Source organism: Haemaphysalis longicornis, unplaced genomic scaffold (assembly GCF_048455015.1).
Source record: "Haemaphysalis longicornis isolate Haplotype H1 unplaced genomic scaffold, Haemaphysalis longicornis Haplotype H1 scaffold_32, whole genome shotgun sequence".
NCBI lineage: Eukaryota > Metazoa > Arthropoda > Arachnida > Ixodida > Ixodidae > Haemaphysalis > Haemaphysalis longicornis.
Window position 1 is genome coordinate 1,872,868 of NW_027526343.1, and position 72,089 is coordinate 1,944,956.

Sequence of the window (72,089 nt, forward strand, 5' to 3'; positions counted from 1 at the left end):
TGATTCCGCTAGGTTCCGACTCCAGCCGCTCTAGTGACTGCAGTGACAGCGAAATGAGCGGCGTAGAGGAACTGTGATGAAACCGGTGTGCGCTAACTTATGTGGTGCTGGTCGTGTGTGGCGAGTGACAAGGTGCTTTGTTTACGGTTGTGGTGACCGGAAGCTTGGAAGTACGCTCGGTTGGTGCTGCTTTCTCGTGGCAACTTACAGAGCCCCCTGTTTAACTTTCCGATGCGCAGTAGCTTGGAAGTACGCTTTGTGGGTTATGTGGTGCTGGCCTTGTGTGGCATGTGACGAGGTACTTTGTTTTCCTTTCTGTTGGCCAGAAGCTTGGAAGTACGCTGTGTGGGTTTATGTGGTGCTGCTTGCGTGCAACAACTTACAGGACACCTTGTTTACTTTTCTGATGCCCCGCAACTTAGGAGGTAGCTGCTCATACAGTGGTGGATTTGTGCAGCCCCAGGCAATCATTTGGAGTGGTTGTTGCTTGTTGTCAGTGTGCGAATTAGTCTTCAGGTTGTTGGTTGTGGGTGGCCGCTAAGATGCACTTGCTGTACCTTTGTCATGCATAAAATGGAACCTGACGACGAACGCTGGTAGCAAGCAGTGAGGAGTGGCACGTCACATATCCTGTTTCACCCAGAAGAAATACAATGGGAAATTTTTATTACAACCCAAGAGGTTGTAAACAGCCTCTGCAAACAGCAGTTACCTGTGTATGACATGACAAGACTGGAAGAATTATTTTACAAGAACTGCGAGATGGTAGTGATATCCAGAAAGGCATTGTTGAGTTGTCTATCATTTGTAATTATTTGAGTCATCTGAAAAAAATATACTACCATCAGTTGCACATTGTAAGTGAGGTAATCATTTGTACTCACTTGCTCATGTTTTGTTGGTCTTTTCGACTACAGAGGGTAGATTGCTGAAGTAAAAGACCATGTCCGGCTCAAATAATTTCTTTTAAATGCGTATTTAAAGGGTTAAATGGCGAAGAGTAATACGAATCGTCAATGCCTCACTTCCAAATGTGGAAACGCTGTGGGTTTCCTTGCTACCAGCCTTAGCTTTTGTAAAAATACTACCTTCCCGAGGCCCTGGGATATGAGGTCGAACACCCGAAAGGTAACATCACGCTCTCATGAAACAGAATTTACAGAAATGTTCACTGACATGGGGAAGGGCAGTGTCACTTTGTCGTGTTTGGTGTGCAATGTCTGGTACATCTACGTTGTTTTCACATTTATCATGCAGAAATTACTGCACACCGTACTCAGTGACTGCGTATAGCTGCTAACAGAGCCAGAAATGTTTGTTTCGAAATTCGTGGCTGCGTGCCTTTGAGTGCTCAAGTGGGTTTGAAAGATGGGGCCATGGTTTTAAAGGTTTACTCCTGTGACTGCCGTTCGTGTGCTTGTTTGTGGTTGTGTGGCTACTTGGAGTGGCTTCCAGATTTTGTCCAGCTGATTATGCAGGAAATAAATAAATGAAACACTTTCTTTCTTCTGCTTCAATTTTTCACGTAGCACATATTATTCCTGCTGACTAATGCTCACGGTGTACCGATGTCAAACGGTTTGCAATTGGCGGTGGCAGCCCTGAGTGTCGGAGTGTTTCTGCTGGTTCTGGAATTGTGTGGGCAAATCCTGGCCACAGCCACAAAATAGTACATTTTTGTGAAATTTTGGAGCACTTTAGCGATGGTGGGTTGTCACGTCGCCGCCAAATGAAAATTGGTGAATTGGATGGGCAGGACCATAACTTGTGAACCTATGTGTTGGGCTTGGGAACAAGAGCACGGGGAGGCCAACATCAAATTTACAGCCATGAATACCAGTCAGCTATTATTTAATGTTGAGCCAGCCATGCTCCCACAACCTTGATGTAAGTGACAAAGAAAGGAGGCTGTTGCAGCCATTTGGAATGTTGATGAAGAGTTAGCAGCTAGACTTAGCCAACGCGAATTCTGTTGCCTGGTTTGGAAGCCAATTGGAATTCTGCTGACAGGCCCAGTTGCGGTGTTCTGGATACGGTGATTTTTTCGGCAAGTGACCCCAGAAGTATGCGAGTGACCACACATTAAAAATGGAAAGGGGTGGCTTAACCACCAATCTGAGAACAGCTCGATATATTGGCGTTTGGCAAAGTTAGCTGATGCAATGTACTTTACGATGTCAGTGACCACATTACTGGCAAAATGTTCAGTGACCAATTGTTTTTAAACTTTACGACCAGCGCTAACTGTGCAGGTGTTTAGACAGCGTTACGTTTTTCATCCGTCCAAGTGCTGACACGCCTTTACACTGTAAATAGGCAACTCAGCCAGTGAAGTACGACTGCTATCTTAAGGTATGAAACCTGCGCCACGTAGTATAGCGAGACACGGCTGAAAGCCCACTGTTCATCAAAGAGTTTGGAATAGGAAGGCGTGGCGATTGAGCGCAATATTCATGGGTCTGCAGCGCGAGCTTCCCCTATACGCTTTCCGAGTTGCGGGTCACCCAAACTTCTTGGGGCCTGCCTAACTCAGCGCGATCCAAATGGGATTTCACTTCGCGCCGTAGTGCCGTGTGCTGCCCTAACGGTATAGCGCGCCTGCGCTATGTAAGCACGCTGCACGTGCGCGTTGAGCTGCCCAGTTTTCGGCTAAAGAAGAGTTTAAATATCAGTGCCGGCCCTCAAAACTGCAGCGCTGACAAAATTAACGGCGTTTCTGGGCGGCTCAGAGTTCGACGGTACCGTCCACGCTATAATATATTAAGTCGGTGCGAGTTCTTCAGTGAATACGTTGGCTTTTACTTAGAATCAAATGAAACGCAGAGAAGGATGCGCCAATATGCCTGCATGATTGGTGATTGCGGTTCAGCGCACTCAACCAAAGAGCTCATGCGAAGAAACGAACTGTAGCAAATGCATATGCGTCACGCCGAAACCGAAACCGAAACTTGTTTATTGAGAACTATTTTGGCGCAGTAACACAAAGCAGTCCCCCCCCCCCCCCCCCCGCGTAGCTTTGTCTCCATTGCCACAGAAAGTTGGCCCCGAGTATAGTCAGTGAGCGGAAGCGGTTTGGCCGGTTAGGTAAGATCAAGGCAGACTGCTCCCATCGCCGCCGTCATGCGACACTTATTAGGCCATTGCCGTCTGCGAGGCTGTTTCTTCGGGCTTCATTGCCTTAAAATTTAAAACACAGGACCAAATACCATAGCTTTTTTAAGGTGTTATGTTGGGCTCTTCTTCCTCTATGCAGCTGCGACGACAGTTCGCCTCGTACCTTCTTCAAACAAATTACCTACGCTGTTTGTATTATGTCAACCAAACTAGTTAACACCATTTGCTGTACTCCCATCTCGGTGTATTTTGGTTATACGAAATACTATGCACAATTATTGCAAGGTAAATTTGTGTTTTAAAACTGCCGCAGTGACCTAAGTGGCCTACAAATGGGGAATACTGAGAGATATTTGCCTGCGTAATGCTAGTGGGTGCAATGTGCCATAATTCGTGAAGAAAGACACTCCGGAATCGGAAACCCTCGCATCCATTTGACGACAAACTTCCCGTCCAGGTCAGGCAGTCTGAGCACCGTTGCCTGTAAAATTGCACGTTACAAGCTGCGAGAATAGGTTGATTGGGGGTACTCACCGCATATAAAGAATACCAAGCATTATATTGGCAGCGTACAACCACCAATCGAAGAAAAGGGAGTGGGAGAGGGGCCTTGAAACAGGCATGCGGATGATTGCGGTTTCGGAAAAGAGGGCTGTTCGAGTGATGACTAGTGGCGCCGGGACCGCCAGTGCTCAAGGCGGCATGCAACCAGTTCCGGGACGCCACCTCTCCAGGAGCCGTGAACTCGCAGGGGACCTGTACGCGCCTCCTTCCTTTGGTGATGATCCTGAGGAGGCATAAGGGTCAAGCTCTCATGGCACCCGTCATGGAAGTCTCTATGTCGTCTACGTAACTCCCAGGACTACGCAGTGTATGGTGTGCAATCTAAATCATGCTCTCACGTTTCAAGGCAACCTGGACAGAGGACGGCCCATAAAAGCCTTTGCCGGGCTTCTATAGTCTCAAGCGTGTGGGTGTATCATCTATTCTGAGTCCTTTCTCTCTCGCGCTAACGTTATAAATCTCTCGGGGCACCTGTTTGCCTTGTACTTGCCGTTTATCTTGTTTGTCATAATGAAGTGAATATGATTCATTTTTTTACTCACCAAGTTTTACAACGACTTGTCTCACACGTGAAAGCCTAAACAATTTCTTACCATCGCACCGGCACAATGACACTTGAGACATTTCCCAGCAACTGCGAGCAGAATGAAGTTATTGATCAACACATGGAGCCAATTCCCTGATAGGGCAGAAGGCCGAGTGCAATTGTTGGCTCATGGAAGTCCAGCATAGCGTGGAGTTTTTCTACCTTCGGGTCTTGAAACTGCGTCCAGCGCAAACTTTATTAGCCAAACTTGAGTTTGCATTAGGTGCAATACGGCCAGGTTCGGTGTGACACGCTCGTTCTGAGCTTTCAGCGAAAATTGTTTTATATGCTACCAGGATCCTTTAAGCAATTCGAATGTATAACAATTTCATCAAGACAGCGCAATCACATGAACCTATTGAACATGGAGAAGACGGACCATCAACCAAATAGATGTTGCATTGGTGTTACAAAACTTTAGTGGCATCCGAGTAAATTTAAACAAGCCCCTTTGAAAGGTGAACTCTGCATTCAAAAGTTATTCCGCTGTCATTTTCACATAAAAGCATCCTTTCATATAACAGCACGGCGCTGTTCCTCGCCATGGTATACTTTTCAGGCAGCCAGAATGGTAGACACCCTTATCGGTCCAAAGTACTTTACTATGAGCTAATTTGCAGCAATTCCTTAGCCGTCGTTCTGAGGCAGCAAATTTACCCGATCGTGGTCCGCGCACAGGCGACCGCTGTTATATTTCTTCTCGACCCGGATGAGTGTGGGTGCCACGACGCACTTATACGCCTTACAACTTTGGCCACCAAAACACTACCAGGGCCGCATCCTCATTACTACGGCTTGGCTAGTCATGTCGCATAACAATTAACGGGATTCGATCTCCGGTCTCGCAGAGGTGTCGCGCTGGGTCGGCGAAACTACGCGTATACCATTTCCTTCATCCGATATAATACGTCGGAAATGATAATATTTTTTTGTATTAGTTAAACATATCGTCCGTTAAAAGATGAGACTACTCTGATAGCTAGGTGATACCACAATACAAGAAAGGTGAAGAGGCACTGTGTGCAGGTCCAAAGAATGCTTTGTGAACAATGAAACAAACGCGACCGATGCATCTCACCAAAAAAGAAATTGGTGGCTCCGGCAAGCCAGCGAGGGAAATAAGGAGAGGCAAAATTCCAGCCGTTTAGCCATCGTTTGCAAAATGTACCACCACTTTGGATTTGAAAAAAAGGCTGCGGCTTAGCTCAGAAAACCATTGGTATGCAGAGCGAAAGCTTGGATTAGCCTGGCTTTTCCCTGGCTAACCTTCGATACAGCTGAAATTTTGGTACAATTAGACGAAAGTCTGCCATTGTTTACGGCTTTCGTACTGATTCCGGCGTTTTCCTAGCCGAATGGGTCGCCAGGCGATACACGCAGAGGGGTCAGACGCAGCTTGCCGATGACGGCGCAATGCCTCCAGCTCCCGTGCAACGCTGAGAGAACGCTTGTGGATTGAATGTCCAACGAAACGAACGATCCACCAAGACCGAAGGTCCCGCAATAAGATACGTTTAGAGCACTCATTCGGATAAAGCGGATCAGTTGCCTAAAATTTTACCCCATTACATTCAACTGACTATTTTGACAATTTTTAGTCTTATGCATGTGGGACTCAGTTTTGCGTCCATGTAACCTGTTGCACGTGAGCGTATTAATTGGTTGATTGATTGGTTGTGGGTTTTAATAAGTCGACGCTACACAGGCGATGAGGCTTGCCGTAGTGGAGGGCTCCGGAATAATTTTGACCACTTGGGGATCTCTGCAATGCGCCGAAATCTAGAACACACGGGCGTTTTCACTTTTCGCCTCCATCTGCAAAGCTGCCGCCGCAGCCGGGAATCGAACCCTCGACCTTGGGCTCAGCAGCATAAACGTGAGCGCATCGTCCCGCGATTGTCTGGTGAATTTCATCAACATCATCTGGCAATATAATAAACAATCAAGTTTTTTTTTCAGTACTGCATATCGTCAGGGTCTAACACGTTGGATTCCTCACGCCCAGTGTCGTCGCACCACTAAATACATGTGCAGACTGTCATCAGAAAATCATATTTTGATAAGTACCCGTAGACTTGCAAAACAAAATTCTTGCACAAGACATTTTCTTTGAACGAACGCATGATCTATCCTATTGATTTGGCCTGCGCACTAAAAAGCTTGTTTCAATTAAGCTTGACTGGAATGAACGTGTCGACAAAAGCAGCTCGAATGTAAGCGGAATGCATAATTGAATCGATTCAGCATCGGCGACCAGCCCTCTCACTCTTTGACACCTTTGTTTCAAATAAAGCCGTCCATTATTGTACAGTTGTAGTGTATTACATCGACGGAATGCGAAAAGTGATCCGAAGATGACAAACATTTTGGAAGTGTTCAAACTTAGTTAAAACTGGAAATGTCTCATCAAAAGATATCGTGACATTTTGCGGACAGCCATGGGAGTGGGCGCATGGGCCATGGGCCAATTTAGGATGCCTAATTGATTTGAACATGCGCAACGCTCGTGCTACATGAATTTTTTTTCTTATGCTACTTAATCGTTCTGCTGCCGTGTCTTTAGTTGGAAAAGACGACTGTAGTTGCCAGGAAACAAGCCGAAACTTCGTGTTCACTAGCGCAGTGCCTTTTTCATGCACTGAGCTGCTATGTTCTAGAGATAAAATGGTTTGAAATACGATTGTTATATAAATGCATTTCTGATATCAATGTTTACAAATGCATCACTACCGTTAGACTCTTCTGAGCTCCGCGCCGAATCGTCGCACCAATCTGTGCCTTCGTGCAAGAAGTGCTGCAAAATTGCAGTTTGTGGTACCCTGGTTTATCAACTTTCATGAAAGACAACGCACAACATACAGCTTGAAGCTGCCAGGGTGGTGAAACGTCAGTAAAAAAGATGTGTAAAAGTCTAAAAAGGAGATGTTGAAATCCCAAGCTTTCTGTCTCACTCTAAGTGAGAACGGCAAAGGAACGGACGGGCAATATACAAACAGGGATGATGTGGATGTATTCTTAAAACATGGTTAAAGGGTGGTTATTCAGCGACGAATTTTTAAAAGCGTAGAGTGTCCATGTGCGCTCGTTGGCCCTCAAGGCATCATTTGTTACATTCAACGTATGGACTCTTTGCCAGGATAGTGCGGATCGCGCCCGACGCAAGGCGGAGGCCCAAGTGGAGTACTGGATCAAGAATCTTTACGGTTGTTTTTGATTCCGACCCATGGACGGCACTCCCGTAGTCTAACCGAGAACCTACTAAGGGGGTAAACACCCGGAGAAGCAGTTCTTTGTCAGCCCCCTTGGATTGGTGGGAGGGGTCCTTGAGAATGTTTAGAGTTTTCAGGCATTTATGTTTTAGTCCTTTGATGTGTGGGATGAACCTGAGCTTGTCAACAAATATGGCACCTATAAACTTGTGCTCACATTTCACAGGAATATATTCACGGTTAGGAGTAATCACAGCGTCCGCATTAATCCTGCGCTTGCGGGTGAACACAACACAAGTACGTTTGCCCGCGTTGAGTTTAAAACTTTAAGGTCCGCCCGGTCAACAAGTTTCTTAACACTGAGTTGTACTCGACGTCCGCAAATTTGCAGGTTGAAGGATTTAAACGATATTTGCACAACGTTTACATAGATGAAACAGGAAATGGTTGGTGGCAATGCCTTTCGGAAGGAGTTCATCGTAAGTACAAACAATGTGGAGCTTTGAACTCCACATTGCAGCACACTATTTTCCTGCAGATGTATCCCGAACATGGGTGACCCAACTTGAACTCGAAATGTCCTCTTAGACATGTAACTAGAAATGCTGTTCAACATGATACCCGACACACCACAAGTATTAAAGTCACTGAGGATGCCGCACTGCCAGGCTGTATCACGGCTTTTTCAATATCAAAAAATACCGCAAGGAAGAACTGGTTATGGACAAATTTATGTAACATTACAGGGCAAGAAGTTGATGGTTGGTGGATCGCCTCACCCTGAAGCCTGCCTGGCAGCTCTCGAGAGGACCATTGTACTCCAGAAAGTACACGAGCCTCTTGTTAATCATCTTCTTCGGAAGCTTGCACAGGTCAGGAAAATGGGTCGATAGCTGGCGGGAGAGGAAGGGTTCTTCCTCATTTTCAGGAAAGCTAAAACTAAAGCCTCCCTCCAAGAGTTTGTATGTGCCCCCAAAGCCATATCTTGTTATATAGGTTAATGAGTGTTAGAAGACTGTGTGACGGTAGTTGCTGTATCATTGTATATGTGATGTTGGCTGGGCGTGGACTGAGGGTTTACAAGTTCTCAGAGCAGCCCTCAGCTCATGAAGTCAAAACTCGGAGTTAAAAGAGCAAGTTGGCTTGTCGTTATCTAGTAAAGACTTCTTTTCAGGCGATTGTTTGTGTTTCATGAAAGTGCTTGTATAGTGTGCTGAGCTAGACACGTGTTGGAAGTGTTGCGCGGCTATGTTAGCCTGGTCTTGCAGTGTATCCCCTGTTCTGCTAACCAGGGGAAGGCGGTGTGTCTGATGTCTGTTGAGTTTTCGTACACGTGTCCAGATCTTGTGTGTATCAGTGTATGAGTTTATGTATGATAAGAAGGAACACCAACTATCTCGCTTTGCCTCACTGCGCACGTTTTCCCATCGCCTTTACCCTTTTGAACGAAAGAAGGTTATGCGACGTGGAGTACCGACGAAGAATATCACACGGCTTGTTCTCGGCCTCTCGCGTCCGCAAACAGTCCTCATTCCACCACGGCCTCTTCTGGTTGCGCAGGCCACCAGAGACGTGGGGAATGGACTTTTCGGCGGCGTCGAGGATGTGCGCCGTGAGTGGTTGGGTTGCCTGTTCAAGGTGTGGGCGTGTTATGGATGAGTAGCGTAGTTTAGATGTATCTTTGAATGTATTCCCGTTGGCTCTTGCTTCCTTGAACCTGTTATCAGAATATGTACTGCTTGTGCCTGTACCTATATATATTATTGAAGCGGGGAAGTGGTAACTGCCATCCGTGTCCACGCCCTACTCCAGACAAGAAAAGAGAACTGCGGACCCAATAGCCAAGTCAATATATGAGTATGTGTTGTGTCCTATATTAACGTGTATGGGCTTATTTTTGTTTCAGAGACATGCTCCTGAAGATTTAAGGACTTTCTCGATTAGGCGACCTCGGGCATCCGTGCGAGAAGAGCCCCAAAGAGAATTGTGTGCATTAGGTCGCCTGTTAGGATGTATGGCTCGGGCAGCTATTCAACCAGAGCGTCGACGTCGGAGCTCAAAAGGGCAATGTTGGGAGGAATGTAAATGTAGCGTACCGTTATCATCCTATTAAATATTATTGTGCGAATTGCTTCATTCTCGAGGACAGTGTTCAAGGTGATATTGTCTCATGCTAAGGATTTCTAGACGATTATGGCCACACCACCCGAAGAGTGTCTTCAGCCATCCCTGTCCTTTCTGTATACCATTTAACTATTCAATAAGTTTGTTTGGAACTGAGGTGAGTTTCTTGGAGACAAATGATACTTGGCTGATTGGCATGGAGCATCTCATACACATCGTCAAGATTTTTAAAGAGGCATTTGCAGTTCTATCGGATGATGTTTTTTGTTCCCATTATGGAGGAGGTTTAGAAGCTACTGGACTCTGTGTATGTGTGTTCCTGTGTAGATTTTTAAAGAGGCATTTGCAGTTCCATCGGATGATGTTTTTTGTTCCCATTATGGAGGAGGTTTAGAAGCTACTGGACTCTGTGTATGTGTGTTCCTGTGTCTTTCTGGGCTTGTACTGTCGGAGGGATCTTCGTGGGCCTGTCTGCTGGTTTGGGCTTCGGAGGCCGCTCCTTGCGCTGCTTTGCAAGCAGGATCGGCCCGACGTCCATCTCGTCATCTGATGTTCAGGGGGTGCCCAACGGACCGGGCCTTCCGGACTTGGCCCACCTTCGGGGGCACTTCGTTTGACCAGCCACCGCCGAAGGCGTCGGGGGCGCCAGAGGTGGCACGGGCAGTGCGGTGACGGTGGGAGCCCATGCGGGTCCCCCGTGTTCATACCCTCGGCACCCTCCAATGCACTGGAGGACAGGGAAGGAGTAGCGGGAGCGGCATCGGTCCCGACAGAGACCATTGTCACCACAACCACTGCTGTGTCTGCAAGCGGTGTTGTAACGGGTTGGGCTACCCGAGGCAACCCACTGGGGGGCGGTGGCGGGACCACGTCAGACTCGCTGAACTGAGTCCCCATGGAAACCAGATGACGCTCCTCCCCCCCGGCGAGCTGCGTCGGCGTACCTCCCCATGGGGAAAGAGGCGAACCTATTTCGCGCCTCTTGGAAGGTAAGGTCCTTATAATGGTAAGGTCCTTATAAGGTAAGGTCCTTATAATCTCCTTATCCTGTTTGAACTTCTCGCGTATTCTGGAGTAGGCACCGTGGAGTCCCTGGCAGTTACAACAGGTGAGGGTTTGCGATGAGCAGTTGTCCGATGGGTGATCATGCTGGGCGCACTTTGCGCAGGTCAGACGGCCACGGCAGGAGTTGGTTCCGTGCCCGAACGGCTGGCACTTAAAGCAGCGGTGCAGGTGTGGAATGTATGGACGGATTGAGCGCCGGATAAATCCTGCATTGATATGTTGGGGAAGAACTGCGAGGTCAAAAGTAAAGAGGATGTGCTCGCTGGGAATCTCCTTGTCGTCTCTGCGGATGGTGATGCGTCGCATGGCAGTGATGCCCTGATTTACTCAAGCCCGCAAGCAGATCCCCATGCGTTTCTTTCAGCAGATATGGCTCGTATATCGCACCCCGCGAGCTGTTGATTCTCCGGTGGGGTGTGATCCTCATGTCGAGATCAGCCAGTGTAGTTTGAGCTAGAAGCTTTGTGTGCTGCTGCTTGTAGTTTACCTCGATAATGACTTCACCAGTCCTTTGTTTTTTGGCCTTGTACGATTCTCCGGTTATGGCTTCAATATATTTTGCGATCAAGAAGACTGACTGCGATGCAATATTGTGGCCTGGACTGAGGGATTTCATGACGAGAAATCTAGAGTACTTATCGGGTACAGGAAAGGTCAAAGATGGCAAGGGGGAAAAAGATACTTCGGTGCGGCCCCTTTGCAGGGACCGATCACGTTTGGGGGGTCTAGAAAATACCATACAGCATAGTATAGAAGCAGGGGACGGAGGTACTTTCTTCGCTCGGGTTACCCTGATATTGAGAGAGGTCCCGCAGCTCCCTGCCTTGTAAACAGACAGGGAGCCCATCTGCCGGAGCTTGACCTGGGCTCCGACGGCCACCGTTTGAGGTTTCTACCACTCACCTTAAGACTGATTACCACGGTCGGTTACAGCTTAAATATGGGGGCTCGGGGTCTCCGCGGTGTCGTCCAATACCGTCACCAAGTTTACTCAAGGTTGCCTGTGTGGGGGAAAAAACCGTGTCACAAATTTCCTACATGACGCGGTTGACCTCAACATATGTACTTGTTATTTGTAAGCCTTGTTGCACGTTGCCGTAGCCTAATTTGATGAAGCACAGAGTGCTGGCATTCATTCTCTGGGTTCAAATCTATGCGTAGACGCCTTTTTTTATTGGCCGAATGTGTTGGATTCACCTACGACGCGGCGTATAATACAAAGAAAAAACATGTAGGTGAGATCCCTAGGGGAGGGAGAGACGTCCTGCGGCTGACCATCTCCGATGAACAAGAGAACCGGAGTTCAGCCGCTGCGTCCACCTCGGCTCGGCCGTCCTTAGTGCGTGAAAGGATACGTGTTAGCCTGATGTGGCGCAAAGCGATTTATGCGGCCGATTTATGCAGTCAACAACATGTGAACAGCGCACCATGACGATTTCTGAAGTATCACAAATACGCAATTACAGATAACATCAGAAGCCATGGACGGCTGGCATGGTGGAATCTTAATCGAAACTGTTTCCTCCCCTAAAATATACCACAAAACTACGTCCTCACAATTTCACTTGATGCCAAGAGAACTAAGGTTATTCATAAAGAAAAAATAACATTGAGAAAAGCGCAATGGCCTGTGCATAAAATTTGGAACGATAAACAGCGTTCAATCGTGTTTCAAGGCACGTTCGCCCCAGGAAATGAGACGCGATGTGCTTGGGCGATGCCCAAGACTTTAAACTTTATTTAAAGCCATTAATCGTTTGGCAATGTTGTTGTTTGAGAAAAAACTTTAGAACTACAGGCAACAAGCACATGTATCGAAATGTAGTTGTCGCTCATGTTTGGAGAGTCCTTCAAACCAGTTTTGGTTTTGGTTCCCCGCAGCAGCATGCTTGGCGTCCAACCTTATCCCTGGTAGGATGTCGTCGTCGTCTGCATGTTAGATCTAATAAGGCTGCTTGTTCTCCATATAGAGCCATAAGGCGGCCAGCCGCGATCAAAATGGCAATGTTCACTAGCCAAGGCGTTCGCAATGGCTGCATGGCCTCCGCACCAAAGGAGACGATCAACTGCGAGGCGCTTCTCCCCAAAATTCGGAGCTTGCCTTGCTCGTCTCTGCGTCGTAAGCAGTGCGTTCGCACGAGGAAGGCCGGTGGCGGATTCGACACTGTACCTGGAAGCTGCCGGTGATATGTCAACACTACGCCAACGAAAAATCGCCAGCGCATAAGCGTCTCTCTGCACGCAGCCTCTAAACTCGCTCATAATGCAATGATCATTGCAGCGTAAAATAGTGAATGCAGTAGAGAAAACGTCATCTATTCAAAAAAATCAACTGCCATAAAAACAAAAGAAATTCAACCAGAGATTTGATCCTCCTGTTACGATGCACTGCATCTAGTGCTTCAAAGCACTCGTCTAAGCGCCATTTTTTCGATTCTCCATGAAAAACGTGTGGTTGTTATGCAATACAAAACTTAGCTGTTACCAAAACGATAACACCACAGCAGCTACAATAATGCAGCCGTCAAAATTTCAGCGAGCAGACACGCGCGGGTCAGCTCTGGTGGGGAACCTTCCGCCGCATAAGTGCTCTGCAACAACGCAGCCTACTCCCCGAAAACGGGCTTCGTTGGGCGACAGGTTCCGCATGCCGGTCAGACATGCGGCACCTCTAAAAGCTATACAATCTCATCCCAAAAGTATGAAATAGGGTACTCCTGTAGCATCTCGAAAAGGGAAGAACCGCATTGTGTGAAGGGTAATGTGCATGTCCATTTTAACAGTTTGTTGCAAAACATCCCAAAAAACACCGCATCCCGCCACAGAACGAAGTATTGATTGATGGCTTCTAGTTGATATAAGCGGCAATTATCCTAGCAAGAGATAGTAAGTACTTTGTCGCGCAAGATTGTTTTTCACTTTTAGTTTTGTTGGAAGCAGCTAAAAGGAAACGTTTTTGTGTCCGTTGAATCCTACAAATATGTTATCACTGGAGACTGCGTTCTTCAGGAGGGAAAAAGAGATCGCTATTGTGCGATCGCGCTGCTGACCTCGGTGCTAGCTCACCCTGCGCAAAAAGTGTTTCCCGTACCTCAGATTTACGCTCTACAAAAAGAGTATGTGTTGATTGCTTGGCTTATTACGTACAATAAATATGTTGAATCTTCTCCCACTTCTTATAGGTCTTTGATGTTTTACTAGCGTACCAGTTGAGAGGGCAAATGCAGCTTACAGCTCCCGTGATGGGAACTCCGCGATGCGTTGCAATCTAATATACGTATTGCATGTGCACCAGCGTACAGATGCATTGACGTAGACGTTTTTACAAACTAGCGAAATAGAGCCACATTTTTCTGGATAAATAAAGCCACATTCTTGTCATGACTTACTTTTAACTGAACAAATGACTTGCGACGACCCGCCGGCGGCCGGCCTATCATCGGCGAACCGCAATACTAGCGAAATAGAGCCACATTTTTCTGGATAAATAAAGCCACATTCTTGTCATGGCTTACTTTTAACTGAGCAAATGACTTGCGACGACCCGCCGGCGGCCGGCCTATCATCGGCGAACCGCAATATGTGAGGTCCAGATGAGCCTGCAAGAGTAACTGTCATACAAGACGTAATATAAAATCGCCAAGGAGGACGGAGAGATTAGGACCGAACTTTAAAATTAATTTTTCTACTGAGAAACCGGGTAAACGCACCCAGAGTGATCGAAACCAGGTCTAGGGACCCCAGACTACAATCTTCCGCAAGTAATCCCGGCCATGTTTACAAAACACTTCGCCGTCCCCTTTAGGTAATTCGTCTGCCATGCACAAGGGGATGTGTATGGAACAACGTAACAGGTAGTGCGCATATGTTTGTGGTCATTCCTGCTGTTAAGGCTGCCTATTCCGTCTTCCCGAAGACCTCCGTTCTCCTTCCCATTTAAACTGCGTTAGAGCTGTGGCTTGGGCTAGTTGAGGCGGAGTAAGTGAATTCAAACAGCGCGAAACGAAGCGCGGTAAACAGCGCCGTGTGTCGTCGTTTCTTGTCCCGTCTTTTTGCAGTGTTTTCAATTCAATTAGTAACACTTAAATTCTTAAAGAATCTGGGGGGATTCGCAACCCTCGGCTAACACCATGGCCAACACAAATCGCGCAGGTATTGCCGTCCGCTAAACCGTCGAATCCGTGCTCAGACGTCCAACAGACCGCTTATAACGTGCCGCCGCCATCTTAACACGAACATGTGCCTTAAACATTTACAAGAAGGGGGCAAAAATGAATCGCGAAGCTTTGTCTTGGAGCTCGAATAAAGATTTCGATAGGCTTTCACTGAACCGCCTTCCTAACAGCGTAATGGTCGATGGTTAGAAAATTGAAGCCCGAGAACAACACTTTGGCAGAAGGGTGGAATAATTCAACTGCACTGTGTCCCTTCAGGGTCAATATCCCGCCGTTATTTAACTAACTCAGTTCCTTGAAACAGTTGAACAATCCCCGAAGAACAAAACTCAGCCTTCCAGGCTTTATCCGTTCACTCTGGTGAGGCCGGTACTGTCCACACTCTTCCGCAGGATCGAAAGGCGGCAGTAAAATGGGCCAATTTGTGATATTTAAAAATGGTTAGGCTCCCAGGTAGAAACCCAGGTAGCACAGGACTGTTCGGCTTAAAACAGGCCGGTTTACTTTGGCCGGTGATTTTCTGTCCGGCCGTTTTCCGGCAGCCATGTTCGGCCCATGTCCAAATGTGGGCCTTTTGGCGGTATACGGCCGTACTCCCATGGCTGTCCAACGGCCAGTGTCCGTCGGCCGGTCGACCGGCTTACGGTCATACGGCCAGATTCCAGCCGTAGGGCTCCGGCCATTCCAAAGCCACCCGTGTATGGCCGAAGTGCGTCCGCCGGAGGACAGCCGAGATGCGGTCGTCGGACTCCAGCCGGACTACAGCTACCGGAAATACGGCCGTGCTACGGGCATTGGAGTTCAGCCACAGTACGTTAGCTGTACTCAGGCCGGTCACTGCATGTCGCGCAAGCAGATGACTCACTCGCGCAGTGCAGAAGCAGCACAAACCCAGCATTCTGGGTCCAATGCAGCCACATCAAAGTGAGCTCGCGCACAACCACCACCAGTCAAGCTTTCATCGCAGCCTTGCTTAATTACCAGCCTCAGTTCAGAGCAAAATTCATTTATTAAACAGTGCTCACAAATTGTCGTTCCTTTATTTGCTGTGCCTCATTTACTGCCGAACACAGAAAATATTCAGTTCTTTGTAGAGCTTGAATAGATGTATTGTCCAGGTCCTGATATCCTCTGTGGGGCGGCCTACCTGTAATAAACGGGGAAAGAGGAGGGGGGGGGGGGGGGCGGCGGAGGGCGCATACTTTAGTGGTTGAATTTCAGAGAGATAAATTGCGCCGCTTTTAGCCAATTTCTTTTAGGGCAATATTCCGGAACACTTTCATGCTATGACTACATAAACTATTTTTATAACAGTTGCTTGACCAATTTTTATGTATATAAAACCGGCGTGAATGCCTTTACGAAGCGTTTTGGTTCTCAACAAAACACTTAGGAGCATTTAATATAACTCCTTCACAAAAAAGTATGTCCAGTTTTTGCCCATTTTTCTTGCAAAGACATTTTCTACTCGATCAACGTTTCTGATGATCTTGCGCAGGGCTGATCCTAAGAAGGAGCGAACAAGTACTTTCATTTTCAATCTATTTCAATGTTGTTTTCATGAGTATACGTCCACACCACTTAGTCCAAAAGAGCTTAATTTTCTTCTAATGTCATACTACGTTCAAAAAATTCTAGACCCGTCGCGAATGACGCCCTGCTTCAGGTGGCTGCAGTTGTATCCCTTTGTGTTCACGCAAGGTAAGGCGTAAAATTAGAGTTACATAATTTGTTTCAAACCAATAACATAGCACTGGTAGCATACATACAGGAAACCTTGCATACTGCAACGAATAGGGCAATAAATATTTTATTGGTCAAGGTTGAATGCGTAGGGTTCTCAACCCGTCGGAGGCAAACTTGCGCCTCTGGAAGTTTATTTATTTATTTATTTATTTATTTATTTTATTTGTTTTGTTTATTTATTTATTGTTTCATTTATTTATTTATTTATTTATTTATTTATTTGATGCCTGCTTGCCTTTGCATGCATTACAGAAGCGAGATACATAACACTAATCATTAAATATGAGACAAAATAACAAAATAATTCTACAAAGCGCGCTGAAAATCGTCAATATAAACAGTTAATGCAATCATACGTCGAAGATAATTACACTGCAGTATTGATGTAAAATAAAATGAATCGCGCAAGGCGTCAGCTTTAAAGGAAAGTTAATAATTGGCTTTAACCTAGCGGTCCCACTTTGCGATATGCAGAATGGCGCTTGGACATACTTCTCCCCTTCTACAACAGTTTTCGAATGATAGATATTACGAAAAAAGTTCAACCTGTGGTTTCGTCTGTGATCTTTTACGTCCTGCCACTTCAGTTTACTTTTACTTTCTCTCATGCTAAGTTGAGCGTGCCAATTACCTATACCAATCGCACTGACATATTCTGTATGTTTTCGAGCGTATCAACGAGATCTTTGGTGTAGGGATCCACGAAAACACATGCGTACTCCAAGATTGAGCGCACATGAGTGAAATACGGTTGTTCTTTTCAGTTAGATGGAGGTTCACTGAAATTTCGTCCCAAAAGCCAGAAACATATGCAGCCGTAACTTTTATGGTGTGAACCTGCCTATATAACCTCTAACCACTCCCTAAATAAACTCTTAGGTATTTATATTCCTCGGCCGTTGTCACAGCAGCATAATTTACGGTATACGTATCCAATTCGAATGAAGGTTTTCTTGTGAAGGTGGCGTTAACACACTGTTTAACATCCAAAAACTTTTCTGAATCAGCACACCAGGATGTTATTAAATTCGAATATAGCTGCAGGTATACGGAATCACGTTCATTCGCTATAGTCCGGTTAACTACACAGTACTTTTGAACAAAGCTATAGGGCCAATAGTAATAACAATGCAAAAACCGATTCATTCAGTCCATAGGATGAAATGTACTACGCAGAAGGTGATATGCAACACCATCATTTGCTTTTTTGCAGTCCAAGAATATACAGTCAACCACTTTAAGCTTATCTATTGCAAGAACCAAATAGTGCGTGAACTCAACAATCTGCGTTGAGCAAGAAAATCCTGACAAAAGCCGTGTTTGCTAGGATGCTGGCGATTATGTTTACCCAAATGAGTCATATCCCAAGAGTAGCTAAGCCCACCTTCAAACATCGGAACTAAATTAACAGCTAGGCTTCGTCAGTGACAAGGCTCTGTTGTTATCGCAAATTTAAAATAATTATTTTTCTAAATAGGCAGTCGTTAAATCCCATGAAGTAACATAGTGCAGGGCATGAAGTTGATCCTACCAATGCTCGAGCGAGTCTCTTCTACGTTTATCACCAACAACATAGTGCAACATTGCTTGTCTTAGTTTAATTGTAAGCAGAATAACTTGCGCTTTTGCTCGCACTTGCCTTTTTTTGGGGGTGAGTCCTTGACATGGTGCGGTTTAGTTCCTGCGTGGTGGCCGCTTGCTCGACGCCCTTGAAGGCCAGTTATTTAGGTGAACCATCTCCATCTCAGATCGGACATCTCTGGCGGGTCGATGTCTCCAATGCTCTCCATTTCTTGAGCGGGCGAATAGCCTCGAGCTGATACGTCGACGAAGCCGGCGGCAGAGGCGTGGTAGCGGCGATGACTGGCGAGGCTTAGCTCACGCGTCGGTGTGGCACAGTCTTCTTGTGGCAATAAATGACATTTCGATGGCCTAAAAGGTTCCCTGCTAATGTCCAGTGAGTCCTTGCACCTTGCCCGTTCACCGAGAACATTCATTATTGTTTGACAAACGATGTTCGTTCATTTAAAACGTAGAAACACGGAGCGGATGAAAAACGCGTCCCCGTCGTTCGGCTCCCTAATGGCTTTTTCTCCCCCCAGGAAAAAACCGGTCGGTCTCCTTCCAAACACCTCTGTGCATGAATTCTCGGCGCCCAGGCGCGAGCCGTTGTACGGCTGTATGCCGTTTGCCGAAAAAATGACGTATAACCAGATACCTTACATTGGCCGGTCTCCTCTTGAACACCGGTTGCCAAATATTCTGTGGCCATTCGCTTGCCGTAATTCGGCCGAGGACAGCTAACCGAATGAAAAACGTATATTCTGGGGCCGTACGTCCGCCGGATGCGCGGTTCACCGGTGAAACAACGAATGCACGGCAGCCGCGCTCCGGCCGGTCTCCTTTCGAACACCAACTGCCGCAAGAATACGCATATTCTGTGGCCGGTCACTTGCCGTGCTTCGGCCGATTACCGCTTCCCGAAGAAAAAACGGATGCCCTAAGGCCGTAGTTCGGCCGTTCTCTTTCTCAACATCGGCAGCCGTAAGAGAACTGAATATCTGGCAGCCGGTTAGCTGCCGTTGAGCGTCCGAACACGGGCGGGCGGAAAAATGCCGAAGTGCTGGTTGCCGAATGTTGGCCGTTCAACGCATGATCAGTGGATGCCAGAACCTGGATGCTGGCCGGACATGCCAGAAAGTGGCCATAGACGGGCCGGTCTTGGGGCACACTTTCTGTGCCGCCTGGGAAAGAGAGAAGTTATTTGAATTGTATAAAGGGGACTTCAGGTTTCACAGATTTCACAGGTTTTTAGGGGACAGAGATTTAGTAGGTTTCAGGTTTCACAGACTTTGGAGATTTCAGCTAGGCTTGCTTAAGTGCTGCACGTGTCTATGCAGCGGGAAGGAAAATGAGTTTGTTCGTAGGAAGATATTATGTTTAAAATGGTGATTGGCGCGTTCCTGCTATGGGTAATTTATTAACCTCGCCCAACTGAACACACGCACACACAGGCAGAAACAAGAACCCAGTGCATCCGAAAAAATGTTTCTTGATGGGGTTCTTCAGTCGACACGACTGTGCTAGCATATACCTCGTGAACTAGGCACTTTATCTGCGGGAAGCTAGTGTTCGCAAATAGCGTTCCTGACCACGTGGAAAGGCCACTGCTGGGAGTAAATTTAAATTTATACTATCGTGCACTCGGGCAAAGTTATATACTCGCACCTGAAACGCAGATGTTCTCGCTATTAATTTGCTGAATTGGGTAGTGAAGGTAACTGTACAGTGCTTTGGACGTTCATATAATACGGAAGAGCCTGAATATCCACCGGCATGAAAGATCATCTACAACGGAAGTTCCTACCGAGTCCAATCGCGTCGCAATTATAGTAACAACCAACACAACGGCTATTTTGGTCGACCAAATAGACGATCGTGAGAGCTCATGCCTTCGTATCAGCTGCCAAGGAAAATCAATTGTCTTGACTGCAGAGTACCGTGCACCCTCCGCTGGCCATGAATACGTGACGACACTTTACGATTACGTAATCAGGCAATCCAAAAGTTGCATCATTTTAGCCGGTGGCTTTAACCTCCCAAGCATAAATGGGCCTAATCTGTCTTCACCTTTCCTCGCGGATCGCATTATCTTCGACATTATGCTTGCTTGCAATCTGAACCAAGCAGTCAGCATTCCAAGGCAAGTGCAGGGAGCATCTTTTTCTATTTTGGATCTGATTTTTTGCAGTGCAACCTTACCCGAAACACAAGTAAAAGTTGTAGATGGTTTATCCGACCACAAACAGGTGGTTTTCACGTGCCGCTTCCAAAGCCCGATATAAAATGCCCTAACAAAACCCAAAATAGTTAAAGATTTTCGCAGGGAGAATGTCGGACGTGTACTCGATTATTTAAAAATAGCACTAGAGAAGTTCACAGGAAATAACGTCAATTTTGGGAGAAACTTTCAAGTCTATCTGCCATTATTGCATCGATAACTTCATACTTGTTATATCGAAGCGTGTGCGTGGCTCTAACCCCTGGATTAATTGAGACATAACACATTTAATACGGAAAATAAAAATGTGCAAAAATCTTAGAGTTAACTGTTCGCTTATTCAGAGCTTAAGTTCCGCGCTAACCTGAAAAATCCACACGAGCAAAGAATTTTTCTTTTCCACGAGGCTTACTCAGTTGGTCAAGACACACCCATCGACGTTTTGGCGTCACCTAAACACGAATGATAGCCACCACGTTAACAGTATTAAAATTGGCGATGAAATCGCGAGCGATAAGCAACAGATTGCAACTGAATTTAATCGCTTCTTCCAGTCCGTTTTCTCTCACACTGATTGGCGACGTAGCATCGACCAGACATCAAATTCTACAGACGTGAGTCCGAATGGTATTAGTTACGAGGGAATCGTTTCCACGCTTCTGAATATAAATGTAAAGTCATCACCTGGGCCAAATAATATTCCATATTTTAAAGCAAAGCTTTTTACCTCTACCCCCCAAGGGTTCTTTCGCGACCGTTGGTGTCACCAGAAAACTCCAGCGAACAAATAAAAGAATTCACTGGCACCGCCGAGAATCGAACCTGGAAATAATATACTAACAAAGCGAGAGCCCGTTGTCTTACCGATTTAACTACGAGCCCACACGAAAAGGGGGAAGGCAGGTGGTGTACTCACCAAGCACATCTACGGGTTTACCCCTGCGTTCTCGCTGAATGCCACGTGAAAGCGTCACGCGACCACTCACACCAGTCTAGCGGCCCTGTGCGCACCTTGCTCATGTGCTAAGAGTTACAAAAATTAAAGGAAGCTCACCAATGCATGGCATCTCACTTCTAGTACGCCAATGTGCTAAAGCCTGTGGCCTCCAGTGTTCAAGTAAAAAATCACAGCTCCTTGTCGTCTGCCCTCACGCCAAATCAAGGAATACATTCAAATACTCCTTGATAGCCAGGCCATCACTCCAAGCCGCAGCATCGAGATCCTGGGCTTACATCTCGAGGCTAACACCGAGTGACGTCTCCTTGCAGCGCCTCAAAAACAGCATTAATCAAATCATACACCTGATCAGGCGAGTTGCCACCAAGAAGCGAGGCTAAAGGAATCCGGTACCTTTCGAATAATTGAAGCTTTTGCCCTCTCGAGAGTCACTTACATCAACCCCTGTGTTCATCTCGACAAGGAAGACATAGAGATGCTTTATATAAATATTAGAAAGGCGTTCGAGCAGGCCATTGGTCTTCTCATGAGTGCGTCCACACAGAGGCTGCTTAGCACGGGGCTCCACAACACGTTGTAAGAGCTGATAAAAGGCTCTCTTTCTAACCAGAATGGTCCGACTCAGAACTGCGGTGGGTAACCGCATGCTTCACCAGATTGCCTAGGCAGCCCTGAATGTCACTCCGCTTGACGTATTCCCAGACACTTGGCGACTGAAACTAAAGATGCTCCCTTTGCTTAGAAATATGAACCCCTCATATGACGAGGGTCACCGAAAAGCACGGGCTCAAGCGCTAAACACCACCCTCCGTGGGGTTCATGCAGTTGTCTACACAGACGCCTCCAAACATCGAGGGCAGCAACACGCCATCATCGTGGCTATCTCCAGAACCAACCTCCTTGCGTGTACCTCGCTTAGGACTCAAGAAATGACGGCAGCAGAAGATTCAGCCATCACCTTGGCTCTCACTCAACCAGGGGTTCGGAGGGTAGTCACCGATTCCCAGTCAGCCTACTGGAATTACCAATCGGGTTGGGTGTTCTGACCTGCACTGCGCGTTATAAAAAACCACTCCCCAAACGGTTCCATTCAGCTCATCTGGACACCCCCTCACGCTTCAATGGAGGGCAACGAATACGCCTACCCAACAAGCCTGCGCTTTTACCTCCCGTGCTATGGAGCTGCACGACGACAGTCACCCCCTTGTCGCGTTCAGGGGGATGAACCAGCATTATTGCCTTCTGAGACAGACCGTACCTTCACCTTACCCTGACCTTTCCAGAGAACAACAAACTACCCTAGGGCCCATGCAATCCGGACTCCTTCCCAAAGCCTACGCGTCTTTACTTAATGCATCCGAATCGCTACGACGCTGAATGTAAATTTTGCTCAGAAGTAGGAACACTCCGCCCCGTAATCGGGTTGTGCGACTTTATCCCTGAGCACCCTCCTCTCTTTCCGTCAACTACCCAACAAGAGCAATGGGAGATGCTGCGGTCCAGGCCCTCTCTACCTACCCAGCTTCAGCGGGTGGACAGAACACAGGCCGCCCGGACTGCATATGGGCCCCACAGAAGACGGAATCACTCCCCAGGGTCGTTCAGAAATCTGAACAGAAGTATTTCTTTCTCCTCCTTCTCCTTCTCTGCCGCAAATCTCGTCGCCTCCGTCCGCGGCGCAGAGACGGAGAAGTCAGATCGTCTAACACCGGGTTGGAGCTTACTTTAATTTTATAAAAAAGGTTTCCACTCTTGTGCTACACCAATACAACTCAACAAAACACCGTTCATGCATCATGCATTGATTTAACCTTATCAAGAATATCTCTTTGAAGTAATAAATGGTGGCGTTATGTGCATTTCACTTCTCTCTGGTTTTACTATTTGTAGAGCGATGTGAGGGAATATAAGTGACGTCGCATGGGTAATCGTTATGGGTGCCGTTTACAGCTTTGCTTTCCAACCACATTCACGGTGTGGATTGGCACGATTTGTTTTCTTTACCGTTACGCAGAATCACTTGCTCAATATCTTGTAATTATCTTGCGCACTTCCTTCCGTTTCGGTGTTGTACCCGCTGTGTGGCGGATTGCACGTGTTGTCCGAGTCTTTAAAAATGGTGATCGCGCCGTTGATACAAATTATCTCCAGGTTATACTTATCAGCTCATGCTGCAAAATCATGGAGCACACTATTTCGAACTACTTGACTGAAATCTTCAAGCAGCGCAATATTTCAACTCCATTTCAGCACGGCTAGCCGTAAGCTTCCGTAAAGGTCTTTCAACAACCACCCAGCTTGTTACTATCGTGCACATATTCTCATCCATTACCGATAAGTCAGGTCAAATTCATGTCATTTTACTGGATTTCAGCAAAGCATTCGACTGGGTTTCATATTCAGGCCTTCTATTTAAACTAAATCAGCCCAAAATTCCCAATCAACTAATTATTGATTGATTGTGGGGTTTAACGCGCCGACGCAACGCAGGCGATGAGGCGCGCCGTAGTGGAGGGCTCCGGATTAATTTTGACCACCTGGGGATCTTTATCGTGCGCCGAAATCTCGTACACACGGGCGTTTTTGCTTTTCGCCTCCATCAGAAAAGCGGCCGCCGCGGCCGGGAATCGAACCCGCGACCTCGTGCTCAGCACCCATCAACTAATTAATTGGATTGCCTCGTATCCACAAATGCGCAAGCAATTTGTCGATATAAGTGGTCATATTTCACAAAACGTCCAGTAAACTCAGGAGTACCTCAAGGAAGCGTCCTTGGTCCATGGTTATATTTATCGTACATGAATGACATAAATACATGTTTCGACGAAGGCGTTGGTATTCGTCTATTCGCCGACGATTGTCTTTTATATCGAGCTGTTATTTCTAGCAATGTGCAAACTACTCTAAATAACAGCTTAAATATCATACGTAACTGGTACGACACCTGGGATATGAAGCTCAATCACGATAAGTCGGTAATGATGTGGATAACTAATGAAAAATATCTTATTTTATAACAGTACCTATTTGGAGGCGCCCAAGTATCCCAAGCTAGCAGTTTTAAGTACGTCGGCGTCACATTTGCTAGCAGGGTTACGTGGTCAACACACATATATCATTTGCGCTTCAGCAAGACCTAAACTCGGTCTTTTGAGGCACAAAATTAAGAGTTTACCGTCCCCTGTGAAGCTGCTTGCTTTGAATACACTTGTAAGACCCCTTCTAGAATACGCAGCTATTGTTTGGGATCCCCACACTAAAATAACATCAATAAACTAGAGCGAATTCAGAGACTTGCTTTACGTTTCTTTAATGATTGCCCAACCAATGTAGTAAAAAAAAGCATAATGGCACTGCAAGCTCGCCGTAAATTCGCTATACTTACGTTTCTCTACCAACTCTGGAACCACGAGTTTCTACTTGATCCTTCATTGTACTGGCAGCCTCTTTCATCCCGGCCAACCAGGAACTATAACCCTCTAAAATTCACTGCGATTTTTGCACGCTCAAGCAACTTCAAACACTTTTTTCCCTCGTACTATAAGTGAATTGAGTGCGCTGCTTCCCGAAATGTTTATGTCAAGAAATGCACGTTTATTTAATGAACGCTTACAAGATAATTTCTTTCTCTAAGTTTGTATAATGATCCCTCACGCCAACCCCCCCTTTTCCATTTTTTGTAGGGCCTGTTTAATCACACTTGCATCTTTTGGTGTTCTTTCCTCTTCCCTTTGCATTTTTGTGCAAAGCACTTCTGTATGTTTACCCTTGATGTCTATGTTTAAGATGAGTTAAGATGAGTTATTGAAATGTGTAAGTCGGGCAAGTTTAGAAGAAATCGCCAAGGTGGAATAAATTTCTGCGAAGCAAAAGTTGACATCAACCTGAAATGGAGCCGCACGGCCACAATAGAAAGCTATACTTCCTTCTAGAAACTGCGTAGTTTGAAACATTCTTAGTGCTTTCGAATTTTATCCTGCCCAATCGCCTATATAGGGCCCTCGTTTTACCAAATGAGCTAACAGGCTACCTACTTATTCTGCGACAGTGATCTGCAACAATTAACAATTATGCACATTCATTTTTTAGCAATGAAAATTTCCTTTGATCTCCACATAAAATGAACCCCCCCCCCTTCACATTAAAAATGCTACCTTCGCTTTCTAATGATAGCAGTAATTAGAAGTGCGACGTGAATGCTATTAGGGATGCCTATCGGTGCATCGGTCAGTGCAGTAACAAACGTGTTATCTACGACTTGACAATGGCGTAATAAAAAAAAACTATAATAAAAACTGCTCTCGCTGTATGTGTTCTGATTGAAAAGAAAGTATAGAAAAACGTTTCGGTAGCAAATTATGATTGATTATTTTCATTGCACGCAAAAGTTTGCAGCTGCCAATTATATTCAACAGCTCAAGAATTTTGGCTGCAGGCGCGACAACACAAAGCGTCCTCCGCCTCCCTGCCAGTTGCCGCCTGTTCCTGAAAACGCAACGTACCCCGATTGCTGCCCCGATCCCATCTGCTTAACAAATCAACATCTTCTTTGATTGGCATTGTCAATAAAGCTGTTAATCATATTACTGGTACACTTTTGTACATGACTTAAAACCCGTTTTCTAGTTCACACCAACGGTGAAAGAAGTGCACAGGTGAATGTTTCAAGCGCACTTTGATTAAAAATGTATGCCTGTATATCATGACTAATTATAAGAAAAACGGTACCGCATTGCCTGGAACAAATGGCGTTCTCATGGGGTTTGAATTGTAGTATTAAAATCCAGTGGCCCTGGAATAAGGATTCTTTAGGCAAAATGGCAAATAAATATATCTCTCTCTCTTTTCATTGCAACTGAGCCTCAACATCGCCATTGAGAAGGCGTTGAGGTAAAGTTATGTTAGCGATAAAAACATTCCTCACTTGGATTACGTCCTACATGTCGCACCGCTACGAAAATGGCGTGAATACCAAGGAGTTCAAAACAACACTGACAAGAACCTTGAGGGAAGCTTGCACTCAGCTGCGTGACTTGAATGGCGAAGCTGTTGTAGGTGAACATTGCCGGCACATAGTTAAGTCTCCGTATCGTTGTTCATTTGATAAGTTGCGGTGCTAGTAATCGTCTCCATATGCATAGAAGACGTCGTCGTCATTTTCACCGTGAGTGGTGGACTCAATATGATTTTCGGCATCGTAGGCTTCCACCAGCTCAACTGGAGAAGCTTGCACTAAGTAGCGCGAGCCTTGAACCGCTACGAAACTGCAGGATTTTTTATACGTGGCGCTAATGACACATCCACAGGCATTTTTACAAGTGTGAAATTGTTTATTTATATTTTCTGTCAGTGGTTTCCACTGTTCTAGTAGTAGTCATCGTCATATGCATCGATATCGTCGGGTTCCTCGTGCCAAGCATTACATGCACAGTAGCGCTTGACGACAGATATGGAGTTTTTTTTTTTTTGCTAAAGTCAGTGCGGGAGCCGGGGACTCGGCGGTGACCGCGAGGCACGCGCTCACAAGCGCTCCTCGTTTGCATGACATTTTAGGGGCGAAGCTCCTTAGGGCGTGGGTCTGTCCATCCTCGACGTATGTATGTAGCCACCTCTAGTTTAGTTCTTGGATTGTTTACTAGATGGCGTGGCTACCTCTAGTTTAGTTCTTGGATTGTTTACTAGATGGCGGTACTTGTATATGATGAAAAGATGCGCTTGGATTGTTTACTAGATGGCGTGGCTACCTCTAGTTTAGTTCTTGGATTGTTTACTAGATGGCGGGGAGCGTTGTAATAACATCCGTTCGCTGTTGGCGCGCGCTCGGAGTCGCCCGATGGATAAGGCTGCAGATGTGCGAGCCCGCGAGGCAGAAGCGCTCCGTGAAGCTGCGCGACGCCGCCGCCAAGATACTGCCGTACGAGAGCGGGAGGCCGAAGCGTGTCGTCTGGCTGCGCGACGACGCCGCCAAGATCCCAGCGTTCGAGAACGAGAGGCCCAAGCGTCACGGCAACGGCGCGAGGACCCTGCCGTACGCGAAGCGGCACGGCTGCGGCGCGAAGAGGATCTCCAAAACGTCAGAGAACGGGAAGCGGCGAGAAAGCGCGCGTATCGGCAGGCAGACCCCGGTGCAGTGAGAGCTCGTGAGGCGTCTGCAAAACGCATCAGGCGAGCTGAGCCCCAAGGTGCCGACGCGCGGTTTAAGCGAGATATGGTACGAGATTCACAGTTTAAGAAAGTGAGAAACCAGTACTCTGCTTTGTTTTAATTTCAGGAGGGAGGCTTTCGTTTTCTGAGGTTGTCATTTTTGCATAAACTGAACACATGAATATCACAAGCATGGTGGGTCGTACTTAATCCCCACAAACATTACCAACAGAGCCGTCGTTATGGCAATTAAGCCAGCCATTGCTGTCGTGAAAATATCTCCTCCCTAAAGTCGGGCAAGTGGAATGTGTCAGGCGTCCCATTTGCGCACGGACACAGTTACTCAACCCCCCCCCCCCCAAAAAACAAAGGCGAACTTCTGATTATGCATCCAAAGTGATGAATTTAAAGAATAATATACCCATTTATTATGGCCTTTTAACAGCAATCCGGCTCAGTTGTCCTTCACCGGATTCCTGTAGTTAGCGGCTAAAAAAACTGTTGACCCTAGGGGAGCAGTTTTGAAGGGTGTGAAGTTTTTCGAGGTTTATAGAAACATTGATTCTGAGGTAGGCGCCGCAGCTCTCGGTAGCATGCTTGTAAGGTAGACTATGTGTTCGCCAGGGAGATTGAGTCGTTATAGGACCTTTCTAGTTACGTCTCTTGTTTGTCGATGCACTCGCCACTGCTTCGCCTCTCTTCGGTTTACGCCTATACGTGCGATCCGCCAAGTTCATTGAGTACATTAGTTGGACTGGCGATGTTTACTCGGTAGAGTAGTTTTAGTTACACCAAATAACTGCGCGATAAAGGGAAGACACGGACGACGTGAGCATGGACGCACACGGCTCAAGCTCCTGCTGGCCCCCCTAGTGACGGACACCTAATTTTCTATTGGCGTTGCCTGTGATGTGCAAGAATTGTAAAATACAATTGAAAAAAAACATCCGCTGGTGAGATGTGTCGGTTTCTGTATCGTTTACAAATGCAGGTTCCGCCAGGCATGCGAGCTAACTGTCCGTCTGTGCAAACCAACACTCATTCGTTGAGAAATATCCAGAATCTTTGCATATAAAGAATTACTGGAAAATTTGCAGACTTTTTGTAACGCTGTGTTTCCACGCCTCGCTGACGGCCGGCTGACCACGCCTCGGTGACAAAGCAGGGAGCCACACCACATCCAGGAAATATCTGGGCTATTGCCAAGAAAGCTCCTGAGGTCACTGCTTGTAAACTGGGCTGATGATCTAAATAGCTTTCTGTTTCACATACTGAAGCTGTCACAGAACCCTCTTTCCCGCAGCTCTTTCTGCCCGGTAGTCGAAACTGGTGAAGCTATAAATATATCTGGGGAAGATATATATGCCTGTACTACATGCAAACTTTCATGTGACAGTTGACTACTAACTCATAAATTGCCTGGTACACAGAAAATTGGCCATTCGTTAGACAATCACTTCGAAGGCATTCCAGATGCCATAGAAAACGTAAAACCTCATCTACTCATTTTTGCAACTATAGAGAACTTAGTTTATTTGGCCTAATTTGATTCATCATTATCTTGCAGCAATTTACCTCTAATCAAGTTTTTTCGCTCTGTGTCTAAGCAGTGAACAAGATATTACAAAACCAGAAAGGCAAAAGTTCCTAACCACAATTTCTAAGAACATGGTTTGAGGAAGCTGACAACAAATCACCGAAATGTGAAACGCGCACAAAAAGTGGGTGTTGGGCCACGGCCTGAAACAAAATTTTGATTTTGGCGTCCACAAAACAACCGAAAGGATGTTCGTGAATTGGGGATCACGCACTGCGGAAAACATGAACAGTGGAAAGGTTCATCAGAGTTCTTAACAAAAGAGCCCAATCGACGCGCGAAGCATCCCACACGTAGTCGTTAGAAAAATGTCAAAGAAATCATTCACCCAAAGCGGGACGTCTCCTACACACCGCCTGCTACTGATTCGCGCTGAGACGCAAAGAAGTGCAGCACTGTGTCTACTGTAGAAAGACCAGTTATTCTGCGACGCTCACGATATCACAGCAAAATTTTAAATATTACAATGTTATCAACAGCGGCCGTTAGCCAACCTGGGAAGCTCAGACCGTATCGCATAAACTCTCACAACGGGCCACTGCCGCGATACTTTCGCTGCACTCGCTTACAAGTTAACAAAGGCAAGAGCTCATGTTGTCGTCTGTCGCTCCTCTGAAGCAACGGACCCGGATGCAACGCGCGCGCGCGTGTTGAAACAAGATAACGCTTAATATGTAACACCCTGTTCTTTTTACAAGCAGAATATTTTTGTCGTGGCTGCAGTAGTTTATAAGCAAATTAGGTCAGAGAATTCACGAAAATGGCTCGTGTCAAGTTCAAAATACTCGCAGTAAAGCACTTCTTGAGCCGCGCGGAGTAACAGCCGGTTGCAGTGTTGAGGTGCAGGGCCATCGTTAGCGTTCTTAAGTTCTCCCCTAGTGCTTCGATGCTTGCACGTCTACACCATACAGGGTGAACGCATGTGCTTGCGCGCCACCTGCCTGGATCGTTCGGTCGCGGCCGCTTAGCGGAACTCAAAAGAGAGAGATCCTGGCCTGTTGGCGTAGCTGGAAAGTGCAGCTTCCGCTTGAAATAATAAATTGAAAGAGCAGCTTCCGCGAAAGCACCACACGGGAGGAGATTAATTGTGGGGTTTAACGCGCCGAAGCTACACAGGCGTTGAGGCGTGCCGTAGTTGTGAGCTCCGGATTAATTTTGACCTCCTCAGGATCAGTAACATGTGCCGAAATCTCGAACACGCAGGCGTTTCCGCTTTTTGCCTCCATAAGAAAAGCGTATGCCGCGGCCGGGAATCGAACTAGCGTCCTTGTGCTCACTAGAAGCACGCCATAGGACTCAGTCACCACGGCGGGTACACGGGAAGCTTCCGCCCACAACGAGATGTGTCCGACCACGTCGAACACTTTGAGCCAAAATAGCGCCATTGGAAAGTGTCGGCGGTGTTGGACCTGTAAAACGGTGTTTTCACGATTCAGTGCCTAAACATCCACCGAGATGAAATGCACAACAGCGGATCTCCCGTATCGCTGAACTTTTCATCTCGTGGGATATTTACTCTCAATGAATCTTCTGTTTGAGTGGTTCTTAGGCATCAGTATATATTAAGAATCGATTGACTCTTATGTGTTGGGGGATCTTTCATTTCGATGGTCATTCAGGGTCGATTGGATCTCGCATGGCGGTGGATCTTCACGTCACTTGGATATTGAGGCTCTTCCTATTATGTAAACGTCCGAAACACCCCAAAATCACCTTCACAGTGTAAATCTGCAATAACAGTGGCGAGAACATCTGCGTGTCACGTGCGAATTTACAACTTCGCGTAAATAACTGTGGATTGAAATTGGCATGTACTCCATGCATTAACCGTTCCGCTTGGTCAGGAACGATATATCCGTACAGCAGCTTCACGAGGAGGAAAATATCACAGAACAAAGTATGGACTGTCACTCTCGGATCGAGTGGAGAACGACCACAACAGACATCGTTGCGGATGCGCTGCGTTTCCTTAATTCCTGTTTATGGGTATGTGCGTTTGCGTGCGAGCGAGATATCTTAATTGCCACTTGCAAAGACCAGGTCAATTACCTACCTGAAAATATTATGTACGTAAGAAACTACGCAAGTCCCTTCCTGCCGCACGCCCACGTGCAGAACCTTAAACAAGCGTAACTGAAAACATGGATGATTTACTTCCTTAATTATGCGCTCTGCGATTTTCATTTGTATATTAGATGCTTTTGGGTAAGTGCAAGAGTAGCATTTATACCATAAAGTCCCCCGCATTTCCCCGAGGGGGAGAATGTGAAAGTGCGAATGCACGGTTGTCGGCCCGCTTGCGGCGCTTGCGCTCGGCACCCGCAGCCCACCGCCTCGCCGCCTTCTCTTCCATCTCTTCCATCGGGTTTGTAGTATCACGTGTACACCACGCAGTTATCAAGCCGCTATAACGCCGCTGAGTCGCCAACGCAACGCCGCTGACGACGTAGTTTGAATGCGTTAAAGATATAAGGAGCGTTCCTAACTCTGAAATCAGCGTGGCTTCCGTGGCTTAGTCGGTAGAGCGTCGCGCTGCGGCCGCAACGTCCTCGGATCGAGACCGGGCGCCGGATGCTGTTATTTTTTTATATAGTGTAGTGGCCTGGCTGGCGCGCCGAGAGAGGGTGTTGCGAGCTGGAGAGTAGGCGAGGGGGGAGAGAAGGCGCTACGCGAGCGCCCTCATGCGTCGGAAATCCGGCGCCGTTGCTAGGCACGCTAGCTAGCTCCGTTGCTAAGCTGTGGACGGACGGTGGACGCGTGATTCAGGGTCGCTTAAGAAGTGCATTCGCACTTAAAATATGATTTCGCACTTTCTATGTGGGAGCTTAACCATTATTACATACCAGAAATTGTCCCACTTTTATGTGCTGCCTTTCGATCGTTCACAAGACTGTGCGGGACAGCGGTCTCACCATTGTGAATGGATAACGGGCGAACGGATGAATTTCGTTAACCTCTGATTGTTAAACTGTTTTAAGGAACTGAGTGTGTTAAATATTGGCGGAATATTGACCTGAAAGCCGACAGTGCAATCAAAGTATGCCACCTTTAGACAAGAGTGTTGCTCTCTGGCCTCATTTTTCTAGCCACACACGATTACCGTGTTGGGACGGTGACTCGGTCGTCGCCTATCTATTGAGTACTTCATCACAGCTCCAAGACAAAGCTTCACGATTCATTGCTGTCCACCACTGGCAAAAGGCGAAGACACATAATTCTGGTAGGATTATAACGGATGCATTTTAAGCCATTTTTAGGACGCCTAAACAGGCATTTAGTCGTGTAGCGGACGCGATGCCTGCGTGAAAGGTGGTGGCAGGTGATTGCGAAGTTCATACGACATTAGTACCGGAATCGCCATAGCCCGCTATCCACACATTGACTTCTTGAGACATGGGCCGGGTACACCTCGAACACAGGTTCTAGCTAGCCAATAGAGTTTCATTCAGTCAGGAACCTCGAGCCGAGGCGGACGAAGTTGCTTAACGCCGGCGCTCCAGTCAATCAGCGAAGCTGAACGGCGAAGCATTTCTTCTGCAGTACCCACCGCGTCGTAAAGGGCGCGTAACACAAGGCACACAGTTGGGCAATTCTAAATAAGAGTCCTTCGCCCCTGGATTTCCAAACACACCATGCCACTCGCGTTGTGCTTCATCGGATTAAACTGCGAGGACGTGCAAAGAAACATATAAATAACACGTTTACATTCCGAGGCCCACCCCGTCATGGCCGATACTGCTGTTTATATGTGGGTATTGCAGCAATCGGCGCTGCTAAGCTGAGCATTTGTTGAATGACGTTTCTACAGTAGGTCGTTGTCAACGAAAAGGGCACAGGCCTTTCCAGTGGAAATCTTTAATTTTGACAATTTTTTTATTATAGTCCCTTGGAGACGGGGTAACATAGATGTGAAATAGGATTTTTGAAAAAATTTATATTTCAAAAAGACTGAAAATCTGCGCGGGTCACCGGACCGTGGAGCGGCTGGAGTAAAAAGCTGCAAAACAACAAAAAACAATGCCACATGGTTTTTCTAGAGGTGATGGAGGACAATCTTGGCTTGAATTCGCGAAAGTTTAAATTAAATCGAAGATGGTTTTATAGGCTTTTAAAGTATACCAATATACATAACCAAACTTCAATACAATCGTTTTTTTTTTTAACAGAAATGTCTTCACCACATAAACTAAAATAAGCACGAAGATTGAACAAAGAAAGAATAACAAAGACAACAAAATTGAACTGCCTAGCTTTTAGAGGAATGCAGAGCGAAAAGGCCCCAAGTTTTGGCAATTCATCAAAGTAATAATATTTCCGAATTGTTATTAAAAAGAACTCTCGTTGAACGGGAAAAATATAAGAAATCGTTTAGTGTGCGGACGAAAAAAAATCTATGTCGATAGCTCCAGTAGTTGTTGTGATACGACGGTAGAAGTTTCGAATTTTTCGCGATCTGCTAAACGCGTTTCTGACCCGTGCCGGCCTTGAAAAGTTTTTCTAGAAACAGGATTGGTTTTCCGCAAACGAACTTTTGATGAATGTTACACCCTGCCCAGTGATCTATGTCCCATTTGTTTATCAAAACTAAACATGCCGACCGGGTACGCCTGTACGGTATCTCGGGAAAACACTCAGCAAGCTTTCTCTTGGCTCCTACAAGTATCCGATCATCAGCGACTGCGTTTTATCAATGCCAAGAAAAGAAGTCAGGTATACGTAGTCGTGCTGCAGGCTGGTCTGATAGTTAACCGTGGGAAAAAAAGAAAAACAATCCGTTCCACTCAATGGCAGAGCTGTCGGAATTGCAGAGCAGAGATTCGTTATATTGGGCTGCAGCACTGCTATCTGCTCACTGCTACCACCCAATTCATTTCAAATTCCCCGCCTTCGGAGCGAACGAGCGCCCCCTGCATAAAACTGCACCACCTAGAGTTCTGTTGTTTGTGCGCTTGCTTTAAATTCGTATGCTGTAGCTGTTTTGCGTCATTTCGAACGCGTATTTTTTTTCTTGTGCGGCTCGAGCCTTTCTGCGTCATTTCGAACGCGCCATTTTTTGTGTGTGGCGGGAGCCTTTCTAAGGTATTTCGAAAGCGCTATTTTTTCTTGCTTGGCTGCAGCCTTTCTCCGACATTTTGAACGCGTCATTTTTTCTTGCGCGCCCGGCTGGAGCCTTCCTGCGTCATTCGAACGTGCCATTTCTTTCTTGCGCGGCCGCTTTTTTGCTTACTATCGTAAAAACCAACCCAATGAGCGTTCATAACTAAATGAACGTGGGGGCGGCCCGTTATGTACACAGATTTTGCCTGAAATGTACCTGCAATTTTCTTTGCGCTAAATAACGGGGAAATGTGTGACAAGCGCCTGAGGTTCACGAGTTTCGAATGGTTATGACTACTTAAACCGCGTGGTTTTCGAAGACTCAGCGTGATTCCCTGACAGCGGTACAGAAGGCTCTACCTGGGTCCGTTATCTCGCTGCATCGCCTGATTCCGGCCGTCCAAATGGCCGTAACAAGCTAAGAAGACATGGCTAGCCCATAAAGTGCTCTGCAATAAAATGCTTCTCGTACCTTTGGTTTCCGGTTTATGATAGAACCTTTTGTTGATTGTATGTTTCTATTACGGGGTTTAAGTTCGCTTTTATCCTTTAGATTTTCCGTAAACGTACTGATCGAACATGCGTACGAAGAATACAGGTCCAGTGCAGGAAGCTCAGCGCGGCGTAGTAAGTCAATAGATTGAAAATAGATTCTCTGGCTAAAAACAATGCTAAGTGGTTTATCTGGTCCATCTCTGCAGTCAACGTCATGTCAAAAGCGGGTCATGGCGATTCCAGACATATGGCTGAGGCACGATCACAGATAAAGTTGGAAGTGGGCTGCACGGTGGAACCAAAACCGACACTGGATCGAGCAACTCTCCATAATTAAAACAGTGACTACAATAACTCATGCATAATGCCAATTGCACTAAACATTCCCCAAGAAACAAATATCATATACAAAAACGGAGGTGCATGTGTATGGACATGGAAACCTTCGTCATCGCCCATCATATCCCAAAAGAACTTCCAGTCATTTCGTATCGCTGCTGCAGTTATTGCCACCGCCGCAGTACTCACATATCTTTTTTCATTTCAGGCTTTGTAACATAAAAACTACTTTATCGCTTGCATAAACCACAAAAACCATGGCTATTTACCCACATCATCTAATGGAAACACACACGCAAGTTTCACAAATCCCCTGCCGCGATGGCTCAGTGGCTAAGGCGTTTTCCTGCTGAGCACGAGGACGCCGGTTCGATTCTCGGCCGCGGCGGCCGCTTCTCTGATGGATGCGAAAAGCAAAACTGCCCGTGTGTACGAGATTTCGGCGCACATTCAATATCCCCAGGTGGGCAAAATTAATCCGGAGCCCTCCACTACGGCGCGCCTAATCGCTTGCGTTGCATCGGCGCGAAAAACCTACAGTCAATCAGTCAAGTTTCACGAATTCCCATCACCGTCTCTTAGAGCAGAAAGTGGTTGGCTACGATGTAAGAAACCAAAAACTAGGTTCCGCAGTGGTCTTAACATTTTCTCTCGTTTTTGTCTCGTGGCGTGTGCAACATTCACGGGGCTCTTCATGGGCAGTTCAGTGTTTGCCTGAAACACAGAAAGTCTCAGTTCGGTGAGACCTTTTGGCGCGAAGATCACGACAGCGTAAAGGTATTTTTGCCGTTCCAAACATTTTTATTCAGAATGCAATTATGTAATAACCTCACTTGTAATTTCATTATCTCTACAATATTTTTTAACAGTACATTAATAATGTACTGCGCTGCTGCGCCCGACGTTTCGATTTCATTTCTTGTAACATTAGCTGATTTTTACATCGCATAAGAACAAGGAAACAGAACGATAAAGTAGCATAGGCAAACACGTAAATGTGTAAATACTGTAGCGCCAGTTCAATATACTTGGATGTAATAAAGTAATCCGCTGGCCCTCACCCCCACCCACGGCTGCCAATAAAGCCTCACAGTATTTATTACGCAGAGACTCGGTGTTTATTTAACGCTTATAATTTTGGTCTTTCTCTACTTGGCGCCTTCCCCTTGTGCAATAACCTGACACTGTGGGGTGATGAACCTGCCACTCTGTCGTTTCAAGTAAACCGGTTCATCACTGCACAGTTGAGTCTATTACACTATGGAAAGGCGCCAAGTAGATAAAGACCCATATTTTAAGCGTAGAAGTTACAACGCTGGCTACCGACGCTACAGTGACTCAAATATTTATTCTGCTTGCTGTCGAACTGCTTTTCTCTGCATGTTTATTCCCGTCAGGCAGTGCCATCAAGCTTATAAAAGCACGTTTTAGTGTAGTGTGCCGGAAAACTCGATATGATAGGTCATAGTTCATGCTGCGCCCTACACAACCAAAAGAAAATGAAACCAAGACGCTTTGAAGACAAATCAACGAATACGAAGAGTGATGAATAAAATTGTACAAAGCAAGATATACAAACAGCAGCATTTTAACAAATTTCGACGGAATAGAAAAAAAAGAGTAACAAAAAAAATTACACCATCTTCCCTTAAGGAACCCGGAGTAGTATGCGAAGCAGCCATGGAGTCGACTGAAGTTCCCATTAGTTTTCAGTTCGTCATTTCTGTTCGCGTTCAGCTTCGCGTGCCTTCGTTGTATCAGTAGCTTCTTGACGTAGTTTGAATGAGTGAAGGACATAAGGCGCGTTCGTAGCTGATGCTCCCGTCTCGGTTTGTTGCGCAGTGGGAAGAGCGCCGCGTACCTCCCGTTGCGGCCAGAGAGTCGTGGTATCGAAGCCGGGCACCGCCTAACTATATCTTTTTATAGTGGGCTGCGCTGACGTCAGCCCAAAGACTAACGCGGCTGAAGAGACGCGCATGCTCAGTAAAGTGCGGACGGTGGACAACGACAACCAGGGAGGGAGGGAGGGACACAGCCCCGAGCATGGGATGCTTCGCATCTAAAAGCGCGAGTGTAATCAGACTGTGGCGAAGTTTCATATCCTACATGCGAGAAGGACCAAAATGGTTAAAGAAGAATCAAACAGAAAATAGCGGGGAAAGGTAACGACACACCGTAAAGGGCTGCGCGAAGCTTTTGAAGACAGGCGTTAGATTTCACCGAGGCCCTGAAGAGTACAGTATTTCGTGTTTGGTTCTTTGCACACGTTCGCCGTTTCTAGGAAGCGTATACGAGGGCCTTGCACTTAGATGACTGAGGAGGCCAGTGGACCAAAAATTTCTTCTTAGTGAACGGCCACGGAGAGTGTAGCTTACACGTGGTTTGAGAAAGTTGCCTTGTTTAAGAAAAACGTGGACACCCCCGCAAAACATGCTGTACAGGGCCCGATTACTGACTTCACACGCGTCACTGGCTGCCATTCCGATCAAACTGAATAATTAGCAGGCCAGCCAAAGGCGAAAAAGAACGTTAACTGAGGAAATCAAAGTGTTTGGGCTTGTTGATTCATGCGTCATACAAAAAACGCACTTTTAAGTGCGTTTGAAGTAGAAATGCACTTATGCTGGAGCTTCGCACCGAGATCAAAGAAGGCGCTGCTTAATTTCACGTCTTCCAATTTTGTCAAATCGGTGTCGCCAGAGCAGCTTTGAAAAATGCCTTGCGCAGTTCCTGCCACTACCGCATCAGTGACAGCTTTCAGGGGCAGGTAAGCCGTTTGAGCTCAGTTGGTTACCCTGTCCCCGTTCTCCAAAGCGTGGGCAACAACATTTCGCAGGAGCTGCGCACTCCTTCGTCTATACGCCTCGATCGCTGCCTGTAGGGGCGCCACTGACATCCCCCTAGCGGCAGGTCTCGAAAGCAGCCGCGGGAGTTTCCGTCTAGCCACCCACTGTCGCCGCTGCTTTTACGGCCCGTTCACGACTGCGATTTAACGTTTGTGGGAGCTGGAAATCCATGTTTATATGGAGAAGTCACTGTTCGCAAGTGGAATGTGTTTACGAGGGAGTAAATATTTCTGACGCGATCTCAAAATGGTAGATTAGGCCTGCATAAGAACGAGGTGGGTTTCACATCACACGCCAGCGTCACGGAACCGGCGAATGCATGGAGCTGATTGTAGTCACACTGCCCTGAAATGTACTAACAGTGTCTCCGAAACCAGTGTTTCCTCAGATGTTCATGCTATGGCTATACACTACAACGTTAATCGGTTTTTTGTGCGCTTACATAACCTAGCTGAGAACTCATACCTGACAGCATACCAGTTAGGTTTGCCCTTAGAATACCCCATATCTTGATCACCACCATTTACAAACAAGTTTTGGAAACATTCAACGAAAGTTCCATGGGCAATGCAGAATTATACTCGGGGATCAGCACACGACAAGCGGTCGTCTTTTCGTGAGGTGAACGCCCGTAAACATTATTCTGCTACATATATCCTCCGCAATCAGCGCGGAAACGGGCTTAGACTATAATCCGCGTCCGCGACTAAACGCTTCTTCGCAACATCGTCATATGGCACAAGGAGCCTGCAGAATAATGTGTAGACTGAAATCAGATGGTCTAATCATATACCACACACTTCCAACGACTTCTTTCATCGCTTGTGAACTGCCTACCCTGTATACTTCCAAAAATGCGTCCGCCGAACGATCGTTGAAGTCAAAAAACAAAAGGAAAGTAAACGCGAGATTCGTTGTGTAATTAGTAAAACGTTCATTGCTTGATTTCGCTCCGCATTTGTGCAGAGCGTCCTCCCCCGCTCTCCCCCCCCCCTCCCACCGATGTCTCGCAAAATAGCAGTGCATTTCGCGTACCGTTAGTCTGATGAACCCTACCTGGCTTAAGTTTCGACAAAGTCTTTGGCATATCAGAAACTCCACTTGGTTTTTTTTTCATTCCTGTTAGAGCAATTCTCTTTCATGCGGACTTGCCCAGCGTTTATATTTGCGTAGTTTTGTTAAGTTTCCTTGGTTCTTTCTATAAGGCGTGAGTGGGCACATATTTAACAAAGCACAGCCTTGTAATATACTTAACATTTCCGCATGGCCTATATTCTTATAAAAGGCACAAGGTATTGTCCGGGATTGGGTAATCGCATCCCCAAAACATAGTTTTCTGCTGCGGATACATTCGAAACGAAGTTGTCCACGCTGCAAAACGAAAGCAACCTCTCACTGTGCCACTATCCGGTCTAAACGATGCGACAGCAAAATACACTTGTGCCTGACGTATTCGGAGGTGACAGTGGGATATGCAGCTGTCGTTGCCGGAACCCGGAAAAGAGGCGACGAATCGCGCAGAACCGCGTCCTTGGGTTGCTTTTTTTTGGTGTTAGAGTACTCCACCAAGACGCAGCGGCTTTTTAAGTGACCTAAACGTATTCTTTGCTTATAGACGTCACCATAACAAGTTTCAACTTTTATAGGGGGCGGAAATGCGAAAGGAAGCGAAGCAGAACCAAAACAGTCCACGAATCCCTATCACCCACGCAGCGCAAGCGGCGGCAGGCGGCGCAGCGATCGCGAAGATCGAGGTGTATACAAGAACCTCAAAAGAGAGAAGGAAAACACTGCTGCCATGCCTTATATTCATGGTGTCAGCCACAGGCTCAGGAAGTCTGTGGGCCGAGCTGGTATGCGCTTTGGTTTTCTCAGCTCCCAAAAAACTCAGAATGATGTGTGCGCGAGTTCATGACGGTGCGCCGTCCCGTAGAAAATGTGGCATAAACGACGTGCGACCCTCCAACAAGTGCAGGGCCGGTGTGGTTTAATGCACTTCTTCGAGATGTGGCTGGGAGTATGTAAGCCATGACTGAAGGCTGCCCAACCATTGGGGTTATGGAGCGCGTGTCTAGTGTCAGCGCAAAATGCAGTGGCTGCATCGCCCCGCACGCGTCGCTCTGCCCGTGTATCCCTGAATTGAACGGTGGTTGAGTAATAAAGCATTACGCAAATCAGCGTAGGTGTGAGCTACCGGAAGGTTGCACAATATACAAGAGTGGCACTGATTGCGTAAGCGCCACTTCGGTTGCTTTGTCTTCAAAGGGGATAGCGCTTATTGAGGGCTAAGGTCTATATTATACTGTAGGAGCGAAATGGTCGAGGGGTTATTATGAAGAAGAAAAATGCTTGTTTCTTGTTTAGACTTTGAAAATGTTTCTAATATTTTACGTTTCTATTCTTTTCGTCCTTAGGTTGGTGCAGCCTTCTCGTTTATTTTGTGAAGAGGCAAATAAGCACTTTGTTGGTAGTCAGCGCTATGTGTATTTAGCCTCATTGTTAGTGTCACGTTTTGAGAGCTGTTTTTGTAAGACAAAGAACGGATGTGCTTTGTGGCTTCATTGTTAAAGAGCAGTGCGAAAAAACACGGCAGAAAAGAACGAGAAAAGGACAGGACAGCGCTTTTGTGCTGTGCTGTGTATTTTGGCGCTGTTCTTTAACGATGACATTTCACTGACTCCCGCAACTCACGGTCCTCTTTTACCACTGTAGTTTGCTGGGTACAATGCATGAGGAGTATATAGGGCCAACAGGAGGATGTGTTAATTGCATTAACCGGTTGCACAAGCATCTGAAAAACGTAGAAAAGGTAAATAGAATGAGTAACACGGCGTACGTTTTAAGGATTGTTGTTGCTACCGTCATTTTCGAAAATGCTCCATAATTCACAAAAGTAACAACCAACTGCAACGGGAGATCGTTGAAGCCTAGGGAAGTTATTATAACAAGGACACGTTAGTCGGCTACCATTCTTGGCTGTGAACAAATTTCGTATTGGTCTGGTTACCATACATAGAGAGCAGTAACGGATTAAAAATTTTCAACCGTCTTTGCTCTTTCCCTTTTTTGTTGCGATGAGATTCTCCATAGAAATATTTCTTTTGTGCAATAGGCGCCTATCTTTATTTCGCGCTGTGTCCAATTTACGTCTTGTTCGCGTCTCTTTTACGCTGCCCCAAGCGTGTTGTACCTGCATGCACAAGCTCATACGAAATTGCAAGGTCCTGCTGCGCTTGGATAATGCGGCGTTGGATCTTCTCCTGCGTACATCTGGCAAAAATCAAATCTCAAAGAGATTACATTCGTCTGTATCTCCATATTGTGCCCTAACGGACAGCTAGATTTAAGGCGTTCCAGCTTAATGTCACACTGAAATTTAATCAGAAAGCAAGACAAAGCGTTTGGAAGCAACGAGCATGATTCGAATGCCCACTCCAGATCTCCACTTTTGTGGCTTACTCAAAAATTTTAAATATTAAAATAAAACATTGACAAATTGGTCGACCGAATGAACCGAAAGAAGGGATGCAGGGTGGCGTGAAGATTGATGGGAGGCTATTTTTAATCAGGGTGGTTGAAGTGGCGTCTAGGATATAGTGAATGTTATCATTAAAAACTTTATCGAAGCGCAAGCATACTTCAGACCCGCTGTTACGAAATGAAGTGGAAGCCTCGCAAAGCTTCTTTGACAGAGCGCACACCTTGAGAATAGCCTCTTGTAATGTACCAGTAGGATCTGTCGAACTTAGAGATGCTCTTCAGAACTTCCACTTTATCGCGATAGCCTACACGCTTCACAAAAACGGCCAGAACATGGTTGTCTCTCGATCGGCGTAGCCTATGGCAACGTTCAATGGCAGGACAGTCTATGAGCAAGTTATCACTAAGTACTTGTGGTAGTTTAGCCCGGCGGCTGTCACTATTTTCGTCTTCTTCATCAAAGCCATGCAAGATTAAGTTGTTGTGCCTCATGCAAGTTTCGAGATGATTATTTCTTGATCTTAGTTCAGTAACCGTGTTAGTCAGCGCTGCAAACTCACTGTTAAATTACACCGATGAAGAAACTGGTGCCGAGGTGGCATGGGATGAATAAAGTGCCGTAACACGTGAATCCAAAAAGTCTGATCGATCTTTGAGAGTATGGTGACCTTTTGACTGACGAGTAGTTTAGAAAGCGTTTGCTGCGCAGAAGAGTTTCCATTCATTAGGAAAATGTTTTCTTCATTCTCAACACGTGTTGTGGGCCCCTAAGCATTTCCATCATTACTGCTTCATTTAGCGGGAGCAGGTTTAGGGGGGCCAGCATTTAGTTCGACATTCCCGCGCAGGAGAAGACAAAGTAAACTATATACGGCATGCTAACAAACGCAGACAAATCGTGTGCGCAGGAGAGCAGCAGCAAACACCGATTGTCTCTGCGAAAAATCTTGGCATGATCAGGATAACATACCTGCAGAATAAAGTCGAAGCTGTTAGGCATACTTCAGGCGCTGCTGCTGTCTCGCCCACTGACGAGGGGGACCACGTCCGGTGGGTCTATACTTTATCTTAATAACGTAACAGAAAGATGCCTATCGATGATTACCTTGTCAAGGTGGTCTTGTGCTTGTCACACTCCGGCCAAGCAGCTGCAGGGTACACCACGGTATACCCACGCGCGTGACAGAGCAGTCTATGGGGCAACGGTTGATGCTGTGCGTGAAGTTCCCAAAGAGAACGACAACACAGCAGTGGTCCGTACATGATCGAAGCAAGTCAATACACAGGAGTGTTGATTCAGGGCCGTCAGCAATCCCTAAGCCTGTAGAATAAAGACGAAGCGGTTAAGCATACTGCCGGCGCTGCAGCTGCCTAGCCGACTCAAGCCAGCCTGCGGGACAACCTGCGGGCTGGCAAGCCAAGATGGCGAAAACTTGGGCCTTTACCGTACATGATTATTTCTATTTTTCTAAATAACAGTAAGCTGGTCGTTCTGCGCAGAGTATAACTGTAGCTTTCTAGACGCGCTAGCAGTGAACTCAAGGTTAAAAGCATTCACAGGAAACATCGAATTTCCCTGTGTTATGGCGCTCATTTATATTGAGGCAGCTTCACTCAATGGGCTAACATTGCCGGCGTCCGCTTCGCCTAAGTGCCCGTGGTTGACAATAACCTGAACAGGAAAAATCGCTAATGTCATGAACGGAAAATTTGATTCAGCCATACAACTTTCTCAATATCAAAATTGTAACTTTAGAACATCCCTACTTTAGGAATCAAGGTATATATGTTAACGAAATCTTGATTCCAATTTCTCCACCTGACGCGGGAATACTCATGGTAAATCGCTAGCTTCAGTGTACGTCACCGGCGATCTTTCCAAAACACCGAAACCTCTTCATATGCCTTCTTTTTTGGGACTTCAAAAAGTAATGTTAATACTGCTTTTATACTTTTATAGTCATCATTGCACACATAAAAAACTACGAAACTCAAATGGTCCCATCCGAGATGACGAAAAATTTTGATACAGAAAAATAGCGTCCTTTTAAAAAATGTTTATACAGATGTGTGTAAAGTAATTTTTAAACACAAAAGTAATTAGATAGCCTTGCTTTCTTTGCAAACAGTGGTCAATATATTAGGTCAGTTTGAACTTCTAAAAACCTGATGTTTGTTCTTAATTGTTTTCATGACAAATCATCGGGCATAGAACCGTCCATATGCGTTGGTGCTGGTGGTAGATGATGTCTATGATAAAAAATGCCTAAGTAGGTGTACTCAAAGCTTTCCAGTAAAAGTGTCTAAAATATCGAACTGCATTGAGACATTCCATGGAGAAGTGTATTTGCATTATAACTGGAAACACCCCTGCAAGATAAAATTTATGGTGCCTGAATTTGAAGCAGTTCATGTTGTTACTTTACACCGAAGCCAGCCATTACCACAGAATACCCCATACCGGCGGTAGCTCTTTAACAACACTTTATAATGAGAAATTTGTAAATGTGAGGGTTTGCAGCAAGGGGGACCTCTTGTATGGGAGCCGTCTATTTCAAACTTTCCAACAAAACAAAACGCCTCCGCTAACTCACACGCCTGAGTAACCCTTATTATTTACAAGTTATATCTGGCTAGGAAATAAGCGCGAGTGGTTTAACCTCTCGGATAACAAATCAAAAGCGACTGCTTACAGAAAACGTGGCCACCGTTATGAGGCGCTACATGCATGATTGCCCAGCAAGGTATTTTGCTTTTCGCTACGTTCGGCCGTTGGCGCAGCCCCACTGTCACTGCTTTTGTGCTTGTGTTCGGAAATAATGGGCGATCATTTCACGGAGCACCGCACGAGATTACATAATTTTCTTACACAATTTGAGACCCGGAACTAAAACTGACTGTAGTAACCCCATGTACAATAAAGTAACGATAGTACAAAATAAACGACCATATGTTATATTAAAAAGGCTAGCTGATCACGGTTCGCCATAAAAGAACTGAGCAGTTGAAACTGTAAATAAAATATTTAAAATTGTAACAGCACCGTCACAAAACTTTTAAAATAAACAAAACATTTTCGCATGGCGTCTTTACGACTAGTTTGAACATAAACTAATTTTGCAATACGTTTCTTTTTTACGCCACCGCATGGATGCAGTGCCAGTTAGTGCAATTTATGTTATTGGATGAGTTGTCACTAGCGGTGTTCTTGCTTCTCTTGCATAGCTGTGCAAGGATGTCATACTTGATCAGCTACAACCCTCACAAATCAGCCTGGCGTTTAAAGTTGGTCGTGGTTATATGATAGTGAGCCACGCTGGTTTCATATACAGTTTTTCCAATTGGATGCTGTGCTCGCATAACAGCCTGCGCCTTTAACCAAATACACCCCAACCAAACCCAGTGGCATTCAATTCGCGGGCCTGACGTGGAAAGCTGTGTTGAGCGTTTGTTATACATTTCGTGATTAAATAGACTTATTCTGAGCCAGAGTTCCAGCTGAAAAAAATTCACGTTCATAACCATAACAGCCGTTGAGCAGGCCTTAAAATGTGTTTTTCATTTTTCAACTGGTGATTTTTCTGAGATCATTTATGCGTTCACGGCCCCCTCTGTTGTTCAAGAATTCTTGAAAATGCCATGAAAAAGTTCAATGGAGCCGTTTGAACCACGAATAGTGGTCCAAACCCTCCATGGGTAAGCGGCATGAAAAAAGTGTGTAGGGAGCGGCATATGTACAGGCACGGCCAAATTCAGGCGTGAGAAATGCGCTGCGTAAATACAGCAGCTTCCATTCGTGTGGGTCCATGTTAGACGCAATGGTAGCTCAGCGGGCGCCCGAGCTGTCCGCCGCAAATCCTGTGCTGAGAACTTGAGGGCCGTGGTAATGCTGATGCCAGCAAGGGCCACGGCAGCCCAGGTGAGTGTTGTTGCCAAAAATAGAGTTAATTAAACTGTGGCCTGATTATGCATTGCTTCTGGCTGACGTATCGGGAGCTCCTGCGTAGACGGGCTGCGACACTATTCATGTAGTCACTTTAACGATACCTCGCCCTCAATTGTTGGACTCACCTTAAAGGAGTACTGACACTAAATTTCTCGCTTTCAGTTTTTAGGCTGGAAAGAATACCCATTGGCCCAGTAATTACGAAAATCGAACCGAAAGCCGTCAGCCGCCAACACAGAATTAATTATAGCACGTTTATGGCGACCAGTTTCAAATTCGGTCACCCGGCGTGAAAATGGCCGTTCGAAGGCCAGCCTGGCCAGCCTGCAAGCGGGCCAGTCTTACGTCACGGTCTCACCCGTGACGTCAGGGACGTTCGCCGTATCGTCTGCTACGATTACACAGGTCCGCACTTGCCCGAGCAGTCGACATGTCGTCTGAATCGTCAGACACGGATGAGTCGCTGCCACCCGACAGACTTAGAAACTTTATTTTGCCAGGCGATTAGGCCGGCGATGTCTTCGCCGTCGTCCGTTTCTTAATATCACTGCGGCTCGAACCGGCGCAGCCCATGATAGCAACCGCTTGTCGCCACTCTTATAAGCCATCTGATCGCGAAAAAGAAGTTCCACATGCGAGAAAGTAGATGTTAGTGTGGTGAAAAAATGTGCTAGGGGTTGCTATCAGCGCTGAATTTAAAAGCGGCGTTCAGATATTTGCCACGATGGTAAGCCTACGCTGACCGGAAGCGCGGTTCGGCGTTCCGAACCAGCACTGCCGCAACCGCGGTGCGGCGAGCGGCCGAAAGATGGCACCACCTCCGTGCTAGAATCAAACCAGGCCAGGCCAGATGTCTTGGTCACCGATTGCTGAAACAGCAATTATCGCCAAAATAAAGCTCAGTTTGCGAAAAAGGGGATGATAGTGTGGTGAAACGTTGTGTAAGCGATGGTCATCCGCAGTTGTACAGATACTGGCCGTCAAATATTCGCCACGATACTAAGCCTGAAGTTCCCAACACCCAAGCTGACCCGAGCACCGCCGAGCTCGATGGCTTGAGCACAGTTCTTGAGGCCGCCGCCGCGCACGAACTCAGTGTACGTTTAGCGCTGCGTGTCGTCGCGTGGAAAATAATGCATCTTGGCGGCGTCGTTGACTTTCTGGGACAGGCTTCCACGAGCAGTACTTCGCATTCTGCGAGCTTGCCATAGCACAACTTGGGCGAGCTCGGCGACGCCCACTGCCGCGTCACCGCGGTGCGCGTCGACATTGCGCACCGCGCGGTTTTTTGGCACCAGAAGGGAACACCATGCGCCGGCCACGAACTGGAGAGCAAAGACATCGAACACGCAAAGTGCGCAGAGTTTACAAGCATTGCGCACACAGCTACACCCTTATGTCTCCTGCCCAAACGAATACCACCGACAACAGCAGCGCAGGATATCGTTTCCGGTTCCGAAAATGCCTATATGACGTCACCCTGAACCGGCCAGACACGCCGGCCGATGTTTCGTCACGCCGAAACCCATTTCGCTAGTGCTGCCGATTTGTGGAAGCTCGCAGGCCGGGACAATCAAAATCAATGTTAGATATGATTCCGGCCTCGGATCGCTGCACAAATTTCTGTGAGGCATCTGTAGAAACTAATGAAGCAAATTATGTCATTTTTTAGGCGTCATCATTTGGTGTCAGTACTCCTTTAGGTGTCTAGGATGCCTCTTTGTTAGGTCGAGGGCCGGCTACGGTAATGAAGAAAATTCAAATGCGAATGATGTACATACAACCCCTGCGAGTGTAGGTGTGAAAACAACTGGAGTACAGAACGGCAAGTGAACAACCGCCCAATCCATTCGCGAGAATGAGCTACGGACATGGAACATACATCAGGTGTGCGCCTTTGTGTGACTAGAAAGGAAATTGGCGCTTAAGATGATTCAATTTTTTGGCGGGTTCATTTCAGGCATTTCTTCTGCGCATGCAGCCCCACCTGCTGTTTCACTGGAACCCTCCCTTTGTTCTTTTTTATGCATCTGCTCAAATACTAAAAAAAACCCGGATGATTGGCCTTAGTTGCCTAGGAGTTCGAAGTGTGGGAATGGAATAGAGAATCCAGGTTCTCGCCTCTCATGTTCATATATTAACACGAAAGTGTTTTATGACCGGGTACACCACGGTCTGACCGCCGCCATATCCGTCATGGAAATGACGTCGCCAGAAAAAGTTCCATTGACGCGGGTACGACCAGATTCGGGCCACGAACTCTCTCGCCTCAACAGGAGGTGCCCGGCGCTCGTGCCACTGCGTTAAGAATTTAAGTGCAAGTAGGTCTACGAACGGGCTTTATTCCTTTCCCATTATTTTCTTTGTTAAGATGCCGTCTAGGAAACGCTGCCTTCTAGCAGAAGTGAAGCGAAGTAGCTCATCATGACACTAGAGAGCGCCGACAGTTGGCGTCTCGATTCCAGCGTATTCGTGTACGCGGGACGTTGGTGAATTAAGGCACCCTACGCAACCTGCTGCTTTCGGTTTCGGCTCCGTTTCGTGTGCACGGTTTTCGAGGGGCTGTGGTTTTAGTCCGATTAACGCAATGTTCCGGCGCGTGCAATCCAGTGTCTAACGTTGATGCGTCTAACGGTCTAACGGTGCCATATCGACGTAATATAAATAGCGATGTGTAAGTTCGTATAAATGCACAATAAATGCTCCAGTGAATGAACATTTCACTTTCGTGTTTTAGGGATTGCTATGAAAGAGGCACCAACCACATTTTTTCCTAATTTTTCGAGCTCAATCCTGCGCAATCTTTTTGTAAATAAAAGTGATTTGGGTATCTTTGAGGTCTTTGTTCATGTAAGCGCGGCAAGTGAACACGTATAGTTGAAGTTTTGCGTTTCACCGGAAGTACCGGGATTGTGCCCATCTTTCAACGGAATAATGCCGCATTTTAAGCAGACGGCTCCCATCCGCTTTTCGCTTGGACAGATGTGGCGTACTACACAGCACTGACAGATAAAAAAATAAAAGTAAAGCAAACAAAGGTATATGCAGTAATATTTCGATATGAAAGCAATAATAGACACCTTGTCACTTTCGTATGCTTTGATAAGTTCGGCGACCATATTGCACACCTTTGGCACTGCAAGAGCCGTTATTTTCAAGGGGGATAACGTACGCTTAGCATACTAGCCGACAGAGTAAATACGATGAGCCCTATACTGAACCTACGCGTCAACCTACACGGGTGTGGCACCTAATACTGATCAATAATATCTGCGAAGCAATCATGTGTTGCTTCAGCGAATTCACTTGAGACAAATATGTGGGGTCAGTGCTATAATATCGCGGGATCCCAGGGTCTTTGTATGAAGAATCATTTCGCCGAAGCAACTTGGGAACGACAGCACTGGAAGTTTACTCGATGTGGGGGCCTATAGGTAAAGGCTTTCTCCTGCTGAGCCCTAATGTGTGGTTTTGTTCATGACCGCGGTGGCTCCTTTTGTGATGCATGCGAAAGGCGGGAACGCCGGTTCCTAAAACGAGACGACAGCGCAGGAATAAAAGAAAACCCAGTGGAGGTAGAAGGCTAATCATAGCAAAAACAGAGCTTCCACGCCCGCGTGTTTTCTGGCGATGATAGCAAAAAAAAAATGATGAAATACCAAATGACAAAGGGGGTACTATCGCCACCATTTGCATTATGATGAGTCTGTTATACAGCTGCGCCCTATGCGTGTCTGCCATTCCGCCTCATGAATTGCGTGTGATTGACTGGGTAGACACATATTCACGTAAATTATTAAAGGTTAACATGTATTTAACAACCACGTAGGACGGAACAAGAAAAAAAATGCCAATCGAAGACGGGTTTTCTCTATAGGCGCAGCGCCAAAAAGTGCTGCTTTGACTGAACAAGGCCTAACTAACAATCTTGTATAAGCCAGAAAACACCGACTGCAGGCCAATGATCGACGCACTATAGGCACCGCTGCGAATGCAGAGCTAGGCTGTCCTACCGCCCATGCTGAACTTGCGTCTCAAGCTCGTGTGACAATTCACAAGGCTATTCAAGTTAAATCAGAAGCACTTGTGAACAAGTTTGTTTACACCCTAGATGGTTCGAACGTTATTTCCTTTACCAGATACACTCACTGGTTGCTGGTGTCTTGTTACGACGTATATGAAAGAATACAGCCAGTTCGCCATGAACATCCCATGCCGGTGGAATAGTCCATGCCTGAAAAACAACAGAAACAGTGATTATTCCTTACCAAGTTGTACTGAAGAATCCGATACTTTTACAGAAAGTACATATTTTTGAATAGCTCCACTCGACTCCTGCTAAGTCAACCTTTGCGCAGCTGCAGAACTGCAGGCTCTGGTAGAAAAAGCCATGTTAACCAAAATTTCAATGATTTGCTGGAAATATTTCACTTGCTTTTCGGCACTGAATCGAGCAAGAAGTTCCTCAGCGAAGGCACCCCTTTTTAAACGCTGCTAAAGCATCAGACGGCAACCCGATGCGAAAAATAACAAATCAATTCAAAAGCTCACTGCGAAACCCCAAAAGAAAGGAGGTTGCTCAACGTGCTTACTTAGGTTTCACAGGATGTTTACTTTTAGCTTTGCTGTATAACGTGCATAGGCCAGCAAGTCGTTTACCTGTCTGGTAGAGGGAGGATTAATGATATCGTGGGGTTGAGCATACAAGCTTAAGAAGCAACATAAAAAAGTTAACCAAAGACACTTATGTGTGGCTTAATTATGCCACATGTGGAAGTAATGGAAGTCAACCATACTTCGCTAAAACACGAGTATACCATAACTCCTTTACATGTTAGTGCAACACAATTGTAAATTGACAACATATTTGTTTCAACTCATTTGAAGTTACCCTAATGGGACTTAAAATTACAATGGTGACATTGAATAAACCGAAGGCAGGTATAACTGAGCAAAAAAAACGGGTGGGATTGTGAAATAAACACATTGACACACCATATACCAAACTTACTGATTAATTGATTGTAGGGTTTAACGCGCCCACGAAACGCAGACGTTGAGGCGCGCCATAGTGGAGGGCTCCGAATGAATTTTGACCACCTGGGCATCTTTAACGTCACCGAAATCTCGTACACGCGGGCATTTTTGCTCTTCGCCTCCATCAGAAAAGCGGCCGCCGCGGCAGGGAATCCAACAAACGACCTCGTGCTCAGCAGCGCAACGCCTTAGCCACTGAGCCACCGCGGCGGGTTACCAAACATACTGAAGTCATTGCTAATACACTGGGACACGGAAAGGTGTTTAAATTCTAAGCCGATTGTCGCTCATTTCGCCGCTTTGTGTGGATACTCCAGAAATTGGTGAGCTCAACGTCCGTACCTCTAATACGGCGTTTCCATTTTTCGCCACAAACTGAAATACAGCCTCCGCGATAGCGACAGAGCACACTACATAACTCATGGAGTTCGAGAGCACCCAATACACTGCAAAATCTAGAAATCTGCCAAGTTGTAGGCGAACACGCATCGCGCATTTTTCCGAACGCGCTTTCGTCTTCATTCTAGCCATATGCGAGTGTTCAGCTTCTAAGCGCATATTGCGCCATCAATACGAGCGTAAAGGCAACAAACAAAAAAACTCCGAAAGTGAACTTATTGCCCAGTTTTTTCCCACTCATACTTTTCTACAGTTTGCGCTCACACCAGATCATTATTTATGAGGCTATGGTGAAGCTCTATCACAGCCTGAACAGTGATAGTTAAAAATGCACGACTTACCTGTCGCAGTGGATAGGAGCCGCAGCAATGTGCTTGCCCTTCTCTCAAAGACGTGGCGCGCATGAGCACTGCCCTTCCGCGATTTTTGGCTCGCTAGAGAGAGAGCCTATCATCAGCGAAATGCGATGCGGTTTCTTAGTCACACCCGACGTTTGCATGCACATAGCCGGAATCTCAGCTGTATTTATCGCTCCTATTATTGACTGGTCTGATCAAGATATAGTCGTCGGCTGAAATCATGTGTTCTTCGTCGCAAAACCAACGCGAATAAATGCTGCAGTAGGAGTACGGCTGCAAGCGAAACCGCGACGGCGGACATGTTTCGAGATGCCATTTTGTTTGTTTTAACTGATGTTGCCAGACTGCGTCGCGGAACTTGGAGTTGCGAATACGAATATGCACCACCTGCGTTGAATAAGGAAACAGATGTGTTCGAGAGTATACCTATGCTTGAATCGGTGTAAACGTGACCGATACAGTGTAAACTTGCGATGCCTAATGCATTTTGTGACAAAACAAGTTAATCTGTGTAGGTATTTTTGGTTTTGATAGAAAGCACGAGTCTTTCTCTCCATTATTTTTGTATTCATTCGACGCTTTGAAACAAGTTCACATTGTGCCGAGGCCCTTCAAAGCACAGCGGTTGCTATGTCGTTCTGTTTGATAACATTCTTCGTACAGTTGATACCTGTCGGAAGGGGCGACAGCCGGAAGAAAATGTGGCGCTTAAAGGGATTGCGTGCCTAATAGCTTATGGTGTTTCCTACGCTTCCCTGTAGAGTGCGTGTATAATCACAGATTGTTCCCCGTTCAGATTTCATTCAGCTAAAGCGTGGAACCGCAAATTTACAGAAGTGAGGGGACAGAGAATGCTAGGGATTGAATAGCAGCTTCTAGGTATCTAATTAAAAATATATTCCTTGTGAAAGGATGGACAGTGCTTTATTTTTTGTGCAATGCATTTCAAAGAACACCAAAAGGGCGATGCAGCTTGAAACTGTATATATGCTGGTGCATTCGGTTGCCATGAGTATAACAAAGTAAAATAAAAGACCCCATTGGAAGCCACCACTCGTCGTAAAGCTACTGGTGAATTTATTCAGGTGTCCCTTACCACCAAAAAGTCTAGGAAAGCATAATGTAGCCTTTAAGCGTGTCTAGGTAAAGCTAATTTTCCCACCGTTCTCAGAAAAACTACACCGTGTTGTGAAGGAGGTGCCAAAACGTCTTAGTACGGCCTGAGGCGAGCCAGAAGTCGCGGAACGAAAAACGTTTATTCCAGTTCATATACAACCAGATGTCGGCGGACTCACGCATGAGTTCACTCCCTCATACTCGTCATCATCATCACGAGCCTATCGACTCCAACTGCAGGGCAAAGGCATCTCCCATTATTCTCCATTAACCCAGTCCTGTCCTAACTGCGACCAATTTATCCCAGCAAACTTCTTGATCTCATCTGCCCATGTACCTTTCTGCGGCACCCTGCAACGCTTGCGTTCTCTAGGGATCCACTGGATTGCCCTTAATGACCAACGGTTATCTTGCCTTCGCATTACAAGCCATGCCCATGTCCATTTCTTCTTAATTTCTACTAATATGTCCTCAACCCGCATTTGCTCCCCGCACCAGTCTGCTCTCTTTTCGTCCATCATACGGATTTGGGCTGAAACTCACGCGTCAGTTTGAGTGAGTGCTAGGTTTATGCGGGATAGTTAGTTTGAGTCCGAGTGAGCTCGAGTAAGGTTGAGCCCCAGTTATCCCGAGTGAGCCTGCACCCGACTGAGTTTGAGCATGGGTGAGTCCGGATGAGTTCTGAGTCCATTTTGATCGCTCAGCCCCAGATAGTTCTCACTTCATTTTGAGTTTTCAGTCCATGCTAGTTATGAGTTCATTTTGTTTTCTGAATGCATTTTAACTTTCGAGCCTGCGTGAGTTTTGAGTCCTCAGTTCATTTTGAGTTTTGAGTCATTTAGACTTGTTGGGCATTTTTACTTTCGAGTCTATTTTGAGTTCTGTTCTGTACCCGAGTGATTTCTTAGTCCACTTCGAGTTTGGAGCCCGAGAGATGTAGGAATTATTCTGAGTTTTGAGTACATTCTGAGTTCGGAGTTCATTCTTACTTTTCATCCCATTTAGGTTCCGACTTAAGTTCCGGTTTTGATTTCATGTTGAGTTCTAAGTTCAGTTTGGAGTTTGAGTTCATTTAAGTTCTAATCCCGATTGTGTTCTTAGTTTTGTGCTCCCTGTGTGCTTATGAGTTTAGGGGAGCGTACATAGGTTATTCAGTGGTGTATCTGCTTCAGCACGGGTGAGAGGGGATCCAAATGATAAGGTTTTTAGCGAGTAGGACCGATCCAACTTTTCCGTGGTATGCTAATGATGGTAGTTCTTATACAGTTCGGAATTTGTGTGTTGCGGCAGGGGGATGTGTTATTTTTTCAAGAAGTCCATTTGTCATTTCCAGCAAGATAAGATTGTGCTAGCGCTGCAGCCCCAAAGATTACGCCGTGCGTTTGTATGTCATTAATTACCTGCGTTGCTTCAGTTGAGTGATTGTTTCGCAAGTGTTTGCTTCATTTAGGAGGCAGCTGTGGTTGGCTGTCAAATTTCATGCATGGCCTTCGGCTCGTAAGTTGCCTTGCGTGTGGGTGCAGCAGCATTCGCGATCCGCATGATCGACTTGGGGGAGACGGGTTGTGATCTTCAATCGTTTTATCTTAAGAACTTATGACGATCAGCACTTGCTCTCCACCACGTTTTAGCGGCGGGGGTGTGAGTGAAAATCAAATGGGTGATATCATAACAAGGCTTATCATGCCTTTTCCACCTTCTGGAGCATCACGGAAGGTGGGCGAGGGTGATGGGAAGGCACGCATCCGAACCCACTCGCTGGTTATTTGTTCACTTCTGTTAACAGTTATTCATATATTGGGTGTCAAGAAGAACGTGAGCGCCGGGTTGTGAGCGGGGCGGGGGCGAAGGGAAGTATGGGATGGGTGGGATGGTGTCGGCGTGCTTCTTTCCGTGTGCCAGACCAATAGCAGTGCGCGCCGCCTCCTCTTCTGAGCTGGTTGTACCGCAAATATAAGACGCACATGGCGATTGCTCTATGCTGAATCTGGCGCATTCTGAAGCCCCACGTTTTGTACAATAGATGCTGCGTGACAGCACTTAGCTAAATTCTATGTTTTGGTAACAATGCATGTGAGCGTTAGGTTTTAGCTGCATGTGTGTCCGAGCACGTCTTTGAAGATAGAGCTAGGTGGTTTTATTAGATGCGACGCTGAGAGTAGCATCTCTTGCTGGCGGCCCTGTTCTGCGCCCGTCGTCGTCGTCGCCCGCGTCCGCACAGCTCCGTCTCTCCTCCGCTCACCCCTCTCCTCTCGCCTTGATAGCGCGCCCTCTCCCCAAACATCTGTGGCGCGCGCGGTGCGGCGCGCTCTCTCACTCCGCCGGTGAGTGGCGCTGCGCGCGGCGCAAGCGCGCTGTGCGCATGTGCAGCGCCCTCTCTCTCCACGGTCTCCTCTCCTTCGGGTGCGCTGCGCGTTAAGCGGAGTGCCGCGGTCCGGCCGGTCTCAGTCTACGGTCGTCCGCGCTACGCTTGCTCTCTCTCTCTCTCTCTCTCGCATTAGCCTACGATTGCTCACACAATTCGAGTAATCGACCAAACGGAAACGCACAATGGAAGACCCTTCAACGTCGCATCACACCAGGGTTCCTGCGAGGGGAGGTGGGCGTAATTGTTTTTTTAACTGGGTGGCACTTACGATAAAATAATTGTTTCTACTGTCCTGTTTGTATTGCATTTTTTTATTGTCTTGATAGCCCGACGTCCGGTATATTGTCCCTCGGAGGCCTCTGTCATAACGAAGCTTGCAGCCCTATTCTCGCAGTGCTTCCGCTTTTTACGTGTGCGTAACGAGTGTAACAATGTGAATTTAGTTCTTCTAGATACGAAAGGTGATGCCAAAGAGCTTAAAAATTACAGGCCCATCAGCCTCATCTCCATTGCCTACAAAGTGTTTACCAAGTTAATTTTTAACACCATCATTGCCATTTTGGACCTTCAACAGCCACGTGAACAGGCCGGTTTCAGGAAGAGTTTCTCAACTTTAGATTATATTCACGCTATTAACCAAGCAATCCAAAGTGCTCAGAATATAATCACCTTTGTATGTGGCATTCATAGATTATGACAACGCATTCACTCAGTGCCCACTTCCTCAGAGATAAACGCGTTCCGTGATCACGGCGTCGATGAGACATACATTGCGCTACTCAATAATATATCCGACGTATGTGCGGAAGCAATACGGCTCCATCACAGTACTTGCATTTTTTCTATACAAAAGGGTGCATCAAGAGGGTACAATATCACTACAGTTATTTACAGCCTGTAAGAAGCGTGTGATCAGACAGTTTCGGTGGAGGAAAACAGGGGTGAGAATTAATGAGGAATATTTCAGCCACCTAAGGTTTGCAGATGATATTGGCCTGTTCAGTCAGAGCAGCACGGATTCGCAGCGCATGCTTTGCCAGTTGTGCTCAGCAAGTATGATTTCAGGCATAATTCTAAAGAAGAAGACGTCCATGCTACTATCGAATCGTCGCGCCAAGGTTTATCACTTCGCGACAGGGAGTGAGGTCTTGGAAACAATCACCGAATACGTATATCATGGGCAAGTCATAGCTGCTGATCAACCCATAAAAGATTTTACCCGCAGAATAAGCGTGGGGTTGGTTGCGATTGGTAAGAACGTTTATTCCTCACAGGTAAGCTTCCCTTGTCACTCAAAAAGCTTGCATTTAATCAATCCGTTCTTCCAGTAATCACATATGGGGCAGAAACTTGGGGTCTCACCGAACGCCTCGAAACCAAACTTAGATCGGCACTACAGGTCATGGAACGCCTAACGCTATGGGTCACGTTGAAGCACACTAAAGCACTCGCAAGGATTAGGGAACTGACCCAGGTGGAGGACATCCTAGTACAAACTCAGCGAAGGAAATGGACATGGGCTGGTCACGTAATGCGAATGAGGGACAACAGGTTATCAGCCATTTCACTGAGTGGCTGCCAATAGACCACAAACGCACTAGGCGTCGGCCGAGAACTCTTTGCTGAGATGAGTGGCGAAAATTTGCGCGAAAAACATGGACTAAGCTGGCACTCGATAGGCATGGCTGGAATTGTTTTGGGAGGCTTTCGTCCTGCAGTGGACACAAACAGGCCCATGAAGATGATGATGAAGATTGTCCTCTAGCGGACCTAGTAGAGATACATGGTCGTTGAAGCTGTCAGATTTGGAAACTGTAACCGCAGCCTGAATCGAACCCAGTTCAATGCCCTCACCAGCACAAGTCCTTAGCCGCTTAACTGTCATTTCAAATTACATAATATGCGTTGAAGTGGAGGAAAGTATCAAGTTGCGCCAACCAAGAACACTGTCCCGAATCTTGATTGTAAAAAGACAGGTGCGTCTCCAATGTTCAAGATGAACGATTGTAGGATTTAACCGCCGACTCAACGCGGGCGATGAGGCGCGCTGTAGTGAAAGGCACAGGATTCATTTTGACTACCTGGGAATCTTTGCCCTGCGCCGAAATATCGTACACACGGGCGTTTTTACTTTTCACGTGCATCACAGAAGTGGCCGCCGCGGCCAGACATCGAACCCGCGACCTCGGCATTAGCGGCGGAATGCCTTCGCCACTGAGCCAATTCGGCGGGTCTCAAATGTTCCAGAGAAGAGATCGGTGTATCAAGTGAAATACCAAAGATAAGCGTGCAATATGACGTGACATGCAAACGTACTTCAGGATAATCATTCAGGAGGCCTATTTATATATTGCAGATAAATATTTACTTGGTTTCGATTTGCAAATATTAGCAAAAAGGTGCATTTACTGCAGGCTTTGAAACCCAAGCATAGCTTGGGGTATGTTCTTCATGCTACATTTGGGATTTTTGGAACAAGCTGGCTGTTTTCTCTGCGTGCCTCTATTTTTCTAGGTGAAAGTGTGCTCTGAGCAGGCGAATAATAACTCATCGGAAGTAATATGCTTAAGTTGCTCAAAATTGCGTTGTATGGTGGCGCGGTGGCATGTCAGCACAAGCGGAAGAGGAAATCCAAGGCATTTACGACTTTTTGTTGTCCTAAAAGTTTGCCGCAACCAAAAATCGAAGACTTTGTACAAACGGCTGACAGTGTAGATGCGACCAAGTTGTGGCACATGTATTGCTCGCCCCATCTGGTTCGCGGTATCTTTATCTCAAATATTTTCTCTGCTTCTGAAGAGGTGAGGAGATTGAGGAAAAAATTATTGGAAGGGAACTACCGTGGCAAAATACTCCCACAATGTCGACCACTTATCTACGGATAGCGATGAGGGCGGTGGTTGGGTGAGCAGGCTTAAAAGTTAGCAATATTCCCTAAGATCCCATGTGTTCAACGCGAGGTGACGTATAGGAGGCTGCGGATGGTTCATCCTTGTGCCGAGCAAAGGTCGCGAAACCCTTGGAGATAACGGGCGACTGCTTGTCCTCGATGGGGGAGCACGTGAGAACGCTAAGCTGGGTTAATCTTGTGCAGTGCCTGTCTATGTTTGGAGGTGGCCCAGTAAAGGCATCTGCTGACGTGACGCGAAAGCCCCCTCCATGTTAGGATTCTTTTGGACAGTTTCCACACCAATGGGTATTGTACTGGGCTTGACCAAACACCAGTTTTACTTCAGTTTTGCGTGTCAGGCGAGCGGTTTGGCAGCTTGAATTGAGAAGAGAACCAACCAACATTCCAAGCTTTGAATTTTTGAGCGAGTCAAATAGTTGGAATGTCGAAATTTCACGGACACAATTTGATACAAATTATAAACTAAACTATCCCCATATCACAGATGGTAGTGCGTGACGTAACGAGGCAGTACAAATGACTGGTGCCGACGTTGTAACCGTAATGGAGCTAATGTGTACAACGCCAAACAAGTATAGACTACGGGGCAGATCTGTTCTCCGAGCGCCTTAAGCCTGAAATAGCAAGTGTAGGTATGTGAGATTGGCTGAGGCCTGTTAATGTGGATCCAGAATTCGCTGCACCCCCGAGACGATGTCAGCAGCTCCCGATTTCCACCACATTGGCGAGCCATGTAATTTATATGCTTGCAGAGTGGAGGGTTGAAGCCATCAGCGCTGCAATATACTGCAAGAGGCGAGCCGGAATGCCCTATTGCATTAGCTAACATTTGTGATCGTCGTGTAAGTTCGGAAAGACGGCTGTTGTAACAGGCGTTTTCAACACTCCTTGAACGTTGCACATTGGCCAAGAAAGTGATGACTGTGCACAACTCCTCAAAGACTACGCTTGCCAAGGATCTTACGAAATTTGTTCTTCGACATCTTATAATCCCCAAGCTTCTTTTATGAAATTAAATAAACAAAAACATTAGCATTGCGACCGCCAAATCAACAGCGAGAAAACATGACAGCACGACACGCGATTTCTTATGGTTAATTGAGGTCACCACTGCAAATGCATACACGGAGAACAGGACGTTACAGCTACGCCATGCACCTCACCACAACCTATCTAGGTTGACGTATTCTCTGCCATTTAGACGTAAATAAGTGCAAAGGGCCTCGGGACGCAACGCAAAACCCGGAAGTGAAATTAACTGAGTATGTATAAGTGAGCGTGCGTTGTTCCTAAGCGAGTGGCGCCACAGTCTAAATATGCTGCGTTCTCCATGGATACGTGCGGCTCAACAAGAAAGCCGTCAGCCACAGAACGAGCTAAGTCAAGAACCAATTCCGCATCAACCCCCTTTTTATTTAGCCGTAAGGCGAACTTCAGACAATACCTGATGCACGCAAGCATGTAAGCAAGCACAAACAAAGGGTCGAGCAAAGGGACGAACGAAGGGACGGACGGATATACAAGCGAACGAACAAACAAACGAACGAACGAGAGCGGGATTCAGTGAGCAAACGAATGAACAAACTAACGAACGAAAGAGTGAGCGAGCGATCTGGCGAACAAACGTACGCACGCAAGTACGTACGTAAATTGCTATGCATCCTTTCTCGGAGAGACCGTAACCCCGAGCGAAGCTTTCACATCACGGCGAGAATTTTGGAGAATAGACATATAAAACTTCGTTGTAAAATGTTTTAGTAATTCAGCAAAATTCAAGCGAAGCGCACCCGACGGCCCAGAATGCACAGACAATGAAGCATTGACCAAGAGTTTGATTTATGTTCGCGCAGCCGTAATACAGAAGGTTTCTGAAAATATAACGCCTAACCGAGGTATTTCCACGACACGGCCAGAAGCTAAGGCAAGAGTAGGTGTTGAGCTGTGTGAATTGAACCCACCACAGAGACACTGCGCACATTTTACAGCTTACAGCGCTGATGCGGTGCTTACGGCTCACTACATGTTATAGAGATGCGGCATTGAAAACCACGCAAAAGAGACTTGCAAAACGTATGTAAAAATTGCAGTGGCTTAGCTCAGCTAACCTTTGATATGCAAAGCAAAACCTTGGCTTAGTCTGGTTGAGACTTGGTTTCGCTTGGGTAAACCTTTGATTTAGCATTATTGCCGACTGCGTCTGAAAGCCATTCGGTTTCGTGCAACGCTAACAGAAGGAAGATGGGCGAACGCGGCGTTCATTCATGGTGAGCGCACCGTTCTCTTCACTAGTACCTATACGAGTCGCGTTGCCCTATATGACCCAGCACCGCATGCAAGGGGGGCTGCGGGGGTGTTTGGTAGCCTCCGCCGCAACGACGATGGCGACCGCTGCCGGCGCGCGCCGACGCCAACAACGGGCCCGGCGAATCACGCGATGCGTGTCGAGGGGTGGTGTCGCCGGGGGCGTGTCTCTGTTGAAAAGGTCATTATCGCATCCTCCACGGAATCGCTTTACGATAGTAGTAAAGGTTTTGCATTAAATTCATGATCCATTCCACTCTGTGAAGGCGGGAGACCATCAAGGCCGACAAGACAACGAATTTTAAAGGACGTTGTACTGTGACTAGCAGGCCCTTGCTGTCATTCTATTTCATACAGTCTCTGTGACGGACTGGTAGAAATATCCGTTCGTGTGGTGAATCAGTAGATGGCACTCTTTAGCAGAGTGCATATGTTCTTCATACTAGAATGTTTTCGACATCCTAGCCGTCCTTGCGTCTGAACTATGCACCCTTTACCCAATACGGGGCGACAAATTTAGGTAAAAGCAAAATTCTGAACGGCCTATTTTTAATTGGCTTGTTTTTGCTCATGCGGCGGAGGGAAAGTTTGTAGCTGTACGGGCGACTCTTTGGCATCAGCTTTTATCAGCAAACAAGCACGCAAACATAAAAATGCTGCTGCTTAGCTGAGCTAGCCCATGATATGCTAAACGAAACCTTCGTTAAATCTACATGTTTCTTGGTTTCACTTGCTTATCCTTTGAAGAGAAGGTCGAAGGTCGCTGGACGAATTAGGCACACCATGAAGACCTTGCGCTTCACAAACCCGGGAAAGCAGTTGGCTTTGGCACAATGGTATAACAAGAATGCATGGCACCGTAGCCCTAAACAGCTTGAATGTTAATGAACTGAGGAGTGAGCGCAGGGTCCTCGCCCAGTGTTGTTTATTTCTCCCCAGGGCCTCAGCACACCATCCAGCCTGCCGCAACTTTGTCAGGAGCATGAACACGCAGCCTATATGATGAGTTTTGCCATCAAATATATACTTACAATTGCAAGCAAAGTAAATCATGACAGCCTAGGAAGTATAGCTCTATAGCGAAAATTGTTTCTGACCACACAGGACTTTTCAGATCATGTCTTACTGAATGCAAGAATTTGAGTGCACGAAATAGCACCAGTATGATTTGTTATCACGCGTTATTTTCAAAACTACGAAGGGTTATTAATTATGAGTTAATCTGAGCCCGAGTGAATTCTGAACACTACTGAGTACTGAGTACATTCTGAGTTCTGGGCACGAGTGAGTCTGGAGTCTATTTTGAGTAATGAAGTTATTTTGAGTTTTCGGAACTATTAGAGTTCTGCGCTAATGTTGACTTATGAGTCCATTTGCGATGCAAGTTTATTGTTAGATCTGAGTTCGTTAGTTGTAGGATAAGGATGAAAAATTAGGGATGTAATTGGGTGTCTCCTAAAATATGGGCGAGTGATGCCTGCGTCACTCATTGGGGCTATCGTGGCCGAGTACTTATATAAGGAATGATGGTAAACAATGACAAAAAGGGATACTCAGCATGACTTAGAACAGTAGCGTACATTCGTTAGGAGGTCAACCTACGAATAGAGTACGGGGTCTGCTCACCCAGGTTAACAAGAAGAAGAAACTATTAGAAGGTACCTATGACAACAATGTAAGTACGAATTTCAACCGCGAAAACTCAGACAGGGGCCGAATGGGACAAAGACAAGCGCTACTCTTTGTCCCGTTAGTCCCCTGTCGGAATATTTGCGTTTGAAATTCGTACAATGGATTAGTAACTAGCCCTAACCCACACGTTGTTAAAAACCTAAGTGTTCGAGTGAACATCAACATCGATAAACGCCTTCGAAACTTATCTCTGCCAACAACAGACTTTTAATTGTAACGTTCAAAGCAACGTGGGCAGAGCTATCCAAATCAAACGAGAAGAATAAACAATAGCGAGCTGCTTTGGGAACGATTCCACAATCCCCTATATGAAGCACCGCCTTGGAGGAAAGCTTCGTCCTTCTGACAATGTTTAAAGCTGGTTTTAAAATTCAAGACGGTGACTTTGCCTTGTTAATTTTAGGCCTGTGTGTTGCCTTGGGCCATAAATTTAAAAACAAACATGTGAGCTAAAGCTGAATCTATGCCTGAAAACGTAATTGAGTGGGATGCGTACAAAAAGAACTACATGCTGATATTTCGTTCAAGTAGGTCACAGTTCACTTTATTTTCATTTTTCAGAAAGCATTCTGCCGACCCATGCTAGACGTTTTGAGTACTTCTGAATCCTTTAAAAGAATTTTCAGATTCATGCTGCCTTCCACCGTTATACTACATGACTAAACAACACAGACTGTGAAGCAAAATGAGCTCGCCATTCTTTGCGTTGTTTCAGTAGTGCGACCGCCTTCAAAATATAGGTTCCAATTGTGTTTTCACACGAACAGTGCGGTGATTATAGTCCAACATTTCCCGATAAAGATTACGGAAGGGACTGTGATGGTTATGGAGACGAATGTCTTACAACGAGAAGTGTGTGGTTGCTTTAAATGCGAAAATATCGCAAAGTATAAAAACGTATTTTCTGCTGATTTCTGGGCGGTGTTGTGAGGTAAATAGCATCAGTATGAGCAAAAACGGCTTTTCAAAACAGTTTCAATGCCAGTGAAATTGGGCGAATGATGCGTTGGTAAAGTTTTTTGAAATAAGTTATGGGGATCCAAAGGGTAAAGTAACCGTGTTCTTTTGGAAGCTGCCCTTAACTAGAGTGCTTACACCGCAATTAGAGATCCAACCCGTTTGAAGAAGTGCACTCGGGGGTACGTGCCTGCCGACCGTATGTCCTGAACTGGCGTCTGTGCGATGCAGAGGGCTGCAGTCGTGATTACAAGAACACCTATACGGCCACTTTTTTTTTTGTTTTCCTACAAAATAACTCGCATTTGCCATACTCTCAGTTTTATGTCTTCAACACATTTTGATATCCATAAAAATAATTTTGTCTCTACGTCAGGCATCCGCATAAGAACTGAAACAATCAAGCTTTATTCCAAGGTGGTGGTCTAGCGTTTAGGTATACCTCCGAGTGCTTACGAGGGTTTTCATCGTTATCACCAGGCTTTTAATTGGGGAACAATTCTGAAAAAGCGGGCGTTTTCTAAAGAAATCTTTTCATCAATGCCAATATCCGTGGTACGAGATTAAACATTGCCGTGTATTTGTTTGCATAGTTGCTTCCAATATACTGGCTACGTTCCTAAAGCTATTTCGTGCCACCTTAGAGAAGATGCATGGCGTGTGATACAAAGAGGGTTCATTAAATTGCTCTGAAGAACCTGTGGATCTCTACGTAGCTGTATACATGGACTAAGCTCGTCACAATTAGCCTTAACGACAATGTACACAGCCATTGCAGGATAGGTGTAATCTGAACCATCGCAACATGTCCATACATATATGCGCATCGCAAGTGCTATAAATATTTCCCATGCATTTGTGACGTCTTCGTGAGTGATTTCTGCTCTACGACATTGATTTGAATTTGTAGCAAAATGTAGGTACTAAATCGAACGAAAAGTTTTAAAATCTTTTAATTTCGGTTAAACGCAAACAAACTATTTTTTTTCTAAGAGCAGCGTGTAAAGTAAAACTCCGTAAGCTTGACCAGGTTTTATTTGTACATTAGGAAAGCAACTGGATAAAGAAAGAATGATAACTGTCATGAAAAGGAAAAAAAATACTTTGGATTCCGTAGGAGTCAAGACGCGTAGGCAGAAAGTTTGTGCTGCTGGTATAAGCGGCTGCGGGTAATAGGTTCTGATTTTCTCAGTTGGTAACGGCGGGGTCGACGAGTACGTAACGGAGAAGCAAATGCCAGTGAATGATTGGGCGCGGTCGTGGTAGCTATTCCATTTGGACGAGGTTCATACGCATATTGGTCGGTTAGAGCTCGCAGTGTGCGACAAGCAACTGTTTCTCGCGCCGTCAGCAACATACCACAGAAGCAGGGAAAAGGCGGGCCACTGAAACTACGGTGTGAAATGTGCAGTTATTGGTTAAAGTGCTGTACGTAAGAAATTGCAAGACGTCTTAGCTTTATTGCGAGATATCACAGGATTGGTTTTGTTTTAGTTGAGAAATGCTTCATCTGAGTTCTTGTTAAAGCGAGATTTACATGATGGTTCAAGTATGCCGCAAAAGTTTTTTGCCTTCCCGAAGCTAATATCTGCACGATTCGGGTTTGGGAACCTAGTAGAGGGCATAGGTCGGCGTACTCACTCGTGAGTTTACTCATTTGTACTCATTTGTACTCAAACTCACGAGTGAGTACGATGATGAGTGATCACACACCCAGAAAAAAAGAGTGAGTACGAAGACGAGTGAGTACAGGGGTAAGTCCACTACTCGTGAGTACAGTACTCATGAGTACACTACTCATGAGTGTGAGTACTTATGAGTACAGTATTCATTAGTATGAGTACTCACGAGTTTGAGTACTAAAGAGTATGAGTACTCATGAGTACACAGTACTTATGAATACACAGTACTCATGAGTACACAGTACTCAGGAGTATACAGTACTCATGAGTACACAGCACTCATGAGTACAATACTTATGAATACTGTGTACTCATGAATACTGTGTATTCATGAGTATATGCACTCCTGAGTACAGTAGTGCAAACAAGTTTTCTCCCGAGCTCGAGTCTGGACGCGCGTGTACGAGTCGCAAACATTTAGCGGTGGCACTGTGCACCTTAACTGTCAAGCATGGTAAAATTACACAACGAAAACTGCACCTCCCTCCTTTCCCGGTCCCTGTTTGGCGCTGTAAGCGTTTTTCGGCGGTCGCTCGTAAAGGGGTAACGGTGAAGAGGGAAAAAATAGGGGGTGAGGGCCCGGCGGGAAATGCGGCTGCAGTTGCTCTTCTCTGATTGCACTTGTTGACTGCCGCAGTTATTTTTGTTGACGCGGCCTCTGAACGCGTGGCGGGTTCATTGTGCTTGCTCCCTTCCAATTGTTTTAGGGGAGAGGCGGTGGAGGCTGCTAACAACGCACGAACTAGGCGTACTGAAGTCTCCCTTTTTCGGTCTTCAGAAGTTTTCGTAGACGCATGTCACGCTGTGTAGTCGTTTCGTGAGCCGAACCGCTCATTTCAACAGTCGCAGTTAATTTACGTAACTCGCGTCAAACCGACTGCGTGGTTTGTAACGTTAGCTGTGCGTATTCAAGCGACAGTTTGGCTGATGTACTTGCGCCCATATGGTTTTATTAGGTTCCCATTTTGAAACATTTTGCTCTGGTTCGCTAGTAATATGGTCTCGTGTAGTGCCATTTACAAGTGAGCATATAGCCCCACCGTGTGTTACGGCGTGCAGGCGCGGCGGTGGAATTTGTCCCAGCAATGGAAATAAAATATCCCAGTACACCTAAGCACATTGTGAGTTGTGAATCGGACATCATAATATCCAGTTCAACGCGTGCGGCGCCTTGTTTAGCCTCGCATATTTTGTCGAAGAGCTCTGTCATCTGGCCGCTGGAGGAGCGGCAAGATGACAGATTAGAATGGCTTTACTTTCGAGTGGAAACACGATTCGCCGCTTCTCGTTTATGCCACCGTGTAATGAGGGCGCTGACGATGCTGGTGAATTTTGGTGGTTGTTATTCCCCTACCTTCACTACTGTTTACAAGCGGGGCGACCACCCCTCGCTAGCAACTATACCGCGGAGTTTAAGCTCGCACTGTGAGTGGCCTCGTGAAGGAATTGTTTTGAATTGATGAACGCCAACGCCAGACGCCGGGATTGTCGCTTAAGCTCCTATCTTGGAACGTCTCGTAAGAAATGTGGATTGCACATAACGACGTCACCGCACGTTTTGATCAATCGCTGTCAGCTTCGTCCGCGTTGCTCGAGATAAGAGCTGCAGATTTCCACTGTGCAACCAACCCACCAACACGGCAATACAGTGACGTCACTGCAAGCTATCACGCCTCCGAAAAACGCGTCTACAAACTTTCTTCTCGAGTACACAAAGCACGGCAGAGCAGTTCTACGCTGCTGTAACGGCTGCCAAGTACCGGCAGCAACTGGGTGCACTGCGGCCCTCGACTGCGACCGATACCCTCTCCGGCCCCCCCCCCCCCCGAACAGACACACACACACACACTGTTGGGACTGGGCCATTCTAGCTCAGTCACCACTGTTCGATTCACTTCACTTTATTTCCTTAAAGACCCCACAGGGGGTGTTACATAAGGGGCGCGTTGTACAACATAGATACAAAAGCCACAGGTTAACAATACAGATGCATAGATGTTGCGACGTTGCCCTGCTCAGTCCGCCATCGACGCGGCACAGAGGAGAGCGATGAAGTTGTAGAGCCGACGGTTATTTTAGGCTGCATTCATATACAATATATACAAAGGTAGCAAGAGCGTTACATGGCTCGCACAAAGGCACTTCTCAACTCAGTGCCTCCGATGAAATGCCGCCGCACAGCCGCTGCTTCAGGGCTGGTTTTATACCCCCGGGGTTCCGCCGCAGCCGCGTGCAGTTCGAATCTTTCCAATCAGGACTATCACTGGCCGCAGTTTGAATCCGGCGAATGCAGGCGAAGTGATTGCGTCAGCCGAGCCACGAATGGGAAAGGGGAGGCGACTCAGCGGTGCCGTCTCCAGAGTCTACTCGTCGCTGCGTGTCTTTTGCCGGCCGGTCATCCCAAGCATGATTTGGTGAGGCCGTCTCGATGGAAAAAGGAGAGTAGACTCGGCGGCGCCGTGTGCTGCCAGTTGCGGCACGTCTGCCGCGGGCCGGCTGACCGAGGTGCGAATCGTGCCCACCGTCGGCGCGTCGCCAGGTGCGGCAAATTTGTGTCGGGCGCTCTGGTTAACCGCACACATATGCATAGAAAAATTAGTAAGATCAGACCCGTGTGGGTTTTGGCCTAGCTGTTAACGGAAATAGACACAACGACGCATAGTGCCCGTCCTGTCCCTTTTTCGCGGCGGTACCTCCCTCTTTGGCTTTTCACGTGCTAGCCGGTTTTCGTCTTTCTGTTTATCGCTTACTTTGCGGGCTGGCGGCGGTTACGAGGGGTACGGTTGCACAATGTTCACAGAATTCGGAACAGCGGCGGCAGCGTCTCTTTCCAGATGGTTTTAAAGACGATAGTCTTTCTTTGGCCACTTGAGCGCGACAATGTTGGCCTGTCAGTCTGTCTGTCTGTGTCCGTCATGAAGATAATTCATTATTGCAACTTAATATCACGCCCCGCTGTACACATGGGAGCTACTGGGGTCACCGTTAAGTAGCTTCACGTACATAATGCGCCCTCTCTACAATTGGCCAACTGCCCCGCGATTCAGCCGCGATTCAGCCCGCGATTCAAAACGCGAGTGCGTACGTCCCGTTTCGCTCTCTGCCGTGTACGTGCCTTCGCGCAGTGGGAAGCCCTGCGACAATGCACCGTGTAAGACGTTTTCTTCTCGGGCTCCTCTGTCCTGATGTATATGTAATCTCAGTATTTCTAATTAGTTAAACATTTATTTTTTCTGTTTAGCCTTTCATTCGAGCCACGACCTAGCTAAGATGTTGCAGTGGACAGGATCATGATTTAAGGCCACGGGAGGACGAACGGACGAACAACCAGGACGGACCGCACAACGACTACGACAGTGCAGCACGCAGACATAGGGCACCGATGCACTCCACGCCAGCGGTGGTCGACACAGTGCTGACTTCAACGGAACGCTAGGTCCTATGCTCTACGAAGAAACAGCAGTTCGTGAACGAACTACGATTACGAGGGCTACCCTGCTCTGGCCGTAAGGACGACATCATCTTGCGTCTTCTAGAGGACAACGAAGAACGTCGCCATCTCTCCAAACGAACGAATGTGCCAACGCTACTTCAGGCTGCCTCCGACAACAAACGGCAGATGACCCTGCAAGCGGCGCTGTTTGAGAGCAGAAGGCTGCGTGATGAACGATAAATTTTTCTGAGACAACTGGCGAGAGTCGGCCGCACGTTTACCCCGGTACCTGGACTGCACTAGATCCGAGCACAGGCAGAATGCACGACGGCACGCACATGAACGAGAAGACGCATGCAAAATTGTGATTGCGTGCTCACCGGACCTTTCCCAGGTAATCACCACGATGACGGAGACGCATCGAAGGTCAGTGCATTTCTGGCGTGATCACGAACACACATTGCTCTGCTACATCGCCCACGAGCTACATCACCCATGCGCAGGTCATTCCAGCAACGAGCAACGAGACGCGCAACGTACGGAGCGCGCACGAGCCAGAAGGCACCACGTTCCTGGCACCCGCTCTTCCGCTACAGACGTACACGAACGGAACGCTGAGAGCACGGAACGCAACGGAGCCGGTACGTACATTTTCCGCACGTGCTGTCCGGGCGCGGGTCCACGCAACCAATGACATCGCATCCGGATTGGTGGATATGGCCACGACAAGCGAGCAAGACGCACGGCGCCCGAAATGCACCATCCGTGGCGAACGACCGCACCCCAATTATAGGGGAGTTTCATAGATAAAACGAGACGCACAGCGCACGAAACGCACCAGAAGTGACGAAAGACATCCAACTTGAACCAGTGGAGCTGACTACGGAGAACGAAATGCACAACGCACGGAACACCACGAAGCCCCAGCACACACGGAGGAAACTGCTGTTCGTGACATCCTCCGCTCCCACTGCAGGTGCTATCCAGACTTGGCCAGCGAATGTGACAACCGCAGAAATCGCCTGGCCACAAGCAACAAAAGACCCAGCGCACGCGGTTCAACCCTACCGGAAAGTACGAGCTCTCCGACACCCGCTGCTCCCGCCCGAGTCCAGCGGACGAACGATAGAAACTCGTGCAAGTAGGTCCGTCAACGAGCAAAGACACGGTCAGCGCACGCGGCATGTCCGAGCCAGAATTAACAAGATCACCGGCACCCGCTCTCCGATCGAGACTCACACGACAAACACCATTTCGTACAAGAGGACGCAACCGCGAGCAAGCGGACTCGCGATAAACGGATACTGCTTGTATGGGAGAGATAGCGATTATAGCATTCTCGAAACAACGGGCAAAAGACGAGGTCTTGAGCCACGACACGGACACGGCAAGAACGGCAACGAATGAACCCGATCCAGACGAAGCATCGAATGCCTTGACGATGAAGTCACGCTTGCGACGCCGAGGAATGTGGGACCAAAGGACGGCACGAACTATGCCCGCTTCCCCACCCCAAAGGTTTCACTTCCGAAACAACCACGGCGACTGCGAGCACGTAGACGCAACGACTTTGACCGATCAGCCATGCCACCCAACGAAAACGCCCCGCTACCGCACACTAAACGAAAAGCCAAACGGCTCCCGCACCATACGCAACGCACGCGTCAATTCAAGCAACGTCCTCTACGCGCCGAACTATGACGACTACGCCCCCACATGCATCAAGCACGCGACGAGCTACACGAACACAAGCGCCGACGGAAGCGCCGCAACCAACCCAACGCCGTAAACACTGCCAAGTTCACGTCTGACGAAGTGAATCCCACGGCACACACACAATAAAATCAAGCAGATTTGAAATTCACCGAAGCTCAACGAGACGAACACCCTCTTAACGAAGTTTCTAGTATCTGGAACAACAAAAAACAAACGCCAGCATCGAAAATCTGTGAACAAGCGGACAGTGATCTGGATACGAACGGACGTCAATCTACGCAAACGCTTCATTGTGCCTGGGGGCAGGCGCATTTCGGATTCAGAGCACGATTAGGATACGTATAAGCGCCCGGCATTGAAAACGGACGACAAAAGCTGCCACCCGAAGACACGCAGAAAAACACAGTTTACGGCCACGGCCGCACCGACAAGCCCCGAGCCCCCCTGAGCCCGACCCAGCCTGAGAACAAGACGAGCCACCAGGCGCAACGCGAGTGCTTACGTTCCGTTTCGCTTTCTCACATGTACAGTGTACTTGCCTTCGGACAGTAAGTCGCCCAACGACAGTGCACCGCGTCAGGCGTTTTCTTCCTCTGTCCTGATTTATATGTAACCTGTGTTTTTCTAATCAATTAAACAATTTATTTTTTCTACTTAGTCTTTCATTCGAGCTACGACCTAGCTAACAGTGCAGATAAGTTGATTATTCGTGAGTAATACAAATTGAGTACTCATGAGTACTGATTGAGTGCTCATGAGTGCAGAATGAGTAGTACTTGTGAGTGCAGAATGAGTAGTACTCGCGAGTGCAGAATGAGTAGTACTCATGAGGTGTACTCATGAGCAGTAGTACTCATTGAATACTCATGAGTACAGAGTGAGTACTCATGAGTACAGATTCAGTACTCATGAGTACAGATTGAGTACGAATACTCGTGAGGACAAATGAGTTTGAGTACAAGTGAGTACGATTACAAATGAGTATTTGATGAGTGAGTACGAGTGAGTTTTTGAACAAACGAACTTTTTGAGTCTGAGTTTGAGTGAGTACAGCGTAAATAAAAAAAATGTAATTGAGTTTGAGTGAGTTCTTTCTGTTTGGCCGACCTATGGTAGAGGGCCATGGGCGTCGTCGCGGGGATTCAAAAGGGGCACTTGCCACCCCCCCCCAAATAAAAAAAAACGCACCAGCACACGCTTCCTCTTTTTCCTTCTTTTCTCTTCACACGACGCAATGGGCTTTCTCCCCTCAAGACAAGATCCTGAGGACGGCCATGTAGAAGGCCCCAATTCTTTATTGTGTTCCCTCTTGCCACGTCATTGTTATTACCGCCAGACAACTTCGGCAATACACTCAGCGTATTGCACGGGGGGAACTGAGCAAGAAGAGGGGAAATGCTAACACCTGGAATTGCATTTTAGGGACCGTATAGGCAGGGTTGGCACACATGCATCGTTGTGGGGTCATCTTTCTACGCGCCGTCTAAGCAGCCTGATGAAACAAGTAAGAAAATCCTACAGCCTATAATAAACATCTTATCCAAAACGACGTATCTGTGCAAAGCAGTTTGCTTCGCGCCCACCTAAAATATCCAAAACCAATAAAGATAAATTTTTTTCAAAATAATACCTCCTTCAGGGCAATTTTAGAGGGAATACAAAGATGTTCAGGCCATGAGGCTTTATATTCAGTACTTACATAAAACGTCAGTGGTCGGTATAGAATGGGTCACACCTCTTTGCCTTACAGTACACTTTACTACTGTTCACAAATGCGTTGCGGACAATGTTTTTGCAGAAACAGCACCAGTGATGTGACTGCCATGACAATGGGATGTTTGATTAAGTACCTCCATACTAACCAATAAATTTCCTAAGTGCAGAATGCAAAGAATACTTTGAAGTACCTTGATAAGGACCATTAGGTCTGTAAAGAGATGAATCCACCTAGCCGTTTTAATTTTGTCTTCACGAGTGCGCACGAATAAGTGGCACAAAAGACATTTAGGGGGAGATTGAAACACTGGTGTACCAATGTATGAAGGCAGTCGTACATTATCTTTAGCAGCATTTACGTATGCGGTGACGGTGTGACGCATGAAGCGAGTACTAATGACGCATGATGCGGTGTCTTCTTTGAACCCAAATTTAAACGTTCGAGTGCACAACAAAGGTTGACTTGTTGGCACGCGAAGTAGCCTCCACATAGAGTTCGCCTTCTTGCTCACCGTCTCATGTGGCGTGCGACTTATACAAAGGCAGCGTTACAGCAGCTTCGGTATTGATATGGAAATAGCCTCAGTGAGTTTGATGGGGCGGTTGTGGGTCTTAATTCGACAGGAAGTAATGTGGTTTTAAATAGCCAGCAAGAGCAAATATTTGTTCTGTCTACCTTTAACTATGACAAATGAAGCTTATTTTCCTCTTCAGCCTTGTTAGGAAGGTATTATAGGTCATCTGCTTATTATTTACTATAACATCACTACTGTTCCCGCGAAAATATTCCTACGAATAATAATTGGTGCCGTGTTGAACAAAGTGGGTATTTTAATAAACCCTAGAGGAAAATTGCTTTCACAGTAAAACATATTGTTTTTCCAATTTCAAGCAAAATTAGCTCACACCATCAAAAATGTAAAATAACAAAGGTGTTTTAACGGGAATCCTGTTATATTGCAAATACATGGCACGAACAGTGTCGGATGAGCCGTATAGGTTATTGCACGAATGCGTCGGTCTGGGAGTTTCGGCAAGCGCATAACAACATGTTCTGGTTTGCTAAGCTAGAGAACCAATGGTGGTCTTTAACGCACGTAAGTGGCAAATACCAGTGAACGGTGGGTCGCACTGAG